The sequence below is a fragment of the Nicotiana tabacum genome, chromosome 11 (assembly GCF_000715075.1).
Source record: "Nicotiana tabacum cultivar K326 chromosome 11, ASM71507v2, whole genome shotgun sequence".
NCBI lineage: Eukaryota > Viridiplantae > Streptophyta > Magnoliopsida > Solanales > Solanaceae > Nicotiana > Nicotiana tabacum.
Genome location: NC_134090.1, coordinates 35,498,604 through 35,570,692, shown reverse-complemented (window position 1 = coordinate 35,570,692; position 72,089 = coordinate 35,498,604). Strand labels below are relative to the sequence as shown.

The window sequence follows — 72,089 nt, the reverse complement described above, 5'->3', positions numbered from 1 at the left end:
GACAGTTAAGTAGACTTAAAATTACTGTCAATTAATAAACAAGTATTTTACTTGTACAACATGAGACCAATAGTTTCCAAGACTGAAGACAAAGGGAAGGGCATTCAGGCCTCACCCTTAGACAGATACTTGCAGACAGTATTAGGTAATCTTCATTTTAAGCCATATCCTTTGGGAGAACAGACCAATATGGAAAGAATAAATTTTGAAAAATATAATTTAATATTTTTTCCACCATCAAATATGTCATTTAGAGTCCTAACAGAATGTGTCATAGACAGACCTCAACGGTATTTAATTGATAACTTATGGATAACATATAATAAGAAAGCCACTAAATATTTTATAGCGTCTCTTAATGCCTTAGGACAATATTTTACAGATAAAAATCAAGACAAAAGATTTAAGTATTATGTGGTTATACATGGTAAGACAAATGGTATTTTTCAGACATGGTTAGAAGTACTAGATTCCATTAAGGATATAGAGAAACCACTTTTCAAAGGTTTTAATGATTTTACTGAAGCATTAGATTATAAAAGAGGAATACTAGGACCAAACTACTATATTTCTCCAGCACTCAGACAAAACCCAGAAAAAACCCCTCAATACAACATCCGAAAAGACAATGACAAGATAATATTCTGTGATTATTGTTCATCAATGACAGAAGCCTTTAAACGAATAAACCAGAAAAATGAAACCCTGGCACAAGAGAAGACAAAACTTATGGAGCAGGTAAAAGTATTGGAACACAGGATACAAGCGTTGAGATTTGAATTATCCCAGACTCAAGTTATTTCTCAACAAGATAAAGAGATGAACAGTCCAAAACAGAGTTCTCCATCTCAAACAAAAATGGATGAGAAGGGTGTGCATTCCCCAATGAATGCAGCAAGATCCACTGTATCGGATAATGATACAGCTAGTCCGGTTCAAACGGTAACCGGTAAAGACACATCAAATCCGTTTATGGATGTCACTTTGCCAAAAAGTGAAGATGAAGGTTCATCGAGAAGAAGACTACCCAGAACATTAACACAGGGAGAAGCGTTAAAAAGGAAGAGTATAATTTCAAAAAAGAAAAAAAATGAAAAAATAGAAAATATAATCAAACAGACATTAGAAAACTTTTTTCAAGAAAAGGAAGAACAAGACAAACACATGGTTAAGAATCCAAGTCCAAGTCCAAGTCCAAGTCCAAATCCAAGTCCAAATCCAAAAAGGACCCAAAGTTCAGGGGAAGATGATAACTATGAAAACAACCTAAATTATCAAGATGCTCAAGATCCATATGAAGATGAGTCAGAAATGAGTTTCGATTCAATAGCTATACATAATTTAGACACCTAAAAACAAAGTCCCAGTTAAACAGCAATTAAAGAGCACCAGGCTGGTATACAGAACAATAATGTTAGCATACCAATGAGAAAAACAAGAAGGTAAAGAAGATGTGACAGGAAGAAATGCTAGCTGTGCTAAAAGACAAAAGTGACAAGTGACATAAAGTAGAGAAGATGTGACAAGAGGTAATGGTAGTTGTGCTAAAAGACAAGTTAAAATTTTGAGTGGAAGAAAAAATTACAAACACGGAAGGAATCTCCGACCAAGCCATGTGAAGATGAGGCCCAATGAAGTACCCTGCAAGGCTGGACAAGATAGATTTCAGAAGAGTTTGGAATCCAGTTTTCAAATCCGTTCCAAAATTTAGCTATAAAAAGGAGAAGAAAGTAGCAGAAAATCAAGATCGAAGAAGGAGAAAAACACTCTGAAGAAAACACATCCAACCAACCTTTTCATCATCAACCCCCTTCCAAAACACTTTGTAAAATATTTCCGTATGAATACTTTAGTAGTTCCTCCTCTAAGCTTGTAAAATAAATAAGGCCTTATGCTTATGTGTGATCGTTTTTAATTCCCAGAGCTCAGTAGACTTTTTCGGGTTTCCCAAAAGGGAAATCTCTCTCCTATAAGCATGTAAGTTACTCATCTTTATCTAAATTATGTTTTTGCTAGATATTACCCCTGTTTATTTTAAAAATTTTGTTATTTTGTATAGTTTTATGTTCCATGTTCATATGATCGATTATTAGATATCACTCTTAGTATATGGTTAGCTTCCCAATTTCTTAACAATTATGATGGATTAACCTATAAATTCCTAGGAGAAACTGGTTAAGTAAAACCCGAAAACAATTAAGAAGGGTATAAGTGTTTAACCATGGCGGAGTGAGGTTAAAGAAATAAGAGTTAAGAAAAGTGTTAAAATCTTTAAAAGATTGGGAAGAAGAGATGAACAGAGTTGATTAAAAACAAAGAGTAGTAAAGGGGTAATCTCAGTTCATAATTTAGATAATATGGTAACTATACAAGTCTATAGAATAAAAGAGAGAGAGAGTACCGAGTAGGATTTTCACAACATAAGAGTTTAATCGGAAAAAATAATTTTATTGTTAATGTTCAGCAATCGTAATAACTATACAAATCCAGAAAGCTTTGCTAGGAGCCTTACTCAAAGTTTAGAAGAATTTATAATAGACATAGAAACCAGATTTTATTCGATAGTAGATTTGGCCGTATATTTTATATATCTACAATACAATAGTAATATCTGTTTAGATATATATAGAAAATAACTACATCTGATATTGTTAATATTATCATACCATCAGTCATATCATCTATACCATCTAAGAAGACGATTTTAACTACGACTTTAACTACTATACTACTATAATATATATATATATATATATACATGTAAATTGTTTAGTATTTTTCTCTAAGAACAAATTGGAGAAAAAGTTGTAGAAAAAGAGTAGAATTGGATCCCATGTAATTTTTTGAAGGATTATATATATATTTCAATAGTTACCTTTTAGAAAGTGACATCTTTTGAAATACAATAAAAAGGAATTGAAAAATGAACATTTAATTTGAAACACAGAAAGTGCATGTTATACAAAAATTGTGGGTGCAAAGTGAGATTCTCAGGTTGAAGTCTCGGCATAAATGTGTCAAATCTGTAGGATATATAACAATATTTCGGCATTTCGCAAAGGAATAAGAGAAAGTATCAAGAAGAAGAAGAAAAAAAAAAGGTCGTAACCTTTTTTAATTTAGAAGCAATACTTGTATTAGGCAAAAAGAGACACCCAATTTTTTCAGTTTATATTAGGTCGTAATATTGGCACATATTGTATGATGTCACGACCCTAAAACCGATCCGATCGTGATGGCGCCTGTTGTGGAACTAGGCCAACCGACACAATTCCCGAATTAGCTATTATTCAATAAAAGTCATTTTTATACCATTTATTAATAAATAATCTCATGATGTAAGTCTAACTGAACAGTGCGGAAATAATATACAAGTCCGACATCGGGGTATCACTAGTCACGAGCATCTACGAAAAACTGAATACGACGAGAAGTCTGAAAATATACTAAATATAGTCTAATGAAAACAAGAGGGAGAGAAGTTGTCTGCGAACGTCGGGCAGCTACCTTGCTAAACTCTGATGACTTTGCCTCCGAGCGATCAACACCCGCTACCGGGTTTAGAAATACCTGAATCTACACACAAGATGCAGGGAGTAATGTGAGTACTCCAACTCAGTAAGTAATAAAAGTAAATAAAGTCTGAGCAGTAAGAAATCACGTAAACCACATCATGACACCACAGAGGATACAGCATGTTTCCAAAACAGGATACAAATCAAATCATGTTCAACTCTCATTTTGGGAAAAATCCTTTGAAAATGCCTTTCTAACAGTTTTCAGTATAAGTTCAGTGAAATTTATAGTGAAAGTGATGAAAATCATAATCGGCCTTTCGGCCAAAACATAATTCGTATACGGCCCCTCGGGCAAACAGAAATTCATAACCATTTCGAAACTTAAAAATCTTAGTGGAAGTAACAAAGCCAAATCAGTGACTAAATTCCGAATACCTTGTAAAAACTTCAGTTCAAAGGAAAGTTGTTTAAAAATATTTGTTTAACATTTTCAATAGAGGCTCGATCTAAAGATGAGTAAAAGCAGTAATTAAATCAACATGTTTAATAGAAACTCACTTTAAGGATGAGTGAAACCAGTAAGTTCATAAACAGGCCCCTCAGGCAAAGCATCACTCGTATACATTGTATATATATAGCCACTCGGGGAAGCCTCTCAGTCACTCATGACTCAACTCTTATCAATCAGCGCTCACACTCAGCACTCACGCTCAATAGGTACCATATAATAACCGTTGCGGCGTGCAGCCCGATCCATATATCGCCACGGCGTGTAGTCCGATCCACATATCGATGCGGCGTGCAACCCGATCCATATATATAGTCGACTGCGCTCACTGGGGGTGTGCAGACTCCGGAGGGGCTCCTACAGCCCAAGCGCTATATCGCTGCGGCATGCAGCTTGATCCAACATATCGCTGCGGCGTGCAGCCCGATCCATATATCGTTGTGGCGCGCAGCCCGAACACACACACACACACACACACACACACACACACACACACACACACACACATATATATATATATATATATATATATATATATATATATATATATATATATATATATATATATATATATATATATATATATATATATATATATATATATATATATATATATATATATATATATATATATATATATATATATATATATATATATATATATATATATATATATATATATATATATATATATATATATATATATATATATATATATATATATATATATATATATATATAATCAGACCCTCGCCTATCAATAAAACAAGGCGTTCAGCTCAAATATCATTTTTAGTGCCAAGGTTTAGTAAATAAGGCAGAGTTAGAAAATTTCAAAGAAGCGGCATGACTGAGTACAACTATTAAGTCAAAACAGTGAGGAAATACGCAATTAAACAGTCATACGGGACGGACTAAGTCACAATCCCCAACAGTGTACGACCACGCACTCGTCATCTAGCGTGTGCGTCACCTCAAAATAGCACAACGATGTGAAATCCAGGGTTTTAAAACCTCAGGATAACATTTAGAATCATTACTTACCTCTATACGGTCCAAATTCTAGTCCGCGGTGCCTTTGCCTCTCGAATCAGTCTCCAATTGCTCCGAATCTAACCAAAATTAGTTTCACATCATTAATACGCACTAAAGGAACAAAGCCCAAGCGAAAATAATCGAATTAACTCAAAAATCCCGAAATTGACCAAACACGGCCCCCGGGCCCACATCTCAGAATCTGATAAAATCACCTCAATAGAATCCTCATCCTCCTACGAGTCTATACATATTAAGAACATCAAAATCGGACCGCAAATGGCCCCTCAAATCCCCAATTCAACTCTTCAATTTTTCTTCAAATTTTCATCCCAATTTCCCAAATTAAATGATAAAATTAAGACAAAATCATGGTATTAAACCAAATTTGGGTGAAGAACACTTACCCCAATCCATTCTATGAAAATCCCCTCCAAAATCGTCGTCTCCCGAGCTCCATAGCTCCAAAAATGCAAAAATGGCTGAAATCCTCGAAACAGAGTACTTTATAAAGCTGCCCAGGCCTCCTCTTTCGCGAACACGGGACGACCATCGCGTCCGCGATGAAGAAAAATATCGGCTCCCAAAATGCTCTATGCGTTCGCGACACAAGCCACGCGAACGCAATACCTACTGGGGACATAACTACGCAAACACGTCATCCAAAGCGCGAACGCGAAGAACACAGCATCACTACATCGCAAATGCGACACACAAAGCGCTAACATGAAGACAGAATTCACCGCCTCAGAGAATACCCTTCGCAAATGCGAGTTCCTGACAGTGAACGTGAAGAACAAATCGTCTGCAATAAAAACCAGCAAAAATCTGTCAAGTCAAAAGTCCAAAATTGATCCGTTTACTACCTGAAACTCACCCGAGGCCCTCGGGACTCAACCAAACATGCCATCATATCCCATATTATCATTCAAACTTGTTCCAACCTTTGGAACTCTCAAAACATCAAAACATCAAATCATCATCAGATGCAAGCCTAAAAATTTCAAAAACTTCCAAATTCCGCTTTCAATCAAAAAGTCTAACAAACCTCGTCTGAATGACCTGAAATTTTGCACACACGTCACAAATGATACAAAGGATCTACTCCAACTTTCGGAATTCCATTCCGACCCTTATGTCAAAATATTACCTATCAACCGAAAAACGCTAAAATTCCAAATCACCTAACAGAGCTAACCAAATTATAAAAATTCCAATCCGAAATCATATACTAACAAGTCAAAACTTGGTCATCCTTTCAAATTTTAAGTTTTAAACTGAGAATTGTTCCTCAAAATTCATTCCGGTTACCCTGAAAACCAAAATCGACGATTTACATAAGTCATAATACATAACACAGGGCCAGTCATGCCCGGGAACTGGCGATCGAAGTGCAAAAGCTCAAAACGACCGGTCGGGTCGTTACATCCTCCCTCACTTAAACATACGTTCATCCTCGAATGTTCCCAAAATTGTTCCGAAAACCATCAAATCGCTGTATAACCTTACCATGCACGCACCCGGAGGTGATCCCACGTCACCCTATCTCATATAGGTCCAATAACACAATGTAACTGAAATTTGTCAATCCAACCTAGCCCATAAACCTTAGAATCACATTTCCACTTCTGAAATCATCCACAAGATCAGAATCTCACATCTATACTTTGAATAAGCCCGAACAAGCTGTGACAAGCCATACCTGCCAACCTCAGATGCAATTACATGATATACCACATAGCTCAAACTCTCGTAGCGATAACTTCTGATCACAGCCGTTGCTCAGAACATCCGAATTTCGATAATAAGCCTCTTATAAAATAAAGCCTCATTCCAACACTTCTGTATACTGCCAGTGATAAAAGAAATATGCAGATTCGTAATCATTTCTCAGATCAACCATTCATGAAGCTCCCTCTCCTTTGGCAAGAACCATAGCAAATTTTTGAGCCGAACATCGATATTATCATTCCCACATGCTGAAATTGAATCCGTTTGTATTCATTCTAGATCCCCAACGATCTCATCTAATCCAACACAACTACACTGGTGACATGACACATCAATACCATCTAAAACCACAACTTGTGCAATCCGCGCACCAATAAGTAACAACCCGAACATACTCAAAACATGAGAATGACTCAAATAAGAGAGTTGTACCGCAAGCTCGACAATACCACCAAAACACAATGCTGAGAGCTCGTCACACATCAAAGAATCAGAGCACACAAATGTAACCCGAAGGATCATATCTCCACATAACCTCGCTACAATGCGCAATCCTATTCAAACACTGATCCACATGAATCGCCTCAAGTCACTATGCTCAAAATCAACAATCACGTGCAATTTGGCACCTAGTAGGGGTGGGCATAATACCGACCGAACCGAAAAAATGGCCGAATCATGAATTTTGGTTTTTCGGTTTTTCAGTCGGTGCACGGTTTTAAAATTATTAATTTTTGATTTTTCGGTGCGGTTTACGGTTTTTGTATTTTGGTTAAACCGAAAAACCAAAATTCACGTTCAAAACTTAGAAGTTATAACCCTATCTTATGATATTAGGCTTAAGCCCAAATGCCAATAGTCCAAGTCCACCCACCCAATTTACCCCCACAGTCACGTACGTTACTTCCCAAGTGGAATTGTTTTCCATTTACCCCCTGTTGGTCGTTGGACGTGAAGTTCTCGATCTGAAGTGGAATTGTTTTGCATTTAGGCAGTAAGAAATTAGAATGAATTCTTTTCTTAAGCAGTACTCCAATTAGTTTGTTGATAAGCTGACCTTGACAGATTCTATTGTCGTCTTCTTCTAGCAAAACATTCTGGCCTTAAATGATTGGATACTAAAACTATTGTAGGATTTACATCAAACTTTTCCACGTTGTTATTCCCTCCTCCTTTGTTAGATACGAATTTTAAAATTTCCTTGAACTGTTTAAAACCGAGTAAATAAACCGTAAATAACTGAACCGAAATTTAAAAAAACCGTACCGAACCGTAAATACTTTGGTTTGATTTGGTTATTAATATTACAAAACTGAAAACCGATAAACCGAACTGTACTTTCATAATAACCGACCGATGCCCACCCCTAGCGCCTAGCACCCAAAAGTGAATCACCATAACCATGGAGAAGCAAATGACGCAATGCCATATCTGTCCGAAAGAACATACCCAATGCGCAACAAATCATGCAACGCCCAATTACCCGTCTCACTCAAATTCCGCTATAAAGCTCAAATTGAATCGCACCATATGCGCATATAACCAACAAATCACAACTCCTCGTAACACAGAAGAGTAACTCATAGATCGTTCTAGAACACAGATAAGCTCAACAACAATCAAATGACACATCTCTCAATAATAACAGTTTGGAGTCAACAATTCCGACCCGGTGCAGAACACACATCCCTGTTGGGCCTACCAATGAACCACACATCAATTCTGGTCACCCACAACAGATAAATAACCCCCCAAAGGTTCACAATGACTGAATCATAGCACATACTATCATCTGACTCTATTACCCACATCCTTCACAGTCCACAACCGCAAAAAACCTGTTCATGAGAACTCCAAGTCTCTAAATCCATAAAGCACACGAATCACCATATATGATCCCAACTCCTTGATACCAACTCCACCGCCCGAATATCTAACACATCCTTGCTACTCGATCACCCCACAAGGGGTACTTCTAAAAATTCTTCTGTGCCACCAAGCAAACCTTAAATATCAATAGTCGATCAGACAAGATAGTGTCACAATATCAATAAAGCATCCATAACCCAAACACATCACCTTTTCTAAAATATATACCCTCATCAAGCCACACCAATCAGTGATCTCATTTATCTAGTCATCTGAAACTATCCATGCTATCTAAGAATTTGTGACCTTCCTTTTAAGACTGAACCGAGACCTTACACATGCAAATCTCAGCCCCACACAACATACCGCATATACCATACCATCCTATGATAAATATGAGAGTTCATAATCCATTATGAACTACATGCTACCATGTACTCAACTAGCCAAGACTTTCCATTTGATCCCATCTAGGAGAAAATCACTATACATCTCATGCTCCTCGCACCAGTAGAAAATTTACCTCTTTAACCGTGGTAGAAACCATCAAGAACTCTCCGAATTCTAGCTGCACAATACCAAACCGTCAAAACTAAATCCCTCTAACTCAACCTAGCTACGCAGGCCATCAAAACCTAAGAGCATTGCCACGAAACACATGTAAAAACCTAATGCATCCTAAGCACCCAAGAACCGATCATATCTGTTACCCTGCCGATCCAACCCACTACCAAGCTGTCCAAATTCTCCGAGTTCCTTCCGAATTACCTTCAAATTGATATGTTTCCTTGCTAGTACACCACTGTCCTTAACTAAAACTTGCCCACGAACTTTAACTTAACATCACTTCGCCCTAAGGCTCATAAACCCTCGCATTCCTCTAAAGCACCTCCAAAAGTACCACAGCTGAGATACCCACTCTGAGAAGACCTTCTGCGAATCTAAAGTCATTACCTTCACCTTCCTGATACTGATGTGTAGAATCCATAATAATACAGAAATACCACGAGTCTTGACATCCTCCAATGCAAACCTCCGATCTAGCTAAATATACAACTCGAAAATCTCCAATTATTACATGTAACATCTTGAACCCATCAGAGTCATTCTCGAGAGTCATCTACTCTACTCAAACCTCACTTAGACTGATCAAACGGACCGGACGACTTGTGCTCCAATAACACTCCCATACCGCAAAAAGTATCCTCACCTTAATGCAACCAAGCAACTTCCTGACCCATGCACCGTACATCCTTTACCAATAACAACTTAAGTCATTCCAAAGATTCTTATACGCCCATAAAGCACACCATGACCCCTATCCAAAATTTCCTTTATTTGGGTCATCCTCGATCTCAACCTCCGTAAGCCATAACTGATTTCAGCAGTGTTCCCCAAACGGAACCAACACAGCTCATAATCGTGCAATCAACTGATCAGCAGTAGACTCCCCCACTTGGCTCGAAGCCATTGATCAAAACACATAAAATAACTCATAATGCATATACTCTATTACTACCATAATACCATAGTGAGATTAAACTCAATCCTTCATAATCTCGTGCAACACAGACCATCTAGTACATCAAATCTTCTGCAAATCTCGCATTCACTCTCGTAACAGTCAAGCCCACTCTCTTAAGCAACCCAAATTCAAATTGTAACACATATCTTCAACTGGTAACAGAGATCTTCCAATAAACGACATAAGGATCACGCAAACTTCAGAACATTCCGCAGGAGATAACCCACCTGCTTCACCTCAGACTAGCATCTCTTCATACCCTTCCACCGGCATAAACACTACGTAGTCACTTAATATTTCTGAGTCTGAACTCATATAACTACGTGAAATTTACTTCACTTCCCAACTAAGTGACATGAAAAGGTCCTTCAACCCACCTACAACTTGGGCTATACATCAAATCACAATGAAAATCAAGCAACAGATAGTTATTACTACCCCCAAACAGACCCTTCGTGTCTCGTTCAAATCATATGCACACATCTCATAGTCACACCATACTCATCACATAGCTATCCAGTCATCACTTCCACTAATAGGGACACTATCGGACATACAACTCCAAAAGCCCATGCTCACACAATCAACGCCTCGGTGATCAAGCTATAGGCAAAATCCAGCCTCAAGTCCTTTAGACTGGCCCAATATCAATACACAGAGATCACATCTCGCCCCTCGATCAGGAAATCACAAGCCACCGATGCATAGGTGATACTGAGCGCTCCTGCACGCATACGAACGTGTGGAAGGAATTTCAAGGGTTACATTTCAAGATGAATCAAGGGCGTACGACAAGAATTCAAGAATGGGAAGTTTTTACTAAAGGTTCTACAGCCTCCCGAGGATAAGTACAAACATCTCTGTACCGATCAGCGAGACTCTACTAAACCTGCTCATGACCCGTGAGACCTATGTAACCTAGGCTCTGATACCAACTTGTCACGACTCTAAAATCGACCCAGTCGTGATGGCACCTATCGTGGAACTAGGTCAGCCGACACAACTCCCGAATTAGCCATTATTCAATAAAAGTCATTTTTATACCATTTATTAATAAATAAATCTCTTGATGTAAGTTCAACTGAATAGTGCAGAAATAATATACAAGCCCGATATCGGGGAGTCACTAGGCATAAGCATCTACGAAAAACTGAATATAACGAGAAATTTGAAAATATACTAAATATAGTCTAATGAAAACAAGAGGGAGAGAAGTTGTGCTGCGAACGCCGTGCAACTACCTTGCTAAACATAGATGACTTTGCCTCCGAGCGATCAACACCCGCTACCGGATTTAGAAAAACCTGAATCTACACAGAAGATGCAGAGAGTAATGTGAGTACTCTAACTCAGTAAGTAACAAAAGTAAATAAATTCTGAGCAATAAGAAATCACGTAAACCATATCATGGCACCACAGAGGATACCACATGTTTCCAAAACAGCATACAAATCAAATTATCTCGTTCAACTCCCATTTCGGCAAAAATCCTTTGAAAATTCCTTTCTAACGGTTTTCAGTATAAGTTCAGTGAAATTTATAGTGAAAGTGATGAAAATCCTAATCGACTTTTCAGCCAAAACATAATTCGTATACGGCCCCTCGGGCAAACAGAAATTCATAACCATTTCGAAACTTAAAAATCTTAGTGGAAGTAACAAAGCCAAATCAATGACTAAATTCTGAATACCTTGTAAAAACTTCAGTTCAAAGGAAAGTTGTTTAAATATATTTGATTAACATTTTCAATAGAGGCTCAATCTAAAGATGAGTGAAAGCAGTAATTAAATCAACATGTTCAATAGAAACTCACTTTAAGGAGGAGTGAAACCAGTAAGTTCATAAACAGGCCCCTCAGGCAAAGCATCACTTGTATACATGTATATATATATCCCCTCGGGTAAGCCTCTCAATCACTCTTGACTCAACTCTTAAATATCAGCGCTCACGCTCAGCACTCACGCTCAATAGGTACCATATAATAACCACTGCGGCGTGCAACCCAATCCATATATCGCTGCGGCGTGCAGCCCAATCCATATATCGCTGCGGCGTGCAGCCCGATCCAACATATCGTTGCGACGTGCAGCCTGATCCATATATCGCTGTGGCGTGCAGCCCGATCCACACACACACACACACACACACACACACACATATATATATATATATATATATATATATATATATATATATATATATATATATATATATATATATATATATAAATACATAATCCTCACAACCAGGCCCTCGGCCTTTCTCAGTCATCAACCTCACAATCAGAGCCTCGACCTATCAAAAATAGGGCGTTCAGCTCAAATATCATTTATAGTGCCAAGATTTAGTAAATAAGGTTGAGTTAGAAAATTTTAAAGATGCAACATGACTGAGTACATTTATTAAGTCAAAACAGTGAGGAAAAGTAGTAAAAATCCCATAAGGGTCCAAAACAGTTGGCATGAGACCCAAATATAGCATTTAGCCCAAAACATGATGATAACAAACAATTTTCATTCAAATACGCAGTTAAACAACCATACGGGATGGACTAAGTTACAATCTCTATCAGTGTATGACCCCGCGCTCGTCATCTAGCGTGTGTGTCACCTCAAAATAGCACAACGATGTGAAATTCGGGGTTTCAAACCCTCACGACAGTATTTACAATCATTACTTACCTCTATCCGGTCCAAACTTTAGCCCGTGGTGCTTTTGCCTCTCGAATCAGTCTCCAATGACTTCGAATCTAACCAAAATCAGTTCCACATCATTAATACGCGCTAAAGGAACAAAGCCCAAGCGAAAATAATCGAATTAACTCAAAAATCCCAAAATTGGCCAAACTGGGCCCCGAGTCCACGTCTCGGAATCCGATATAAATCACATCAATAGAATTCTCATCCTCCCACGAGTCTATACATACCAAGAACATCAAAATCGGACCCAAATGGCCCCTCAAATCCCCAATTCAACTCTCCAATTTTTCTTCAAATTTTCATCCCAATTTCCTAAATTAAATGATAAAATTAAGACAAAATCATGGTATTGAACCAAATTTGGGTGAAGAACACTTACCCCAATCCATTCTCTGAAAATCTCCGCCAAAATCGTCTTCTCCCGAGCTCCATAGCTCCAAAAATGCAAAAATGGCCGAAATCCTCGAAATAGAGTACTTTATAAAGCTGTCCAGGCCTCCTCTTTCGCGAACGTGGGACGACCATCGCGTCCACGATGAAGAAAAAATATAAGCTCCCAAAATGCTCTACGCATTCACGACACAAGCCACGCAAACGCGATACCTACTAGGGACATAACTACGACGACATCCAAAGCGCGAACGCGAAGAACACAGCATCACCACATCGCGAACGCGACACCCAAAGCGCGAACGCGAAGACAGAATTCATCGCCTTAGAGAACACCGTTCGTGAACGCGAGTCCCTGACCGCGAACGCGAAGAACAATCCGTCTGTAACAAAAACCAGCAAAAATCTGCCAAGTCCAAAGTCCAAAATTGATCCGTTTACCACCCGAAACTCACCCGAGGCCCTCCGGACCTCAACCAAACATGCCAACATATCCCATATCGTCATTCAAACTTGTTCCAACCTTTGGAACGCTCAAAACAGCATCAAAACATCAAACCATCATCGGATCCAAGCCTAAAAATTCCAAAAACTTCCAAATTTCGCTTTCGATCAAAAAGTCTAACAAACCTCGTCCGAATGACCTGAAATTTTGCACACACGTCACAAATGACACAAAGGATCTACTCCAACTTCCGGAATTCCATTCCGACCCTTATGTCAAAATCTCACCTATCAACCGGAAAATGCCAAAATTCCAATTTCGCCAATTCAAGCCTAAACCTTCCACGGACCTCTAAAATACATTCTGATCACGCTCCTGAGTCCCAAATCACCTAACGGAGCTAACCAAATCATAAAAATTCCAATCCGAGATCATATACTAACAAGTCAAAACTTGGTCATCCTTTCAAATTTTAAATTTCAAACTGAGAACTGTTCCTCAAAATTCATTCTGTTTACCTTGAAAACCAAAACCGATGATTTACATAAGTCATAATACATCACACGGGGCCAGTCATGCCCGAGAACTGGCGAGCGAAGTGCAAAAGCTCAAAACGACCGGTCGGGTCGTTACATATGGTTAATTTGCAATGATAAATTTTGCATGATTTTTATTACTGACAAAATTATTAATTTGCAAAATATATGTTCGAATATCTTCATAACTTTGGTAAGCTATAAATTAAGGTCTCACCAATATCTCAATTTTCATTAAATCGTAACAATTCAAGATATTTGTTCAAGTTAGAGTGTTCGATGAAATTGGTGAACTACACGAGCTAATTAAATATTTGGGATAAATTACTCGTAGTACTTGGTAACGCAATGCAAGGGAAGGAAAGGAGCCTAATTATATGTCGCACTAAAAAGTATTTGGAAAAGACGCCATATGTTCTTGACTCAATAATTAGTATCGTGTTAACCTATATGAAATGAGAAATTTTTCGTTTTAAGGTCAGTGGGTGACCTTAATAACATGTATCCTCTAACAAGGTATGCTTTTCAAGTTCAATTATCAATTCATTCTTTATTCCAATTTTCGGAGTCCAATACTTGGTAAAGGTAAATACCTGTTTATATGACCCCAAGTTGTCTAATCACAGAATACTTTTTCTTTAATTTACTGTTGCAATAAGAGGAATAAATGCTCACAAGGAGCATGCAGAGAATTAGTCATTTTGATCTTACACTGATTACTACTTGCCATATAAGTTGTCACAAAACAAAAAGGGAAAAAAAGTTGGTCTTCATGTTCGAGCATTTTTTGCTAGGAACAAGCTTTTTAGTAAACCAGTAAACTAAACTACTACATAGAAAGAACTGAACGTAGGGTTGGAGTTCCTGTTAAGTCTAAATCCACTATTGTGGTTCCCGGCCGTACTTAGCTGTGACTTTAAGCAGAGTAGAAGTAACAGACAATGTTTGCACATAAGGAATACAAATAAGTTGAAAGTTTTGAAAGAAAAGAGAGAGAAAAAAGAAGACATAAGTGGTTTTGGAAAGAAAAGATTGATTGAAGAAAACATTACTTTTAAGAATACATCATATCGTATAAATAAAGAAAAAGGTCCTAGGTTTAAATACAATATGGATCACCTTGGTGCAATAGACAAATCGATCAAACGAAAAAAATATAATAACTATAACTAATTGATGCAACCATAAAACTTCCAACAATAATATTAATATTATAAATATACATCATCTATTTACAATTGTCCTCGACGAGTTTTCATATTTTGAAAACGATCCATAATGACATCATTACTTACATTTGTGAATACATCACGCTCTATATAAGATGAGAAACATTGGCATTTGCTTTGGTCAACCATGCTATTCCTCTCTTCATTCTTTATCTACTTCATGGATGAGAATGCTCTCTCCACAGTTGCGATAGCAACAGATAAAATCAGAGTCAACTTCACAAGTAAATAAACATTACGAATAAATCTCCACAAGATTTGCCTCAACCAATGCTTTTGCCAAATCACTAATTCCTTGTAAGTTGGAGAACTTCGGATTACCAGCTCGCATATGAACTATAAAAGTATCAAGTTGATAACTCAAGTCTCGAATCTGTACTTCATCAAACTCATTTGGGGTAACATTTTGCTAAAGTCATTATTCTACCTTTATCAAAATTAGCAAAGAATTGGCTGGATTCAAGCTAGCTATCCCGAGAAGCAAATCGCCACTCACTACATCAAAAGGTCATTAAGCTCTTGAAGTTGCACATCAATTACAACATAAAAGATATCAACACGCAAGTAGTGTGAATAACAAACACCGGAAGACTTGCGCTTCGACTTTCCAGGAAAATAAGATTCATCCATCTTGGGAAACAAAATGTCATGCATAACACAAAATGAGGAAACATCATCTAGTAAAGATTCTCATCCACTTTCTCTCATATCTTGCAATCTTTTCTTTGTGATGTTAAGAAACTCCACAACATTAACAATATCTTGATCCCTCTTTTGTAGGATCTTGTTCAACTCAGTTGACATTGCCAAAACTTTCAACATCAAGTGAAGCATAAAAATAAATTTGAATGTTGGTATCTCGCTCAAAAGATATTTTTCTTGATTTCTCTCATTGAGGTAGAACCTTCATATTTAATCACTTCAAGCACACAAATAATAGATGAGAAAATAACAATAAAGTTATCTAATATTTTGAAATGTGATCCCCAACGAGTGTCACCTGGTCTTTGAAGCCCGCGTTCTTGATTTAGTCCTTGCCCAGTATGAATTTCACCGGACTCAAGTAATTGCTCCAACTTTTCAACTTGAAGATATCGAAGCAAATCTCAGCGCTTAAAAGATCCTCCAATAACATTCAACACGTTATTAACATGACAAAAGAAGTCTTCAACATCCAAATGCTTTTTAGCAATAGCAACAAATGTTAATTACAATTGATGTGCAAGCAATGGATGTAATATGCCGATGAACTATCTTTCATAATCAAAGTCTTGAGACCACTTATCTCCCCCCCCCCCTCATGTTACTTTCTCCATCATAATCTAGTCCACATATTTGTGATGCACTTAGTGAGTGCTCCGAAAGCAAAGAGTAAATTGTTTCCTTCAATGAGCATGCCGATGTATCACTAATATGGACAAGACCAACAAATTGCTCTACCACTTCACCATTCTTATCAACATAACGCAAAACAAGAGCCATTTGTTCTTTGTGTGAGAAATCTTTGGAATCATCAATTAATATAACAAAGTAATCTCCATTCAAGTCTCCAATTATAGCCTTTATTGTTTCTTTTGACAAACATTGATAATATCCTTTTCGATCATAGGGCAAGTCAAAGTATTATTTTGTGGAGCATTTTCTAATATGACTTTTTCCACATCCGGATGCTTGTCCTCGTGCCATCGTAAGAATCCTAGAAAGAGGTCTTGATTAGTTGAAATTTCACTTTCATCGTGATCCCCAAAAGGCAATCCATACAATAATAGAAGTCTTGCCATATCAATTCATGCTTCTAAATGCATATGATACTCACTTTCAACTTATCGTAGTGCTTATCCAAAATAACTTGAATTGATTGATGATGATCAGATAAGTCTAGCATCTTCTTGAAACATTTATCATGGATACTATTACATCACCAACATGTAAATGAAATCTTTCAAGACCCTTATTCCAATCCCTAAAACCATTCTTTGTATAAAATTCGCCCGGACTTCCATGAATAAATTCATATTTGAACAAATAACAACATAAGCAATATACCGCATCTTTCTTCACACTATACTCCAACCATTTAGAACATTGGCCCTTGAACCAACTTGGAACAAATTGATGCATCTTCCTCCTATTTGAGTTTTGGAAAATTGATGCTTGAAAGGTTGGAAAGGATCTTATTGAATGTAATTTTTCCTTACTTCATCTCGTATTCGAGGGTGATAGTCCGCGATAGGTATTTTTTCTCTTGGATCGCCTTTAAGTGACCCTAAATCGAGTTCACTTATAAGATGGAAAATATTGGCATTCACTTGGCTCAAGGATTGACAACTAGAACTTGGCTAAGAATGGTCCAACCTCGTGATAAATTTATCCATCTCAATTCAATTCCTATAAAATAAAAGCTCATTCTAGTGAGAAAGCTTTTTATGTAGCTCAATATGGAATATAGAATAATTTCTACTACTTCAAACCATCAATAAGCTTAGCCAATGAAAATTATTCAACTTTCCCTAATACTTTTTATTGTTAAAATGGAGTTAATTTTAAAATTTTCTTGGTCAAACATATTGGGGATGTTCTTTCTCTTTTAGCCACGAAATTAATTTCTACAATGAAACTATTTAAGTGGCATAGGATTTTCAACAAAACCAAAGAAATACATAACAAATATATCAAAAGTGACAATAAAGTTTTGCAAGTACAATAAAATCCAACTAAATACAAAAAAAGCAGAGCAAAAACATATATTTAATGGAGAAAAAAATAGCTACAGCCGTAACCACATAGAGTTAAGAAATACACAAGAGGAAGTGAGAAAGCTTTACAATGGTGGCTGTAAAGAAGTGACCAGTGAACAAGCGTGCTTTGACGCAACAAAAGAGAAAAACTGAAGAGGTGAGCGTGAGAACAGGAAGTCAACGGACTGGACGAGCAAAGTGGAGGTTGGGGACTTAGAAATTGGGATGCTTTTGTTGGAGACGGGGTTGGGGAATTGGGATTCCTTTTGCTGGAGACTGTCACGACCCTAAAATTGACCCGGTCCTGATGGCGCCTATCGTGGAACTAGGCCGGCCGACACAAACCCAAATCCAACCAGAAAATCATAAGAAGTCATTTAAAGCCATTAATTAACTAAAATCCCATAATATAAGTTTAAACAAGCAGTGCAAAAATATAACACAAGCCCGACATCGGGGTGTCATCAGTCATGAGCAACTACAAACTCGTCTAGGAACAAGAAAGGACAACATAGTCCGAAAATAAAATACTAAGACAATCTGAATAAGATAGGAAGGAGAAGCACAGGGCTGCGAACGCCAAGCAGCTACCTAGTCAACTCCGGAGACCTGCTGGAAGATTGATCAGCACTCACTATCACGTCCCGAAACTCCTGGATCTGCACACAAGATGAAGGGAGTAATGTGAGTATGCCAACTCAGTAAATAATAAAAGTAAAAGCAGCTGAGCAGTAAGAAAACAGGTAATTTCACATCATAGCACTACAACAAAACAATATATGTGCAGATAAAACTCGTAAAAACAACTCAGTTCAGTAAAACCTTTTTAAAACATCTTTCAATGGTTTCAAACGAGTGATGAAAACAGTGAGTAAAAGGATAGAAACGTAAACAGCCCCTCGGGCAAAACATGTACCATAACCGCCCCTCGGGCAAAATATCAACAGATCCAGCCCCTCGGGCTACCTCATAATCACTCGTAATCAGCTCCTCGGGTAATAACATGAAACAACAATAGCCCATCGGGCAATATCATATCTCTCACACTAGGTATCCACGCTCACTGAGGGTGTTCAGACTCCGGAGGGGCTCCTACAGCCCAAGCGCTATCACAAGCCATTTCGTGGCATAATAAATCAGGCCCTCGGCCTCTCATATCACAAATCAGTACAACTTGCTGCGACGCGCAGCCCGATCCCATGATATCCTCACCACACAGGCCCTCGGCCACACTCAGTCAGAAATCTCTCAAGCCACTTGGGCAACAATAAAACATGATGCTCAGCCCAAAATATTATTTAAAATGTCAAAATGGAGTAAATACGGCCAAGTTATAAAAACAGTAGAATACAACATGACTGAGTACATATATTAAGTCAAAATAGTGAGGAATAGTAGTGAAAAGCCCCTAAGGGTCCAAAACAGTTGCCACGATACCTAAATATGGCATTCAGCCCAAAACATAGTAATATTTTCCAAAATACAATGATATCGAACAGTTTTCAATCAAATACGCGACTTAACACTCGTATGGGATGGACCAAGTCACAATCCCCAACGGTGCATGACCCCACGCTCGTCATCTAACGTGTGCGTCACCTCAAAGTAGCACAACGATGTGAAATCTAGGGTTTCATACCCTCTGAACAACATTTACAATCATTACTTACCTCAATCTGATCCAAACTCTAGCCCGCAATGCCTTTGCCTCTCAACTCGGCCTCCGAATGCTCCAAATCTAACCAAAATCAGTATCATACCATTAATACGCGCTAAAGGAACAAAGCCCAAGAAAAAATAATCAAATTAACTCAAAAATCCCGAAATTGGCAAAACCCGACCATGGGCCCACGTCTCAAAATTCGATAAAAATTACATCAATAGAATCCTTATCCTCCAACGAGTCCATACATACCAAGAACATCAAAATCGGACCTAAAATGGCCCTCAAATCCCCAATTTAAACTCTCCAATTTCAAGCCCTAATCCCCCAATTTTAGGCTTTAAATCCCACTAATTTCATGTCTAAATAGTTAGAAATCACCATAGAATCGAGTATTGAGTTCAAAAATCTTACCTCCAAGTGTTTCCCTTCGAATCCCTCTTCAATCTCTCTCAAAAAGCTTCAAAACCGTTCAACAATGGAGGAAATGGGCTAAAAATCGCGAAGGCAACTATTTAAACATTCTGCCCAAGGATCATTTCCTTCTTCGCGAACGCGGTAGCTCCCTCGCATTCGCGAAGCACAAAATTCCACTGACCAATAATTCCTCTTTCGCAAACGCGAGTCCTTCCACGCGAATGTGAAGCTTCAGCTGCCCAAGCCTTCGCGCACGCGACCCTACATATGCGAATGCGATGAACAACTACCAGGGCCCCAGCTGCTCCAACTTCCCTATGCGAACGCGGGACTTATATCGTGTTTGCAGTGCACACTCTGCCTCACCCTTCGCAAACGCGGAACCAACATTGCAAATATAAAGAGTAATTCACCTGCCTTACTCCCCATCCTTTCGTGAACGCGAAGGACAATTCTCTGCAACAAAAACTTGAAGAAATCTGCAACTCTCCAAACCAAGAATTTGATCCGTTAACCACCCGAAACTCACTCGAGGCCCTCGGGACCTCAACCAAACATGCCAACACATCCCATAACATCATTCAAACTTATTCAAGCCTTCGATCACTCAAAACAACACTAAAACACCGAATCAACCTCGGATTCAAGCCTAAAAACTTAGAAACTTTCAAATTCCGCAATCGTTCAAAAAGTCTATCAGACCTCGTCCGAATGACCTGAAATTTTGCACACATATCACAAATGACACAACGGACCTACTCCAATTTTTGAAATTCTATTCCGACCCTGATATCAAAATTTTCACTACCAACCGGAAAACACCAAAATTTCAATTTCGCCAATTCAAGCCTAAATCTACCCCGGACCACCAAAATACATTATGATCATGCTCCTAAGTCCAAAATCACCTAATGAAGCTATCCAAACCATCGGAATTCACATCCAAGACCTTTTTCACATAAGTCGACATCTGATTGGCTTTTCCAACTTAAACTTACTCAAAAGAGACTAAGCATCTCATTTCTCTACAAAACTACTCTGAACCCGAACCAACCACCCCAATACCATATAATACAGCTGAACAAGACATAAAGAAGCAGAAATGGGAGAAATAGAGCGGTAGCTCATGAAACGACCGGCCGGGTCGTTATAAAGACTAATTTTGGGAAAGGGGAAAGTGGGAAGGCTTTTAGCTTTCTAGGAATATTATTTTAATTGTAAAGCTTTTTATTATTATTTTATCTTATTAGTTAAAAGTCAAACACTTAAAATAGAAAGTATGTTATGTCATCGTACTAATTGTAACTGAATGAAGCCAAAAAATTAATTGCTTACAGCTGGATTCGAACTCACAACCAGCAGAAGCAAAAGATGGACCTTTGCCACTGGTACCTTATCCACTTTTGTTTTGTGGGTGGCACTTTAAATATATATATAGAGAGAGAAAGAGAGAGAGTTTTCGACGAAGCGTGCGGCTGGCGTACCACCTCGAACCATGTACATAGATCCGCCCCTGCTTGAGTATATATATAAACTCTTGATAAATAACAAATATAATCTTTTGTGTTTGGGGGTGAGTTCAAAATGATCGCTTAAATGTATTTTTAAGCAGTTTTGATCTTTTAACTTTGCTAAAGTGAGCAAAAAGTTATCTCTGTCAAATATTTAACAAACTCTAGTTGTTAAATGTAGCAGGACCGTGAAATATAAGGATTTAACATGAATTGATATTTGGAGGTGCAACTTTTGCAGTTTATGCTATGTTTGATCTATTTTTGTAGTGTGGTGCAGTTTTTTGAGGTGCAACTTTTGTTGCTTTTATCTATTTTTGGTGTCTGATGTAGTTTTAGTATTGCAGTTTTTTGGGCTTTAACTACACCCTTTGCTAGAGTTTCTAGTTAAACTTTTTCGGGGCATTTGCATCTATACCCGCTTTTAGGGTCACGTTTTAACTTATACCTGCTTTACAAAAAAATTACAAACGTACCCACTTTTCACGTAACTTCAAGCATATGGGCCTGAAGTAGCAAAGGCAATCACGCAAACTTAAGTATTAATGCTGAACCTGAAGTGCTGAAGTTTTTGTTTGTAATTGCTGAACTTAAGCATTTTAGTAGCTGAATATTTGTTCTCTATTTGCTGAAGTTTTTGTTTGTAATTGCTGAACTTAAGCATTCTAGTAGCTGAAGTTTTGTTCTCTATTTGCTGAACTTCAGCATGTTTAGCTGAAGTTTTGTTCTATATTTGCTGAACTTCAGCATGTTTTAGCTGAAGCTTTGTTATGTTTGTGATAAACTTTAGGGCTGAAGTTTATTTTGTATTTGTAGTCACGGATCAGGTGAAATCTTGCTTGGCAATAAGTTATCACTGCCTCATATTATGGTCCTTTCTACTCTTCTGAAAACACACTAGATGAGAATTTTTTACATCAATTTCAGGACTTTATTGAGGTGACACGGGCACCAAGTATTACATTTATAGTTGCAAAGTTTGATGGAATACTTGGGCTTGGTTCAAGGAAATTGATATTGGAAACACTACACCTGCCTGGTAATAAGGCCTGCAATTCATTTGTTCAGTTCAGTTTTTAACCAATTCTATCTTGTTTTCCTTTCTTCTCAATTTTTGGAATCTTGTCTGTTTGAGTCATGATATATGTGCAGGTACAATATGGTGAAGCAAGATCTCGTAAAGGAGCATGTGTTCTCTTTCTGGCTTATTCGCGATATAAATGCAAAAGAGGGAGGAGAACTTGTTTTTCGTGGCGTTGATCCAAAACACTTTAAGGATAAATATACTTATGGCAATTATTCCTATGAACTGAAGTTTCATAGCAATACCAACAGCAGCAAAAGAAAGAAAAAGAAGGAGGGGGAGGAGAAAGGGGACTGAAGTTGTTTAAAAAATAGGTACAAATTAAAACTTTTCAAAAAAATGGGTATATGTTAAATGGGGGCGGCCAAATAGGGCACCCCGTGCAATTTTTACAACTTTTTCTCATAATTCTCGTTAAATATAACAATCAGAGTTTGTTAACTATTTGGCAGATACTAGAAGTGCTCTTTTTCGCAAATTTAGAAAACCAAAATTGCTCAGGAGCATATTTAGTGAACCACTTTGAAGCTGCCCCAAGCACAAAGGGCCATTTTTATTAATTCTCACGCTTTTACAAACTAAGCCATGTAAATGAAAACGGACCTTTTATTTGCTGACCTTTTATCATTAAGGAGTAGGTGGAATAAGGGTTAACCCCGCAATATTTGCAGACATTTTTTGCAAACATATTATTATTATTATTATTATTATTATTATTATTATTATTTCCTGGTCCTTATTTCTTTGTACAAGTAATAATTATCAATTTACCCGCGAGTCAAAGTTCTTCCACGTACAGTTCCAGGTGTTTAAGTTGCAGACAAACACTAAAAGCACAATACTTCACACGCTTCAAGCTTTAATTTAATGACCTGATCTAAGAACAGTAAATAATTGAATTAAAGAAAAACAATACGATCAAACAAAATGCCAAGGATGATTAAGTCTAGCTTTATAATGGATGTTGGAAATTGGTTAGGATCCAGCCCTCGAAACGGGCTCGGTTGCAACTCAATAAACAAACAGCTGAAGAACACTTTAAACAATAGCTAGAGAACTAAAAATTAACTTTATTGCTTTGGTATGCGTGCAAACAGTGGTCTTCAAAATAAAAAAGTTCTTCCCTTTATATAATAAGGGAGTTTCAATTCTAGTACGAGTCTAAGTAAGGTAAAAAATCTTTTTCTTCCAGTAAACATTGATACGCAGTTGATATAGGGCGAGAATTGTGCCGTAATATTCGGTTAAGGGCGGATATTTCGGCCCCTCCTTTGTCCTATTTAATCATTTTCCCTTAGTCTTGGTTCTTCACTTTACTCGAGCTCAATGCTTGGCCGTTTCCGGTCCTGGGCGCACTATTCGTCCTCCCCGGGCTCTGATCAGTGGAAGCCCTCGGCTTTACTCGAGGCCATGTCAGGTCGTGCTATCCTCTCATTTCTTTACCAAGAAATCGGGGATAACTTTATCCCCGATTTTACCCGCACACAGATAGTCCCTTCACTTTTTGGAGAGCAGATTTATTGAAACGACGAGAAGTGATTAATTGACCCCGATTCCTTCCTCCATACGCTACAAACGGGTTGACGAGTCAGCAAAATATCCCATCAGTCGCGTCGTTCGGACTTCGGACATGTGTCAGCTACCGGTTGACCATCCTCGTTGGTCGTCGAATGTGAAACGTCACGCATTAATTATTTCCCTCCTATAAAAGCTCTGGTTTCCTTTTCTTTCACTTTTTTACTTTCCGATTTCGAATCTTCTTGAGTTATCCTGAAATTTCTACTTGTTCATCACTCCCTCAAATCTTCAAAAATTGTTCTTCACATCTTCATTTCTTCATCCTCAATCTTTAAATCTTCAAGCCAGACCTTCAAATCTTTAGACCCATCTTCAAACCTTCATATCAGCTTTCAAACCTTTATATTCCCAGATAAAGATGGCAAAAACTTTAAAATCTGAGCCTCAAAATATCGCTCCTTCAACTTCTACCCGGCTGCAGATATTGAAGTGACCCTTTCGGTAGCAGCCCTGGAACCTCCTCTTAAATATTTTTCCCTGGAAGCTTCTCCATAGATAACACCTTTGAGGTCGAAAAAACCTCAAAACAAGGAGATCGAGGTGTGGAGGTATATCTGTTCCATCAACGAAGACACGCTCCTAACGGTTCGGGAAGATTGCAAGTGAGAAGGCAAGGAAGTAGTTGTCCCCAGTCCTGATAAGGACATCACAACGCACGTGGAATGGTACTTAAGCATTTATACGTACCCTTTCACGCTTGGCCCGATGGATACGGTAGTCCTTGATTTTTCTAAGAGATATGAGGTCTGCCTCGGGCAGATTCATCCGTCCTTTTGGAGGAACGTGATTCTCCTTCATCACTTTGTCAACAAAACGGAGAAGCCCAGGTTCACTATCGACCATCTGCTCCGCGTCAGCAGCCCTCGAAGATTCTGAGGGGGGTTAATAAAGCTTGCCCAATGGGCAAAGATGGCTCCCTTATCGAGCATCAATGAAGACAAGGACCGAGGTTGGCAGAGAAGATTTGTTCGGGTAAAGACCGAAGACCTCATTCCCTACGATTTCCTACCATTCCCTGAGAAGTGGAACTCAACACATAAGTTCATCTCCTCTTAAGTTGTCAAAATAACCCTTTGATTTTATTCTTCCTTCTCATCACCCGGCTTTCCTGACATGCAGCGGTTGCCCGAGTCCCCAATACAGTCCCTCATTTCAAGGAGTGGGTCGTGGGTATTTGCAAACAATTGACATACTCCGAGCACTAGTGGCGCAAACTCTCTAATGGCAAATGGGAAGCTCATTCCCATGGTGAGTGTCCTTCTTCTCCTGATTGAATTTCCTTTTTATTCTATCATCATTTCGACTAAGTCCCTTTTTCTTTTCATAGGTTTCCCTAGACCACCGAGCTTCGGGCAATTACCGAGGATGAGGCCTCGTCCCCTTCTACAAAACCCTCCGCTTCGCTACAACTTACCGTCGAGGCTGCTGTAAAGAAGGTGGAGAAAACAAGAAAGAAGAGGAGGTCCTATGGCTCCTCGGTTGCTCCCTCCGATACCAAGAAGAAAAAGGGTATCGTTCATGGTTAGAAAGAGTGCCAAGAAAAGTACTTATGCTAGGGTCTCGGACCCTGATTCTCTATACCAGCTCAGGGACAACCCCGAGGATGACGACATGGAGTTTGTTATCCATGAGTTGGTCGACGCTGCATAAGAGCTAGCAATACCGGAGGGGGAGACTGTAAGGCTGAACCTTCTTTAGCTCGGAGCCCAAGGAAGAACCTGTGGCCATTGCTCCTCGAGAGGCTACTCCGATCTCGAGAGAGGCCGCCGACGTAATTGAAATCCCAGAGTTATCGTCCCATATAGAGTCTCTTTTTGATGAGGCTCAGGCCGTTAGAGAAAAGCCGACTGAGGCATCACAGGCCGCGGATGAAGCCCTTAACCTATTTTTCGAAGGTATGGACATCGGTGCGCTGGAGGACTACTCCGAGTTTGGCCACCGGGAAACCCCAAAAAGGGATGTGCTACTAGGGTCAGGCGGGCTGAGTTCGAGCCCAAATCTTGTGAAGTAGTTCCCTACCCCGAGAACGGACCCTAACTGTAAGAAGATGGTCATGTTTACGGTACCAGCATATACCAGGATGTTATCCGGGCAGGTCGGTGTGGCCATCTACCTTCGTTCCTTGGTGACTGATGAGGATCAAGCGAAGATAAATGAGGTGGACGCACCTAGCCTCTTCAACAAGGCATAATAGGCGCTGAACATGGTATATTTTCTTCCCCTCATATCATTAACGAATCCATTTTGCCTTAGCATACTTTAACGAATTTGACATTTTTATGCCTCAGGCTTCAGTGCTTCATCACGAGAGCTTCCGCCGGTCTCGAATGTAGGTGAGCCACCTTGAGTTCGAGCTTAAGGAGCAGGTCCGGCAAAAAAGACATGTACAAAGCTCTTTCTGAGCAAAAAGATGAGGTTCTCATGGACCACTCCATCCTCCAAGCGAAGATGGAAAAAGCTAAAAGGGAGGCCTCGAAGGTGAAGTGGGAACATGCCCTTCTGGTTGAAAAGGTAAGAGTGTTTGAGATTAATAACGAGAGGCTAAGCAGAACTGCTAATGCCACAACCTCGCAGTTCTAAGATAAGATAGACCTGATCGACCAGCTTAGGGCCGAAATGGACGAGGTTAAAGCCTTAGCCGAGGAGTTGAGGAGCAAAATGTATCTCCTGGCCTTAGAGCGGGATGCCACCAAAGAGGATTTGGCATCAACCAAAGATCAGCTCCGGGTGATGAGAGAAAAAGACGACAAATGGTCTCGGCTGAATGAGGAGCTTCGGGCAGAACTTAACTCGGCCGTCAACGGGACACTCTCGGCCAAGAATACACCGCACTGAAGTCCAAGTTGGAGGGAGCTTCGAATGAGGCCTCTGAAGCTCGGGACATGCTAGCCCAGTACAAGAACGATGAAGAGGTAGTCGAGGCCCGTGTAATAACAAAGGCCGAGTATGTGAAGTGGTTGTCTCGGAGGGAGACCCTTGAGGAGATTCATGCCCGGAGGATTGATCTAGCGGCCGAGATCGAAGAGGCAAAGAGGCTTGAAGCCGAGGCCAAATACAGATACCAGCCCGATAGTTTGGGTAGCGAGTCGGGCCATTTTGTTTTTCCTTGTATTCTATATTTTTGGGCCATTTCACAATGCCTCTGTAAATACCTCTTGGTATATATGTATATAAAAACTTTTCTTCGGCTATGCGTTGTGTCTTTTACTTTACTATACATCATTGTGTCTAAGACTTATAATATGTTGTCGATGCCTTAGCGTAGGATTTGACATCGTTTAAATTGTACGTTCCCCTAAAGCCCAGATGAGGCTTGGATTAAGTAATAACTCTGAATCGCATTGGCTCCAGATGACCCTATAAAAACGAGTCTTTGTTAAAATTTTGAATGTCTTAGCCGGATACAATCATTCTTTGCCGAAGATGTCTCTTTTCATGGCTGTAATTCAAGATCGAGTAACTTGACCGGGTCTGAAGTAGTCTTTTTTGTTATCAAAAATATATAAGGACCTTACTTTTCAAGTACAGACTCAGACATCTCCAAGCCGTTTAACATTGCAGTGGGCTTTTGCATTTGGGCCCTGCCTAGTAGGCTCGGTGCCTCCGAGATTTAGTAATCCAAATTTTCTGGTCTTATTGTCAGGTAGTCCCTGGTTCAGGGAGTCCCGTAGTCTTAAGGGTTTTGAACCCAACATTTGTTCTAAGTAACTTTTGATGATAATATTGCTTATGTAAATGTGAATCGATGAAACATATGAGGCAAATTTCTTTTAATATTTTGAGCGTCGTGTAAACATTCGATGGTATAAAAGCTATCTGCCATGGTGAGAATGTGCTATGTGGCCACGGTTTGTTTGACTATTTGACCATTATACTTAATCCTAATATTCAAGCCTTGGCTTTCTATATCGAATAAAAATGCCTCTATATTCCCGAACTCAGGACCTTGACTTAGGGTGTGATGGCCACCTAGTATTCGAGACTGAATTTGTGAGGGCTTGAATACTATTGATCTGATACGAGTGATCCGCAGTCCTCGGCCTTAGGCCAGTCTTCAAAACTAGGGCAGCACATTTTACTATTGCCTCATTAAAAACCTTAATGTAAAACCAGCTTCGGGAAAAACCAGTCCAAGGGAAAAAAAGTGCACGCGTAATTTCAGACCTAATCCTTAGACTTGAATTTGACTGAGTACCTGCACGGGTTAGTTTGGGCCTTTCCCGGTTATACCGATGACTCTATACGGTCCTTCACAGTTTAGGCCTAGTTTCCCATCATTCGGGTTCTTGGTGTGTAGTGTAACACTCCTTAGTACCAAGTCCCCAACTTGGAAGTGTCGAAGGTTCGACCTTCGGTTGTAATATCTCCCCATGTGTTGTTTTTGGGCTGCTAACTAGACAAGGGTGACTTCTTGCCTTTCGTTCACTAAGTCTAAGCTCGTGGACATGGCCTCGTCATTTGACGTCTCCGTAGCGTATTGGAACCTTAGGCTCGGTTCTCCTACCTCTATCAGAATCAGAGCTTTTACGCCGTAGACTAGAAAGGTGTCTCACTGGTGCTTCAGGTTCTGGTGTATAGTTTTGTTTTTTGATTCTACTTGACCATTCCCACTTGTGTGGTAGTGCGTCAATAAAATCTTTTTGATTTTGTGATCCTCAAAAAACTTATTAATCTTGCCGCTGATGAACTGCCTCCCATTGTAGCACATGATCTCGGGCGGTATCCTGAACCAATGTATTATATGATCCCAGATGAAGTCAATGGCCTCGTCTCCCTAACTTTCATGAATGCCTTTCTTCGACCAAGGAGAAATAATCGATCATAAGTAAGATGTACTGGGCTTTGTGTCATGCCCGCGACAAGGGACCGACTATGTCCATTCCCCATTTCATGAATGACCAGAGGGAAAAATCGGGTGAAGTATTTCCCCCGGTTGGTAGATCATCGGGGCATGCCTCTGACATTTGTTACACTCTTGAACAAAGTCTTTCATATCTTTTTCCATATCGTTCAAGTAATAACCGGCTCTGATCAATTTTTGATCCAAGGACTCTGCTCCCGAATGGTTCCCACAAGTACCCTCGTGCACTTTCCTCATTACGTAGTCGGTCTCCCCAGGACCCAAGCACCTTGCTAATTATCTGAAAAATGATCTTCGATGTAATTTTCCACCAACCAAGCTAAACCTCGCAGTCTTAGTACGTAGGACCCTCGATTCTTTGGGATCCGATGGCAGTTTCCCTTTCTAAAGGTAGTCTATGTACTTGTTTCTCCAATATCAAGTTAAGCTTGTTGAGTTTATCTCGGCGTAACCTTCCTCTATCACTGAGTTCATCAATTGCACCACTGCTCCAGAAATGAATTCATCGGAGTCGGCTGACGACCCTTGATCAGCCAATGCATCGACCTCGTTATTTTGATCTCGGGGTACATGCTGTAATGTTCATTCCTTGAACTGGTGTAATGTCATTTGAAACATATCCAAGTATCTCCGTATCCAGTCCTCTTTTACTTCAAATGTCCTGTTAACTTAGTTAATGACAAGGAGGGAGTCGCACTTGGATTTGATGGCCTCAGCCCCCAAGCTCTTAGACAGTTCTAGACCTGCAATCATAGCCTCATATTCAGTTTCCTTGTTAGTCAATTTCATAGTTCTAATAGATTCCTTATTACGGGTGTAATACGATTCCTAACCTGGACCCTTTCACGTTAGAAGCACCGTCCGTGAATACGGTCTAATCCTCCCGATCTAGTCCCCAAGGCGAGCAGTAATTCTTTCTCGACCTCGAGGTTCAAGTCCGGCGTAAAGTAAGCCACGAAGTCTGCCAAAATCTTAGATTTTATACCAGTTCGGGGTTTTTATTTGATATCGTACCCGCTAACCTCTACGGCCTATTTGACCAGTCGACCTGAGAGCTCGGGTTTATGCATAACATTTTTTAGCGGGTACAAGGTCACGACACATATGGGGTGACATTGAAATACGGCTTTAATTTCCTAGATGCGCTTAATAACGAGTGCTAAATTTTCTAAGTGTGGATACCTTGTTTCGGCGTCGCCTAGGATTCTACTAATATAGTAAATAGGAAACTGTCTACCTTCTTCTTCACGGACCATAACACCACTTACCGCTACCTCAAAGACTGTCAAGTAGAGGTATAGCTGCTCGTTCGCCTTCGGGGTGTGCAACAAAGGAGGGCTTGATAGGTATTGTTTGAGTTCTTCTAAAGCCTGCTGACATTCCAGGGTCCAAGAGAAGTCATCTTCTTCTTCTTAAGTAACAAGAAAAATCGGTGGCTTTTGTCACATGACCTCGAAATAAATCATCCCAATACGGCTATCCGCCCGGTCAGTCTCTGTATCGCCTTAACGTTTTCAACTACAGTGATATCTTCTATGGCTTTTATCTTGTCCGGGTTGATCTTTATTCCCCGGTTGGATACCATGAATTGAGGAACTTTCCCGAGCCGACCACGAAGTCACACTTCTCCAGATTCAGCTTCATGTTGTATTTCCTCAGTATGCCGAAGGTTTCTTGCAAATGCTTCAGATGGTCCTATGCTCGTAGGGACTTAACTAACATATCGTCAACATAAACCTCCATTGATTTTCCTATTTGTTCTTCGAACATCCGGTTAACTAGGCGTTGATACGTGGCACTGGCATTTTTTAATCCAAACAACATTACTGTCATGCTCCAAACTTGAAGAGGCGTGACTGGCACCCGGTGCCATTTCATCCCGAGTGTACCACTCGGTAAGTGCAAACTCTGGAGGGTTAACCCTCAACTTAGGCCGATAATGCCATATTCTGAATCATCTGAAAATAACGTCTACAACCAGCAATACCAAACTAATAGGGTTGGTAAAACCACAATGCTGATATAAAAAATGTACTTGACTCGTCTACATGCCTCTAGGGATAACTGAACTATATCATGGTCGAGAAAGAACCTCGACCTACCCATCAAACCTGTATATATAAAATGGACTCCAAGTTATAGACATGGTAACTCCGAGGAAGTGGAGCTTACCAACCAAGATGATGTATGACTTTGTCTACTAGGAAGGTCTATCTAGTTGTCTATCAGGACCCGCAGGCATGAAATGTAGTGTCCCTAGCAAAAGGGACGTTAGAACGAAATAATGCACCAAGTATATAAGGCAACAGAAAAACTGAAAGTTGAAACTGAACTGATAATATAATAACTGAAAGTACTTGGGAGTCAAATATAATTTAAAGATATGCTTACCTATTGATACTGACTCATCTCTCTCAATATAGTAAGTAAAATAGCAGACCTGCCCTATAAGGCTCAGTATATGTAACTGCTCTGCCGTAGTAGGCTCACTCATAGGCGCTCGGCCATAGTAGGCTCGGTATATAACTTACCATCTGATCAGAGGTTGCCCAATAGGGGTCTGCCCATTGATTATGGCTCGATGGTGGCAAAAATACTATAATACTGTATATATATAGACTCTCTGCTCTCTTGGCTGAAAGAAGACAATACTAAACTAAATATGAAGTCCTAATAAAGGAGAATACTGTAACTTATGAGACTAGGATAATGTGAATAAATTCAAGAAGACGAACATCTTTTTATGTCTCGTTATCAAATATATGTAGGTACGGGATCATGCCAAAATGAAGAAAAGGTTAAGCCTTAACATGCCCCCAAGTCGTCAATGCAACTCAACAACAATCTTACAAAAACTAGCGCATCAACCCTATAACAAAGAAATACATGTACAACTTAGATGGTGCTAGTATATCACGTATCTCAAACGATATCCCCTGATTTTACTGCTCCCTCAAGCCTACTATAGGAGAGACAACAACACAATACAACCTGCAACTCAAAAATAACCTAACTACAATTCGGGACCTTTAATACAACAAACAACCCAAACATACCATAACACACACAATCAATAAGTTACTAATTAGCCTGAAATTGCAACGACAAGCGACCATCCCACTACCCTACCATATGTGGCGTTTCTCCACACCCTTTATCCTTCCAAATTTCATAAATCAGCAGCACAATAGGCCAACATGAGTGGACTACAAAACAGTCCACTAAAAGTAAAATAAATCGAACTCATGGCTTCCGATCCCCGTCCCGTGAGTTCTAACTATTAAGAAACGAATTTATCAACCTTCCTTGATATTTAAAAGCTTAAATACAGAAAGTAGGTGTTTTCTTAACTATGAAGTACCTTCCAAAACTCAAACTACAAAGGAAAAGAGAGGCGATATAGTGATACGTCGTAGGGATCATTCTGATGTTATTGCTTCTTGATTTCGTACCCGGGACATTAATCTTCTTGGAAACCCTTGTAGAGAGCTTAAGGGTAAGTTTATGGGGGTTCTCTAGTCGTGTTCTATGAAAAACAATGAAGAGAAAGACAATTTAAAACCTATATATATCAACTTTTGAAAAGTCAAAGAGGTGCTAGCTTGGCACCCTAGCATTGGCCCTTCTTCCGACGCTTATATCTTTTCATCTAGATCGTATGAACGAACAGTTAAGAGCGTTAGAAACAAAATTTCAAGATCTTTAATTTTGTATATAATATTTCCCAAAAACACCTCATAGAACACACGAAATGATTGCTCAAAAAGCTTTAGTGACACACCTACTTGTCACCTATGTAGTATGTGCAGTCTCGCGAAACTACAAATATCTCTCTACTCCTATATTGTATCGATGAGCGGTTTAATGAGTTACAAACTGGACTAGTAGATATTCAATTTGGTAGATAGATCATCCCCTAATTCCAAGTATATTGGGAGAAAAGCTCAGTTATATTTGACCTAAGTTTCAACATATTGATGAATGTAACTTGTGATGACCTTTTTCAAATTTTGTTCCACAACTCGCTAGACTTCAAAACATATCATACGAATATCATTAAACTAAAATAACTCATAAAATAATCTCCTTATAATGTTAAGCACCCTAGTCTCACCCCAAAAGTACATGTTATAACTTCCCAGCTTGTCGACTTTCGACAAGACTTTTTTTTCGATTCGATTAGCTTTGAAGCCTTCCAACACTCTTGGTACTTGGTATTAGTGATCTTAAATATTTGTAACCTCCATGGTAACCTGATTAACTTACTTATATACTTTCAAAGATGATCTCATTATGAGCTTACATCAGTTGACTTACGATGTACTCTCACGTACGAAAATATTGGGTGTAACTTTTTCCCCCTTTGGAACATTCGTCCACGAATGTTGACCGATGCACTTATCATCTCATAACTTATATATTTTATGAATACCTTAATATTGTCATTTCCCTCTAGGCCACTGTTCTATGAATAAATCCAAAGGCCAAGGCATTCCCCCTTTTAGGCCTCTTTCTCACACCACGACATGTGGTTGGAATTCTTCTAATCTCGTCCTTGTTGCTACCTTCTCTCATGCAGCTTGTACAACTATGACCTTGTACGAGTGCCTATGCAACTCTCCTCTCCCACTTCCTCTGGATTTTACCCAATCTCTAGGCCTCACTTTGTGAATATATATAGAACTATGGCAAGATGTCCCTCTAGGCATCTATAGGTGTACTGAAGTCCTTCGCTTGGTACTTTGTCCAATTTACGACTATTGTTAATCTTATTTCATAGCCTCGGATATTTATCCTTATGGCTTTACTATATCTAGGTAGATCATACTATACCATAACACTTATTTCGATTTATATTACCGAGTTTTGCTACCAAACTCTAAGTTACTCTCTCGTTGCTTATCCTATATGTATAAATCTAAGTCATTTAATGCTTCCTCATTACTGTTCATCTTAAGAATGACAACCAAATCTCATCTTGTACTTTGGAACTTTTATCCATCTAATATTGATTCACCTTAATGTTGATCTATATTCTACCACTAATAACTTGAAACCTCTTATATAATATATTGTCACTAGGGCTCACGTCTCATAGGGGAACATCTGGAGTTATTTGCCTGATCCACCTAGGGACGATACTATATTTCAATAACTGTATTTCATTGCATCCCTACGCGATTCATCTTATGAGGGTATTCTAATCTCATGCAATTCATGAAATCCCTTCTCTTTGAATAATTAATCAATCGAAAGCCCAAATGTCATCCTCTTAATATTTATCATAATTACACCCTTATTATCCTACCAGGGCAGCATTCCATCTCTTCTAAATGCTTAGAGTCTTAAACTCCTCCGAGTACATTCAAGCTATACAGAGCTTTCTATAACTTGCAGAAACCATCAGCTCTCTTGTTTTGATGGGCTTAATCCTGAGGCTTTACCTATTCTCGTCACCTTCTCAATCACCTCTTCTTATCCTTAATCCTGTCCACCTAAAACCTTGTTGCTCTACCATACTTTAGCTTGCGACCTACACATATCTATTTATAGTACTCATAGCCTTTCTTTAACCTTCTAGCACAATACATTTCCTTATGTTATTTTGGAACCTCAAGTGAAACATCACACCATCTCTAGCTCTTCTGTACTCTCTTAACTAGACCTCCCAGTACCTGAAAAACATAGGGTGGAAGACATGCTAGTAACGACACCACTATCATTTATGGATACTGAATCACGACGCTTGTAGCCCTCTATCTGAAGTCTACACTATTACCAAGTTTCTGCACTTGAGTATCTCATACCTTCGTTACATTTACCTAACTTACCTTTAAATATTACATTATATATTCTGTCTCTTTCATAACGTCCCTTTCACATAGGTGCAATTCACATCCACAACTTGAAGCTTTACTATAATACTTGCACCTCTAATGTATACACAATACGGTGGGAGCTTCACACTGACTTCTTTTGAGGCTGGTACTCTTTTAACTGGATTTATCATAGAGCCGTTATAGAATATGGCTATTGTACTATCTCTCTTGTGCCTTTTATATTAAGAGTGATTCTGCAATGTCCTGAATCCCGATTTCTATACTCATCAGGGTCTGATAATCAGACTCTTAATTCACTTAGCTGATATAACTCTTTAGTTCTCTCTTATATATCAGCCTTTAAGTAGGCTTAAGCTATCTTCCGATCTGCAGCTCAGGGTATTAGTTATTACTTTAGCACCTCTTGGATGATATGGAACATCCATGATATAACCTTCTAGCAATTCAAGCTTTTGTTTGTGACGTGGACTCAATTCTTTATTTTAACTTATACTAGAATCTCCTATAACTGTAAGAGTGTCAACATATATGCTGCATGAATAATACTCTAAAATCTTAAGTGCGGTCGTAACGTAACTAACTCTGGGTCATAGATCACATAATTCCTTTCGTGCTTTCTCAATTGTCTTTAAACGTACAATTACTTATCCTGGTCTTTATGGCACTTGTTGTATGAATACTTAGGCATATCTTGGTGCCTACATATATTGGAATTTCATGCAACTCATATGATCACGAATATTACTTTTGATTTTACTTCTCGTTCGTACGTCACGATAGGTGCCACTTTCTTATGGAGTGTATACAATATTGTAGTGAGTTTATTGTTCCAAGATCATTTCCTCTTTAGGTCACTATGCTTAGCTGGAAGTCTTCTTCCTTATTTTCTCAGCTAGACTTCCATTGCAGTACTTAGGGAAGACTTTCTGACTCTTGTAAAGCTGCGAGCTTATTACATTGTATACCCCACATAATTTCTGATGTTCTTACTCGCCTATCATTATCCTTAGTTACTTACCTCCACGCCTTTGTTCTCATAGGGTGCTTCTGAATTGAAATTTCAAATGTCTCCCTAGTGGAACTCTCTTTTATTTCCGTAACACTTGCACGATATCTTTTACTATCCCAAATCCTATCTGAATATTTCTCAAGGATTACAATTTCATATCTGCGAGACTAAATTTCCTATGATGGGTTTCACTACGTTTATCTTGCATGATCTATTGATTTATCTGAGACCTCTTGTCTAGCCATACCTAAGCTTTTCCTCAATCAACTATTAACTAACTCGTCAGTCCATGCTCATATTTATATTTGGTGTAATCTCTCTTGGGTTATTCCCATTGCCTTAACTTATCTCTTGCATATCTTTCGCACTGGCTCCTTATGTATCAAGTGCTCATTCACACTTATTTATCAATAACATCCTGGGTGGGAACCCTTACTGCCTCTTCCTAGCGTCGCGCTTGGAAAGTGTTCTAGGGTCGTAACATATCTGTAGGATCTAAATAAATGCAATCTCATTCCTTTCTCCTTTTTACCTTATTCTTCCTTTACTATTCTATAATTATCTCAACCACTTAACTCCGACTTAGTAACATATCACACAATTTTTCCTCCTTTAGGGGATTACTAACATTTAATGCTATAAATATTTTACCTCTTCATCTTCTGTGTCCTTTTATGTCTTCATTGACTCTTACTCGCCTTACAGTAACCCCTCTGTACCAAGGATAACTGAATTTCTTATGCACGCGGGTGACACCTAGTGTAACCGGCACACTTAGTCCATTAAGTTTAACTCTGGTCACTTATTCTTCCATTGTCCATTCTATTATTGTCGGAATGTGATCTCTGAAATTCTCACAATGCCGAATATTATCAAGTCCTTCAGTCCCTAAATCATGTTCGATTTTTTTTTCTTGTTTACTAGCCCATACTAATTTCTATTACTCCGGAGGTCTAACTTAGCCTTCTGGTAATCATGTTGGAGTCACCAACTCATTTCTCGAAATAAGAATATGACTTTATGGCTTATACTCTTTATGGTCTCAAGACCTGTCACCTCTTGTCTTTTCCTTCACTTGACTATAGATTTTGTCATCCTGTCATATTTTGATTTACCGTTATCACCAATTTATCACATCTTACTGATAATATTTCATTTACTCTCTTCTTATTCTCCTACTAATATCTTTGTCGATCACTTTATTCTAAAAATTTCAACAAAACATTCTTTCCCCTTTTTTTGCTCCCCTTGCTCTATCCACTATTTCTACGAGTCGCCTAACATCCTCATTTTACTAGTAACAGGAGCCATACTAAGGTAAATATTTATCCCTTCTAGGATTCCGGTGCCTATCTTCTAAAAAATTTGAACATTCTAGTATTTATATCTCACTATACTATTCAGAGTGCACTGCCTGGGTGTCTGGCAAGGGGAACTATTATCGCATTTACAATATCCTTTAGAAATGTCTTCTAACGCTAACAATCCAGCCACTATTTTGGGTTACTCTAACCCCAGCTGCATCCTGATATCCCTTCCTTCTCTTAAACTATATCTGTTAGCTCCCATAGGGCATAGCTGAGATAGGTGTGACCAATTGTACATACCTCTGTTACTGTTGAAAGTAACTTAGAATGCTTATATTTCTCTGTCTGAGTTGTAAATATTGATAATCTCCACTAACTAGGTACCTCATACCCTCAATCACCTTACTTCTGTTAATTGTTGAAAGTTGTATCAACCTTCTGATTCTCTTATTGCTTTTTACCATATAGGTGGATAGATATTCATGCCTTAGGGTTCCTTATTAGGAAGCTTACACGTCTTAGTACACACATGATCCGCTGAAGATCTCACATTTACTCATCGTAAGCATGATGCAAAATCGAGTTCTTCTGACTCAACTCTTCCACAGCCATATTAAATCTCTTACCAACTATCTCTCTGGATGTAGATGTCGTTTGTTACGAATAAAATAAAATTTAGGAGTTTGAATTCTTACAACTGAGCTCTACCCATGATCTAGAGTAAGAAGAAAGAGTGACAGCCCTAAATGCCCTGTAGCCTCCTGTTTAGAAATGTGGTGCACAACATACCCACAAACAAAACTCTACTAGACACGGCTTGTAGACTCCCTAGGATAGCACTACTCTGATATCAAGTTTGTCACGCCCCAAACTTGAAGAGGCGTGACCGGCACCCGGTGTCATACTCGGCCTGAGCGTACCACTCTGTAACTGTGAACTTTGAAGGGGTAACACTCAATTTAGGCCGATGAGGCCATATTCTGAATCATCTGAAAATAACGTCCGCTACCAGCAATACCAAATTAAACATCTACACAGGGCTGGTAAAGCCACAATACTGATATAAAAAATGTACAGGACTCGTCTACAAGCTTTAGGAATAACTGAACTGTATCATGGTTGAGACAGGGCCTCGACCTACCCATCAAACTTATATATAAAATGGACTCCAAGGTATAGACCTGGTAACTCCTAGGAAGTGGAGCTTACCAACCAAGCTGATGTTTGACTATATCTATTAGGAAAGTCTATCCAGTTGTCTATTAGGACCTGCAAGCATGAAATGAAGCGTCCCCAACAAAAGGGACATCAATACGAAATAATGTACCGAGTATATAAGGCAACAGAAAAACTAAAAGCTGAAACTGAACTGATAATATAATAACTGAAAGTACCAAGAAGTCAAATATAATTTGAAGATATGCTTATCTACTGATACTAATCCATCTCTCTCAATATAGTAAGTAAAATAGCTTACCGAACCTATAAGGCTCGGTATGTGTAACTACTCTACCTTAGTAGGTTCGCTCATAGGCGCTCGGCCATATTAGGCTATATATCTCAGCCATTCTAGGCTCAGTCATAGGCACTCGGCCATAGTAGGCTATGTATATAACTTATCATTTGATCAGAGGTTGCCCAATAGGGGACTGCCCATTGAGTATAGCTCGATGGTGGTGAAAATAATGTAATATTGTATATATAAAACTCTATGCTGTCTTAGCTGAAAGAAGACAATACTAAACTGAATATGAAGTCCCGATAAGAGAGAATACTGTAACTTATGAGACTAGGATAATGTGAATAAATTCAGGAATATGAACATCTATTTATGTCTCGTTATCAAACACATGTAGGTATGGGATCATGCCAAAATGAAGAAAAGGTTAAGCCTTAACATACCTCAAGTCGTCAATGCAACTCAACAACAAGCTTACGACAACTAGCGCGTCAACCCTATAACAAAGAAATACATGTACAACTTAGATGGCGCTAGTATATCACGTATCTCAAATGATATCCCCTGATTTTACTGCTCTCTCAAGCCTACTATAGGCAAGACAACAACACAATACAACCAATAACTCAAAAATAACCTAACTACAATCCGGGACCTTTAATACAACAAACAACCAAACATACTATAACACACTCAATCAACAAGTTATTAATTAGCCTGAAATTGCAACGACGAGCGACCAACCCACTACCCTACTACATGTGGCATTTCTCCACGCCCTTTTTCCTTCCAAACTCTATAAATTAGCAGCAAAATAGGCCAACACGAGTGGACTACAAAACAGTCCACTAAAAGTGAAATAAACCGAACTCACTGCTTCCGATCATCGTCCCGTGAGTTCTAACTATTAGGAAACGTATTTATCAACCTTCCTTGATATTTAAAAGTTTAAATACAGAAAGTAGGTGTTTTCGTAACTATGAATTACCTTACAAAACTCAAACTACAAAGAAAAAGAGAGGCGATATAGCGATACTTACATCGTAGGGATCATTCTAATGTTATCACTTCTTGATTTCGTACCCAGGATGTTGATCTTCTTGGAAACCCTTGTAGATAGCTTAAGGGTAAGTTTATGGGGGTTCTCTAGTTGTGTTCTATGAAAACAATGAAGAGAAAGACGATTTAAAACCTACATATATTAACTTTTGAAAAGTCAAAGAGGTGCTAGCTTGGTACCCCTAGTATTGGTCCTTCTTCCAACGCTTATATCATTTTATCCGGATATCGTATAAATGAATGGTTAAGAGCGTTAAAAACTTAATTCCAAAGCCTTCAATTTGGTATATAATATGTCCCAAAAAGACCTCATATAATACACGAAATATATTTCTCAAAAGCTTTACTGACACACCTACTTGTCACATATGCAGTCTGCCCAGTCTCGCAAAATTACAAATATCTCTCTACTTTGATGTTGTATTGACGAACAATTTAATGCGTTAGAAACTAGACTTGTATATCTTCCATTTTGTAGGTAGATAATCCCTTAATTCCAAGTATATTGGGAGAAAAGATCAGCTACATTTTACCTAAGTTTCAACACATTTATGAATGTAACTTGTGATGACCTTTTCCAACTTTTGTTCCACAATTCACTTGGCTGAAAAACACAACACACGACTATCATACGACTAAATACCTCATAACATAATCTACTTATTGTTTTAAGCACCTTAGTCTTACCCCAAAAGTACATGTTATAACATCCCAGCTTGTCGACTTTCGACGAAACCTTATTTTTTTGATTCGATTAGCTTCTAAGCCTTCCAACACTCTTGGTACTTGGTATTAGTGATCTTAAATATTTTTAACCTTCATGGTAATATGATTAACTTACTTTATTTACTTTCAAAGATGATCTCATTTCTGAGCTTAAATTAGTTGACTTACGACGTACTCTCACGTACGAAAATATGGGATGTAACAATTACGTTGTAACAATATGTACCGAATTTAGTTATAAAAAAAATCTTTTATTGTTCACCGGGGTCCATCCGTATTTGGTTGTACCCGGAATAGGCATCGAGAAAACTCAGTGTCTCATGCCTGGCCGTTGCATCAATCATTCAATCGATGTTAAGCAAAGGAAATTAATCCTTCGTACATGCCTTATTTAGCTCCTTATAATCTACACACATTCTAAGTTTATTTCCTTTTTTAGGTACCACCATTACGTTAGCTAGCCAATCTAGTTATTCAACTTCCCGAATGGGACCTATTTTCAAAAGTTTAGATATCTCGTCTTAGATGAATGCGTGTTTGATCTCATACTGCAGCCTCATCTTCTGTTTGATCGAGTGGAATTTTGGATCCAAGACTTGTGAGTTGTCACCTCCGGTGGAATCCCTGTCATATCTAAGTGGGACCAGGCAAAACAATCGGCATTAGATTTAAGGAAATCAATAAATATTAACCTCGTGCCCAGGTATACCTTTCTATCCGGTAGATACTCGATCAGTATGACCTGCTCCAATTCCTCGATTATCGATTTGGTGGCATCAATATCATCGGGTGCTATAAAGGATCTCGGGACCCCAAAATGATCCTCCTCTTTTGCTGTGTGTTCCCCTTATTTCCCTAGCCCAGTCAGGATCGGGGCCGCTGATTGGTATTTGGTTTCTTTTTCTTCGACCCATCCCCTACCCTTTGATGTTGTGACCGCGAGCATGGGGATCACTTCCTCGATATCGAACATCTCCTTTGTGGCCGGTTGTTCACCGTAGACCATTTTGATTCCGCTTGGGGTGGGAAACTTCAACGCCTGATGCACGGTCGATGGTACCGCTTTCATATTGCGGACCCATCACTTCCCGAGTAAGGCATTGTATCTCATAACCCCCTCGATCACATAAAATTTGGTTTCCTAGGTGGTCCCGGCAATGTTTACTAGTAGGATTATTTCACCCTTCGTCATCTTGTATGCTTTATTGAACCCGTTCATACTCGCACTGCCAGTACGATTTGGTCCAATTATCCCAGTTGTTCTACGACTCTCCATCGGATAATATTAGTCGAGCTACCTAGATCAATTAACACATGCTTAACTTGATGGTAGGCTAGAAACCCATGTTTTAGCCATAGTATTGCACTCTAATTACTGCATTATACATGTAGTTGAGCTTAAATGGTAGTGAATTACACTTATTACGTGTTTTATGCCTTGCATGAAGTGATTCCGTGTTAAAAAGTTAATTTGGAGCTAAATCGAACAAGTTGGAGCTTTGAAGTCTGAGTAGAAGCCCAAAAAATTAAGTCGAGATTACGTTCGGGGGTCGAAAACCAAGTCCTGATGTCAAAAGGTGGACGAAGAGATTTACTTTGAGAAAATAACACTGTCGCACCGCGCGCTGCGGCTGTGTAAACATGGATGCATGTAAGAAGTTAGGTCTTTGAAGATCCTCACAAGCGCATCGCATGGCGCGGCGCGAGTGTACAAATTTCTCAAAGTTATTTCCTGTTTCGGCTAGGAAAGGGTAGTTTCATCCTGGTCCGTTCCTACAGGGTATAAATACACCAAAAATACATTTTTGAAGGGACTTTTGGACCTACGAAATATTTGAGAAGCAACCAAGGAAAGAAGACACAAGAATTTATCAAGATTTCAACCAACAATCGGTGCAATACAGGAGTTTTTATCGACTCATTATCATTGATGTCTTCTAATGTTTTTAAACCTTATTGAGATAAATTTTTCCATAGCTATGGAGTAATTTTCATTAGGGTGTTGACAGATACAGTATTTTGATAACTTGATTAGGCATTCGATTCTTGATAATTATTGGAATTAATTGATGGAGTTTTAATTCTTATTGTGGAGTTATTTTTTATTTTGCTTAATCGAAAGACGAGCTTGATATTGAATTGCTTTACATCTTATGCTCTAGTTTAAATTCGTTATTCAAATAGGTAGTCGAAAGAGTCTCTTGAATTGTTAATTGAACTAGAAAATAGGAAAATATTGGTGAGAAGTTACCTTTTAGACCATAATCATTTTCAATTATTTAATGTGCTTCAATTGGATTAATTACGTAAATTAACGTTTAATCGAAAGAGGAAGATTAACTTCAAGGTAATCTAATTATCATTTGAATTCATGAGAATCAACTGTATGATAGAATGAACTAACTCAACAATTGGATCCCGAGTAAATTATCTTATACATGTCTAGTCAATCACCCTTATTTCTCTCATTAATATTTCTTCGTTTCTCATCTGCTGTCTTTTGTGATCAATTGTTAATTGCTTAATTTTTAGCGGTTAATCATAGTTGATAATCATCAAATCAAGTGTTAATTTTCCTGGATAGTAATTAACTGAAGGTTATTCGAATACCGTTTAAATCCAATCCATATGGAGACTATAGTTAGCTATACTATCTTTGACTAGCGAGCAATAATTTTGTGTCGTGTTTTACGCTCGTCATAACTCGAGATTTATTAATAAGTATGGATATTACCAGTGTATCGTTGTGAGGATGGACGGTGCCCTCGGCATCCTTGTCGCTGAACGAGATAGACCCCTACAGGATGTAGTCCCATGTGCATTTTTCCCTTGTGATAGAAACTTTGGTGCGCTTTATCATTGGCCCTTGTGGGAAATCCACTCCTCCAATGATCATGCTGATCACGTGTTAAGGCTCCTCCTGCTCAATTTGTTTGTTGGCGTCCCTATTTTTTAAATGATTTTTAGCTTGCTCACTTAGGAATTCTCGAAGATGCCCATTGTTGAATAGACGAGCTACTTCTTCCCTTAGCTGTCGACAATCTTCGGTCCTGTGGACGTGAGTACCATGGTATTTACATACCAAGTTGTGATCCCTATGTGCGGGATCAGACTGAAGTGGCCTTGGCCATTTGGTCTCCTTGATGCGACCAATGGCCGACACGATACTCGCAGCATCCACGTTGAAGTTATATTCTGATAGTCTCGGGGCTTCCCTGCCCCCAAATGATCTATCGAAGTCGTTCCTACTCATCAAACCTCGATTACTAGGTCCTTGGTCGCTTATCTTATCGTTTTTAGCTAGGTGGCGACCGGGTCCGATTCCCCTTCTATCTGAGCTGTGTGGTTGATACCGATCTCGGGCCAGGCTTGGCTCCTGGTCCATAATTCTTTTAGACCTGTCGTTCACTCTATTAGGGTAATCAAAGCCCGAGGGGGACCCCAACTGGTCATCCTCGACTCTGATCTTTGACTGGTACCTATTACGAATATCGGTCCAAGTAACCGTTGGGTACTCCACCAAGTTTTGCTTGAATTATTGAGAAGCAATGGAACTTCGGGGGTTGAGCCCTTGAGTGAACGCCTGAATGGCCCAATCATCTGTGACCGGGGGCAGGTCCATTCGTCCCATCTAGAACTTTGACACGAACTCCCTAAGCATCTCGTTGTCTCTTTGCTTGACTTTGAAGAGGTTTGATTTCCTCGTCTCGACCTTGATAGCACCGACATGGGCTTTAAAGAAGGCATTTGCAAGAATAGCAAATGAATCAAGAGAATTTGGAGGTAATTTATGGTACCATATCATTGCCCCTTTGGATAAAGTTTCCTCAATCTTCTTTAACAACACCGACTCAATCTCGCCGTCTTCTAGGCCGTTGCCTTTTATTGTGCACGTGTAGGAGGTTACATGCTCGTTTGGATCTGTGATTCCATTATTTTTGGAAAAATCGGGTATTCGAGATTGGCTTCGGTGTCGCACTCAGGGAGAAAGGTTTCTAAACAAACTTTTTGGAATCCAGCCCTTTCAATATTGGAGGCGCTCCCGGGATCTGATCGACACTCGAATTGTATGTTTCCACCTTCTTATGATTTGCCTCTATCTTCTTTTCACCAGATTCCACCTGCTTTGTTAGCGCTTCGAGCTTATTCATCACCTTGAAAGTTTCTCTGGGTCCGAACTCATCTGGTTCTGCGACAATCCATTTATCTCTCCGAGCCTCTTCTCTAACCCGCTTGGGTTCGGTCGTGTTCTAGGCGTGGGCGTGATTTTAAGTCTATAGTTGTGCTATTGCCACTTGCTGAGCTTGTAGAATTTCAAAAATCAATCGTAAGTTAACCCCATCACCATCCCTTTCGGGTGTTTCTCGAGCCAATTGCCTGGGTGCCTCGTGAATGCTATTTTCGGGATCAATTGGCAGGTTGATATTGATGACAACTTGTGAGTTAGCGTCGACCAGGTCAGTGATTGGAACACTATTAGGATCAACAAGGGGTTCGTCATTTCTTGGTACCACATTATTGTTTTCGCCGTGGTGGCATGAATCAGCGTCATCGTTCAAGTGAGCGACTGAGAATTTGACATTTTTAAATAAACATTAAATCAAACTTCAAAGAGGAAGTGTAAAATAGGGTGTGTTATGGAGATTAGTATTAAATCACCACTATTATCTTAGCCCCATGGTGGGCGCCTAACTGTTTACCCTTAAAATGCGTAAAAATTGAATTTATAGGTGGTTTAAAGGATATGTAATTTAATTTAACGCAAAATAAATAATTGAATTAAAGGAAAACGAAATGATCAAACCAAATGCGATGGATGATTAAGTCTAGCTTTATGATGGATGTTGGAAATCGGTTTCGATCCAGCCCTCGGAACGGGCTCGGTTGCAACTCAATAAACAAGCAACTGAAGAACACTTTAAACAATAGCTAGAGAACAAAAATTAACTTTATTGCTTTGGTATCCGTGTCAACAATGGTCTTCAAAATAAATAAGTTCTCCCATTTATATAGTAGGGGAGTTTCAATCCTAGTACAAGTCTAAGTAAGGTAAAAAAAAATTCTTCCATTAAACATTGATATGCAGTTGATATCGGGCGAGATTTACGCTGTAATATCCGGTTAAGGGCGGATATTTTGGCCCCTCATTTTTGCCATCTTTAACCATCTTTTCTCTTAGTCTCGGTTCTTCACTTTGCTCGAGCTCAATACTTGGTCGTGTCCGGTCCTGGGTACACCATTCGTCCTCTCCGGGCTCTGATCTATGGAAGCCCTCGGCTTTACTCGAGGACATGTCAGGCCGTGTTGTCCTCTCGTTTCTTTACCAGAAAATCGGGGGTAACTTTATCTCCGATTTTATGCTCACAATTATTATTATTATTATTATTATTATTATTATTATTATTATTATTATTATTATTATTATTATTATTATTATTATTATTATTATTATTTTCTTTACAATAACAAAAATAATTTAGTCCTTACTCCTTACTAAAAGGAGAGAATTTACTTGAGAGGCAAAATTCCTCGTCATTCTAATCTTCAACATCTAATATAATTATATTAATTCCCAGGGGAAAGTTTCAGTAACCTATCACAATGACTTAAGTAAATGTATTTCGTAGTCAAATTTCCCCTCTAGTCTTTTCTTTCTCATGTCCTTAGAATTAAGGCCTCAACACATGGAAAAGTTCAATTGCTTTTCACCATTTTGATTTGGGATCCTTAATATTCTCCAAAAAAATATTTTCTTGGGGTTGATAAAAGTTGATAAAATCTCAGTGGGTTTGTTGGATTGGATTGTATTAGGGTTTTCTATGTTGATTCCAACCTTGGAGTTTATAAGTACCACAATATTATTAACGTAATTTCCGCAGATATATGTTATGTCCCTTTACATATGGCCAACCGTGCAATCAGCACCCTTAGAATTTGGGTTTAGGTGTTAATTAATGTGTTACAGTTCTGTCGTGGATGCTTATCGAAGAACTTTAACTTATGTGCAAATGAAGGTAATTGTTAATAAGAAAATATTCTAAATAACATACTATAGCTGATTATAGTCTACATATTATAAAATAATAAAAGAAGAAGAACAGTATTGTAGAGAAAAGTAGAGAGAAGAGAATTCTTATTGATATGGGATCAATTACAATGGAATAGAACCCCTCTATTTATAGGGAAAAAGTGACTTAGCCATCAAGTAACAAACTCTAAGATCTCTCTAAAATATAGACATTCACCTTAAATAGAATTCTATTTATAACACTCCCCCTTAAATGTCTATTCAACAGATAATGTGCCTCGTTAAAACCTTAAATAAAATAAACCCAGTGGGAAAAAAATTCTAGAAAAGAAAAAAGAGTACATATATCTAACAATACGCCTTTTGGTTGCCTCGTTAAAAACCTTGCAAGGAAAACTCAGTGGGACAAAATCTTATAAGGGAAAAAGAGTGCAACGCGCATTAACTCCCCCTGATGAGAGCATCAATTCACATCCTTGAGCCTTCACATTCCAATCTTGTGCACCACCTTCAAGAGATCGTTGGTAGAGATTACATAAATTAGCTATATTAACTTGAATGAATATTTTGCACCTTGAAATCATCAATCATGATAGATATATAATGTCTTCACAAATATTGCGGAATGGCTCTTCAATATCTCCATAGAGGTATCCTCGCTATCACATTATCATGCTTATAGTTTTAGCAAGATACATTTGTGCATAAATTGTATTGAGGATGTGGTACTTCAAGATAAAAAAATTTATATGCTTCAAGCAATTTGAATCCTTCAGGGATTATCATATAAGTATAGTCAAATAAGTCATATAAATAGACTTTAGATGCATATCAAGTTTTATGTCATGCATAGACATATAAGATAGATAAAGGTGATTGCACACACCATTGACTTTATACTTTCAAGTTTTTGAACTACATGTCCAAAATTACATGTATTTCATATGAAACCAAGTCTATACGAATTGTTTCTTCAGACTTAAGATCCTCATATATATTTAGTGTTATCATAGATGTCGTCGACGAACATTTTATATCGGTTACAATCTCCTTATTTTTCATAAAGACATAACATAAAGATCTCTTCATTCATATTTTCAGGTACCTGATTCTCTCCTGAGATTTTATGAAGTGTTATGTCATGTGATCTTCTAGATCACCTGCCTCCTTTATTATGATCATTTTGATCATTTGCTCATCTTCTTTATGAAGAAGTTTATTTGAAACCGATTTGTCTATACGCTTTAAGCGTACCATAGATTTTGTCCTTCTAGGACTTAATATGAGCATTTTCAATGAGAATATAGTTACTTTCTTTGGGTCAGCAAATGCGTATGGCATGCTTTGTAATATGTTGCAAATGAATTATCTTTTTATGAACTTCAAGTTTATATTATCTTATTCGAGGATCAAGATGTACACACGATAATTCATTCCACGTAACTTTTTTTCAACTGTTTTTCGTGTCTCCCCCTCATATTAGAAAAACTAACTTTCTTCCTCAATTTTGAGAACCCGTCTTTGTGCGTTATGGTGTTAATCAAAATATCCACCGCACGTCAATAATAATAAGATGAAATTATTTGGTTCCTGACTCTGAACCATTTGTGAGGGAAGAATGTAATATACTTTCGTTTATAACCTATATCAAACTGATATTGATAACTTTGTTCTCATAAGCAATAGTTTAGCTATTAAGTGGAGGCACTCAATAAATTATTTTGCTAAACTAACTGTGATGTAAACCAACTTATCAAGATGAAATTCTTGAATAGAAAATCTAGAAATTATGCTCGAAATTAAATTATTGAGCAAGTTACCTCGCAAAACACCATGTTGCGGGTTAATAATAATTGCACATGTAACCATCTCATAGATGCATCTTATGTTATATACATGGCAGGTGAATGGGCTCATATTCACCTTTGATATTTCCAGCATTCATGGGATTCAATCCCAATTTTAGTTGGTCAATTAATTGATGAGAACAAGCAACATTAGAGAATTCGTAAAGAACTTTCTAGTTCTTTAATATTTACCCATGTGAATTCTCTTTTATTTTTGCACATCATACTTAAATTGATATGACTAAACCAGCTATGCCAACTGGATATCAATAAACTTCAAGTTTATTATGATATGGGTTTTATATCAATAAACTTCTACTTTATTGTGGCATTCTTTTATTTGTGTAGTACAAACTGAAGAATAAAGCGGGTAACTTTTCACATAAATATTACCCTGCTACAAGTTGTAGTAATAAAAAATATTAAATTTTTCCTTTATTTATAGTCTCAATATAATCAACCGCTTTCGCGAATACTTTCGAAACTGAATAAGTTTTATTGAGACTTACTATGACACAATAAATTGACATGATAATCAATTTTATTCCTCCAAAATAGTAATAATTGGCTCTTCCAGAGCTCTCAATTAGTTTTGTACTACCACAGATTCATCAACATCCATGTGGTAAATATCTCTTTTAAAGAGAAAGTTATACCATTATGGTCATGGCCAAAATCATTATAGGCAAGATATGTTGCTTCTATTACTTTTGCCATGTAATAATCGCACTGCCATAATATTTTGGCTAATCACAATGGGTACGTGATCAATGACCATTCATGTCACAATAATGAAATTATTTTCTTATTTCATCTCAAACCTCCTTCTAGAGGTGAGTGTGGTTTATTCACTACCACTATAGCACGTTCATATTCTTTTAAGAATGAATATGTATTCATAAATCAGATGTTGTCACATTCACATAATGAATGGACCATAATCATCTATATGCGCTTTACAAAATCTCATGTCAAATTGATGACAAATATTACTTTCACAAAGTGAAGGATTATTTTGAAAATCCTTATTGTTCTCGTTGTCACAATGATGACGATTATAATTTTGTTTATTGCCACGTCCACATCCATTGATACATTCATAGTAATAATTTGTCTTCTTTCAGATTTATTACATACTACTATCATATTCTCTTAAGGGAATGAGAATGAAGCAAATTCAATGGGACGAGTTTCTACTTCTTGTGCTCACGATCATACATGACTTTGATCATGGCAAGACATAGAAATTTTACCACTTCGGGTGGTTATAATTTCTTACTAACTCCATTAGAGTTATAATCAAAATTTATTTTCTTTGCTTATATTGAAAATCAAATTATAGAATATAGAATTTAATCATGAAGGAAGTTCATGGAACAATTGACAATCATTACGCTCAATCCCAAAGCTTCTACTCAATTGGTTAGAGTCTCGTGCTGATAATGTGTTATAAAACAATAAAAGAAGAAGAAGAGTATTGTAGAGAAAAGTAGAGAGAAGAGAATTCTTATTGATATGGGATCAATTAGAATGGAATAGAACCCCTCTATTTATAGGGAAAAAGTGACTTAGTCACCAAGTAACAAACTCTAAGATCTCTCTAAAATATAGACATTCACCTTAAATAGAATTCTATTTATAACACTACAATAATTGTATGATTTTCTTTTGCTTATCAATATACAATTCATGTTAATTTATGCATAATATGTATATAATCGTGCACACTCAAATGTATATAGATTAAGAAAATAAATAGTGAATTTGACCGGCTATTTATATAAAATTCTTAATTTAAATCGTTACTGAAATTTATAAAAGTAAACTTCTGAGGAAAAAATGCAGTCTTTGTCCCGCTAGTTTCAACTTTTCGTCCCTTTGCTATTTGACAAAGCAAAGGTCAAGTGGGCATAGGAGGGTGACGCCAACAACAAATATTTTCATAGTATTATTAGGGAAAGAAGGAGAAAAACTCAAATTCATAAAATAAAAAATGAGAATGGTGATTGGATTGAAGGGAATAAAGAAATAGCACAAGCTGCAATTGATCATTTCAACGGTATTTTTACTCAACCAAATAGTACTAGTGATATGGACATTCTAAGAAGGTGTGATAGATTGATTACAGATGAAGATAATGAACATATAATGCAAAAACCTACTAAGGAAGAGATCAAAGAGGCCATCTTTTCTATGGACCCAAACAGCGCAGCAGGGCAGATGGATTTAATGGTCTTTTTTCCAAACTACATGAAGAATAGTCAAGAATAATGTTACAGAGTTTGTTTCAGCTTTCTTTAGGGGAGTCAACCTAACAAAATATTACACTCACACATGCTTAGTTCTTATTCCTAAGGTTAAGTCCCCTGACAACTTTTCGTAAATGAGACTAATAAGTTTGTGCAACTTCACCAACAAAATTATTTCTAAGATCCTGACAACGAGAATCATTCCCCTACTTCCAAGGATTATTTTTGAAAACCAGTCTGCCTTTGTGAAAGGCAGACTTATAACAGAAAATATTCTACTTACCCAGGAGATTATACATAGCATCAATAAGAAGAAAAGTGAAAAAGATATAGCAAGGAAGCTGGATATATCTAAGGCATATGATAAGTTGTCCTGGACATTTTTCACCTCTGTACTCAAAAAAGTAGGATTTTCTGAATTGGTCATTGGACTAATATATAGACTAATTTCTAATAATTGGTACTCTATTATCATCAATAGCTCTAGACAGGTTGAAACAAGGGGATCCCTTCTCTCTTTCACTATTCATTATTGTTGTTGAATGCTTGACCAGAGAGCTCTTAAACAGCTTCACCTCAGGGATGACTTTGTTGGGTTCTCTATGCATAAAAATGGACCTCAGATTAATCACCTTTGTTATGTTGATGATCTTGTACTCTTCTCTTCTGCAAACAAGAGATCTATAAAACACATTATGAAGCAATTGAGAATGTATCAAGAAGCATCAGGTCAAGAGATCAACAAAGAAAAAAGCTTTTTCTTGACACATGAGAGTATCGATAATCATCACAAAAGAAGGATCAAGAAGTGGACTGGATAAAGCACTCACAATTCCCGTTCACCTACCTAGGATGTCTCATATACGCTGGAAGGAAAAAAATCAGTCACTTTACTGACATTACCACCAAAGTCTTGGCAAAAGCAGGCGGATGGCAAGAAAGGTTTCTGTCACCAGGAGATAGAGCAGTTATCATTAAACATATACTTCAGTCTCAGACACTTCACCTGCTAGCTGCTATGCTTTCACTGGTCACAATGATGAATCAAATTTAGATGTATTTTGCTAATTTCTTCTAGGGGCATAATGAAAGTAAAAACAAATACCACTGGAGCTCCTGGGCTAAAATGTGTTTTCCAAGAGAAGAGGGTGGTATTGGATTCAAGAGAATTCATGATATATGTGAAACCTTCTTAGCTAAGAGGTGGTGGAGACTCAGAAATGAAAACAACCTCTGGACTAGGTTCATGATCGCCAAATACTGTCCAAAAAGCAACTTAATTGCCAAGAAAAGAAATTCTAAAAGACTCTAATGCATGGAGGAGCCTGATAAATATCAGAAACAAAGTGGAAACTAACATTCTATGGAGAGTGAATGAGGCGAACTTGCTATTCTTGTGGGATAATTGGACAGATGATGGTCCTATAAACTCCTCAGTTAACCTCGCCTATAAACCAAGAAATACTAAAGTGAAGGAATTCATTCAAAATAATAGCTGGGATATTGACACCCTTTTAATGAAGTCCCACAAAATATTGTAAGTATTATAGAGACAGTGAAAATGGAGATCAGGCAATTTGGAAGCCTTCATCATTTGGAAACTTCTCTTGTGCATCTGCGTTACAAATTCTGAGACAAAGGGACAATGATAATGCACTTTTCAGTAAAGTGTGGTCCAAATAAATCCCCTTCAAGATTTTCTTCTTCTTGTGGAGACTGTTGAAAAACAAACTTTCACTAGATAATATTAATTTGAGATTTGGATTCCAATTAGTCTCCAGGTATTGTTGCTGCAAACAATCTAAGGAAGAGAACTTGCAACATATTTTTGTGGAAGGAGACATAGCCAAAAGGGTATGGCATATCATTTCAAGCCCACTTGGCATCAATTGTAGGGCTAGTGGTATCAACAATATGCCATACCAATAGTGGAACCAACATTCTAAGAACCAATTGCACAAACTTATTCTTCACATAACTCTCATTATCACTGGTTGGGAGATCTGGAAGGCCAGGTGCACAAAAAAGTAAAACCAGAAGACTGCAACCATTACCGGAATATGCCAACAAATAGTGTTTCTAATTAAAACTGCTATTGGAAAGAAATTTAGCAGAATGGAGGAAGAATGGTGTTGGAATGATATATGCCACATTGCGGATAATTACCAACCCAGACTGTGAGGCATCATGGTTACTTGGATTAACTCAGAAGAGGATAATTGGAAACTAAACTCTGATAGCAGCTGTATGATGACGCTGGGTAAAGTAGGAGCTGGAGGGATTGTTAGAAGGGGAAATGGAGATATGGTAATGGCTTATGCTAATCCTATTCAATTCTTGACTAACAATTTTAGTGAATTGCAGGCTGCGCTCTTTGGAATCACATGGTGTTGTGAACAATAATTCAACAAGTTAACTGTGGAACTAGACTCACTACTGGTAGTTCAAATGATTCAAGGAAAAGCAAAACCACCATGGAGGCTTCACAAGGACATAGCAGCTATCAAAGAAAAGATATCACATAGAAATATTGAAGTATGTCATTGCTTTAGGGAAGGAAACATTGTATCTGATTCACTTGCAAAACATGCAACTATTATCATGGAGGACAAGATATACATGCAAGAAAATGATCCGCCTTGCGAGACAAAAGGATATCTAAGAGTGGACAAACTCCAAATGCCTTCCTTCAGGATTAGAGCAACCACACACCCAGGATGGTTCTTTGAACTACCATAGCCTGTTACTGCTAGCTGGTAGGATCACATGGAAGACACATTAGACACAAGTTTATTTTTTTTGGAGAAATTAGGCTTTCATGTCACTATGTTCTTAATGGATTTCCATTCCTTTTGCACAAGGAGGTCAGGCCTAGCCCCCTCCTTTGCAATTGTTTTATCTGGAATAAAAGTTCTACACTGTGGGTCAAAAAAAAATATCCTCAATTTTTGAGTTGCTAATTTGAAATTCAGGACATAGCGTCATTAATTTTTAAGCTGCTATTTTGAATTTAAGGACTAAGTGTCTTGAATTTCTGAACTGTTAATTTAAAATTTTTGACGGAAGATTCGAATTTCTGGACACAATATTCACATTTTAGGACATGATGTTCTAAAGTTTGAATCTTAAGGTTTAAACTTTATGATGTCGCGTCCTGAAATTTGAGCGAATTAGCTAATCTTTAAATACATTGTAAAATATAAATATATTTAAACAACATGCTTAAAAATAACTACTTAGTGTCGCTTCCACTTTTAGATCGAGCTTGTTGACACTAACTTTTACATAAGCTATATCAGGCCTTTCTATATACCTTCCCATGCCATGCCCATTGGAAAATGACGTGCACTGATTATGTAAGTGGAACACTAATTGAAATACTAATTAATGGCAGTTGGTTTTATCTTAATTCAGACCATATTTGATACTAATTGTTACCTAATTGACAATTGATCCTCATTTTTCATGAAATTTTTGTTAGACCAGTGGCAATTTAGCAACACATCAAATAAGATTGGTTCCTAAACATAACTCTTTAAAATAGATTGTGATAGACAGTATCAAATGTAATTCTTTCATAAGTTGGCAACTGAAACACTAACTCTAGTAAAACCATATTTGAACCAAATACGTGAAGATCACATTCTAGTATAAAGAATCTTTTATACTATCAGTGAATCTTAATATGTAATAGTAGGTTAGTTATTATTTTTATTTTTATTATTATTATTATAGAAACTTAATTGCAATTAACTTATAAATAATTTGAATGTCTAAATATATATTATATTATTGAGCATAAAATTTAAACTGTTTGAGAATTAACTTTGATTCATAGCCTTTCAAACTTATTTCTAAAAGGGGCCTAAACATTTCTGGCTCCAATTTCTGTGTTCTTTCGTAATCTAACATTATTATGTCCACTAGCTTAAAAAACCAAGAACCCTAAAAAACAGAAGTCGTAGGATTCTTTTCCTAGTAAGCATACAGAGAACATGGGTACTTACTTGGAATCTTTCCAACACTAGGTAATGTCTTATGTTGACATACTTGAGACAAAATATATCAATTTTTCCACTATCTTTTTTCCCCACTCCCTTCCACTATCCTTTTTTTTCCCCATTCTCTATCAACTACTACTGCTATCAAGACATGATGCTGGAAAATCCAAATTATTGGTACAAAGAAATAATAATAATAATAATAATAAATTCAGTATAATTTTATAAGTGGGTTCTAAAGAAGATATTGTGTACACAAATTTTAACCCTATCTTGAGAAGGTCAAGAGACTGTTTCCAAATTATTGGTACAAAGAAGAAGAAGAAGAAAATCCTATATAAGAACTCTGTTCAATGTATGCTCACAGTAGACATATATGTTATCTTTCTTCATTTTAGTTCGTTATATTAGTTGCTTTATCAATTCCTTATGTTAATCTGTAAATTGGACGAAAACCAAATCCAATTAAAGACGGATTGCAGTCATATTAAGTTTCGGTGTTGAAATATTTTTTTCTTATACGAAAACATGATTTTATTCATGAATCAAGACTAACTCTGGTCTTTACAAAAGGTATGTCACATTTTTAATAATTTAAAAAAACATTTTTATATAAATGCCGTCAACTTTCAAGAATTAAAATGTTAATTTAACTCCAGTGAGTTAATTTAATGGGTAAAGAATTAAATTGTTGACCAAAAAGGTCCACATTTGGCCAGAAAAGAAAGAAAAAAAAAAGACATTTGAAACAACATTCTCAACCTCTAACTAGTTAATTAAACGGGTCCAGCGGTCTTCTAAAGTGAGACAAGGGATCATCAAAATATCCTTTTTGGCAAATGATATATAATTATAGTAATTAGTATCTTCCAATTTGGATAACTTGACCATCTATATAATTCCCAATTATTGGCAATATCTTTTTTCTTTCCCAACAATTATTGGCAATATCAACTGACCACATTCATTGCTGTGTGGTTCTTGCTTCTACGTGCTTAGCAGTTTACAGGGAAACAATTATTTTTTCTTATAATTGTATTTCCACACGACTCACAATGAGATGTGTAAAAACATGTATAAAGTTATGATACTGGTATCTTATATTTTACAAAATAAACACCAAATTAAGAGATCTTCTGTGCTAAGCTTTTAAAGGGCACCCATGCATAGAAGATACGGATCATATTGAAAATTGTGGCTTAATTTTAAGGGCTACCAACATATCCAATAGTCCAAAAAGTAGTCAAGGTTTTGTTTTTTCTATCTTTTGGTACTTTAACTAATTAACCTTATAGAATAAATAATTTTACGCTATTCAGATTATTTAAATAAATTTATATAACTGTTTATAGTAAATGTAGTTCGATAATCTAACAAAGGTGAGTTAAGCCGCCAATGATGGCTAACTACTACCGGCCACGGCCGCCCTATGGTCAATCAGCTAAGGAAACATGTGTATAGAAATATGGGAAATCAACCAATTAACCACATTAATAAAGATATACTAATTTATAATTAGGTTACCCTAAAATAGGCAAAAAGGTCAGTATTATTTGATGACATAAAGCCTTAGATAGAGACAGTATAAGGTGGATGGAGTGGCCCCTCAAACATGTTTGTGTATTGAAATTAAAGCATTAATATATCCCTTTGAAAAGACTAACTATTCCACAATAAAGCTTTTTGTTTATTAAATGAAAAAAAAAAAGTAGTATAAGATATGACTTGTCTGTAAGATGGTGCATGCATGCAAGAAAAAGTTTTGTGCTGCATAAACACGCAATTTCGCTAATAAAAAGGCCAAAGAGTTTGCTCATTTCATTGTGCTTCTCTCCAACATTTTGCATCTTATTACTCTAATATTGTGCTTATTCTTCTTCCTTAGCTAAATACACAGTTCCTTTAATTTTCTCTCTTCTGTCAATAATACTATGGAGAATTATACAGGATTTCAAAGAGTGAAACATGTAGGAGCTATGACTTTGGCAGCAGTGTTGCTAGGAGGAAACATTATATTGTCAAAAGTAGCAGCAGATGATGGTATGACTATGAGAGTTATGGTTGCTTATAGGTGGATCTTTGCCACTGCCTTTCTTGCTCCTATCGCTATCGTCGTTGAATGGTAATTAATTTGTCAATCTTCTTGCTTTTCAATCAATATTCCTATGTAAATTAGACTTATCACAGGCCATCAAATGATAATGAAGGTAACCTTCAATTATTGACATGCTACCGTTAAAGATATTTACATTGTCAGCGGGTATGAAAGTCGAAGGAGAGCTAGTCTTTGAGCAATGGTACAGTTGTCTTCTTGTGATTTATAGATCATGGATTCAAGCCGTATGGAAATAGTCACTAATGCTCGCATTAGGGTGGGATGTCTACATCACACCCCTTACAATGCAGTCCTTCCCTGAATCCTGAGTGAATGCGGTATGCCTTGGACACGTGACTGCCTTTTTAGTGTGTATAGAAGTTAAATTATATTCTAGGTAATACCAGATTGATACTGAAAAATCTTCATCAAAATTTTAGTCATAATAATTCTGGGCATATAGACAACTTATGTTAAATCATAGTATAACTGTTTAGTATTTATATCTTTTTGATGTTACCGATAGGGAAAGAAAAGTTTCAAGATAGTAGATAATTGTTAAAAAGAAACCAAAAAAATAAAAATAATAATAATTTAAAACAATCTTTTTCAAATAGAAAAACTTGTAAGTTGTGATACTTAACAGTACTAATAAAAACTTGTGGGTATGTTTATCTACATGATATTGAGAAAAGAATATTTGCCTCTACCTTTCTGAGTTTCGCTTTTGACCCCGCTAAGTCTATTATATACACTTTTAACTATTGCTGCACCACATTATGTTTGTGTCCTTTTTATTCTTATTTTCAATTTCAAAATAATTATCTCTGTCTTTTGCTTTTCTTCTCTTTTTTTACTGGTGACAAATGGATCTTTGACTATATAAGACTTTTTGGACAAGTCAACAAGATACTCTGACCCCATTTAGTATCCACCTGATTCTTTTATCTTATATAGAATTGCTTTAGCTTTTATTTTATTAAGCAATAAGACTATGTTAAAAAATTACCTTGCTGAAATGTCATTTTTTAAAATTAAAAGTTTATTCGGATAAATTTACATGGTAAAGTTGGCATGTATTTAAAATTTTCAGGAAAAATACATTGTGATATTTCAACTAAAAAATTACAACAAGATGCAAATATTTAGAAAGTTGGTAAAGTATAATCTAGTTCTCTTTTAAAGAAAAAAAATCATTATTCTTTGAGTTTTAATACAAATATTTTGTTTGACAAGAAATGCTTTTGGTCTCTTTTTTGCAGGAATAAGCGGCCAAAACTAACTTGGACTGTCATTTTGCAAGCATTTCTGTCGGGGCTACTAGGGTAAGTTATGCTGCGACTCTTGACTTTCAACAAATATAAGGGGCGGAAACATATTCTCAAAACTTAAGGGTGGATAATTGTAATACAAGATAACTACATGGGAGATGAATATAATTCACCCAAACTACTGGGACCAATATGTAACTTCGTAATGAAATGTCAAGTATACTACTACTATACTTTATCTACAAAACATCAATTAAAACAAGAAAATTGGATTTAATTACATAAAAAGAATAAAAAGATCAACTTAAAAGGTGTTCAATCTGTTTAGGGAGGATAAAAAATATCTTGGAAAAAACGTTTATGTCTATCCCAATCCCCAGAACACATTCTCTATCTATAATGGCCATTTAGTTTGCTTAAACTTTTGCCAAGAATCAGCTTATGATATCAGACAAATGAGTCATTAATATTTTAAAACAATCACTATCATTTATCATATTAATCCAATTGATATTCGCTGTCTACTTTCGTTACAGATTCTCTAGATAGCATACTCTTGGATAGGCGTAATAATGCGCAACATGGCAATGCTTTTCGTTATGATCCATATTAAGGGAGTATAATATTGGATAGTAATTTTTTGGTAAAGATTCTATCTCTACTAACAAATTGAAAAGAAACACCACCATGCATCAAATTGTCTCTTAATTGACCAGCATAAATGACTGTTGATATAAACATAATTTACTACGAGTAATATGTTTTACCATAATTCTAGAGCTAACAAATTCATGTCATCTTACTTGTAATTGTATATTCTCAGGGGTTCGTTGTTTTCGATATTATTTTATACAAGTGTGATATTGACATCTGCGACGTTTGCAACCGCAATATACAATCTTATTCCAGCAATGACTTTTGTCATAGCAGTCCTTCTCAGGTAGATATCCTGCATAATTCATTTAGTTATCATGTTCTATTTTGACGACCAGAATTTCATATATTCTAAGGTTTTCTTTTCAAAATCTTCAATAATTTTAGTCAGCTTGTAAAAAACGTAGAGAATATGTCATTAACATGATGACTTTTTTATTCTAATGTTCATAGGTTCGAGAATTTATCATTTGATAAAGCAAGTGGGAAAGCTAAGGTGATGGGGACAATGATATGTATTGGTGGAGCAATGGTATTGACATTATACAAAGGTTTAGAGGTGCATATGTGGCCTATCAAAATTGATTTGTTACATCATTCTAATGAAGCAACATCACACAATAAGAAATTACCTGGCACTTTTGCTTTGGGAATTGTACTCGCCATTACCTCTTGCATTTGTTATTCACTGTGGATAGTATTATTGGTAAGTATATAATTCCTCTATTCTGTCTTTTTTGCTTTTCTTTTTTCTTTTTAATTAAATTGAGATATGTAAACTTTTATTGTGGCATTTAATTTGCTTGCATAATATATATTGTAATTGTATACATGGTTAATTACTTCCGTCACAACATTTAAGGAGAATTATTATTTATTGTTACTTATACCAACACACTAGATTGTATTCCTAACAATAAGCAAGCAAAGTAAATTAGCTATGATATTCCGAATTAAGTATATATAAAAAAAAGTAAGGGTGTCAACTGAGCAGGTTGGCAAAATTTGGGCTGGTGAAAGCAAATTGTCCCATGAATCATTAAGTCACAACCTGTCGAAAAATTAGTTCGGTTAAGATTAATTCACGGGTCAATTTGGACTAAACTAAACATTTAGTTCAGAATCTTCGTTTGTTTGTCTATGTATTTTAAATTTATAATTTGTTTAACTACCAAATCAAACTAACAAAACAATCTATTTATTTTATATATATATATATATATATATATATATATTCTGAGTAGTCTTGTTGTATCTCAGTTGAATCAATAATGTTCAATATTCTTAAAGTTTCAATCTGTGAAGAACTAATGGTGGTGCTTGTTTTTTGTTTTTCAATAGGCAAAGGTAAGTAAAAACTACCCATGCTATTACTCAAGTACAGCGTTAATGAGCTTAATGGGATCCATTCAATCAGTCATTTTTGCATTATGCTTCGACAGAGAAAGTGCTCAATGGAAACTTGGTTGGAACAGAAGATTATTCGTTGTTGTCTATCTAGTAAGAACACATTCTTAATTAGTTGTTAATTGAAAATTTTTACATATAAAGATTGCCGATGTTTTTTTTTATAACTATAGCGTCTGAGTTAGCTTGCGCACACATCAAATTATTATTGTTATTAGATAATTTGATATGCACATATAATACTATATGGTTGCTAATATATAGTGTTGTTTATGTAGGGAACATTAGGGTCTGGAATTGTGGTAATTTTGATGACATGGTGCTCTCAAAAAAGAGGCCCTCTATTTGTCTCTGTCTTCAACCCTTTAATACTGCTTTTTGTGGCATTGGCTAGTTCTTTACTACTTGATGAGACATTGTATCTTGGAAGGTAAACTTAAATTATTATTTTTCCTCCTATTATAAAAAATTTGATCCTTTTAAATTGTAGCTAATCATTATTAAGCTAGAAAAAACAGTCGTTAAACTTTTGATATCCATTTTTATTGGGCTAACTTGTTGGACATGGACAGTGTATTAGGTGGATTTTTTATTATAATGGGCTTATATGTGGTACTATGGGGAAAAGGAAAAGATATGAAGGCGTCAAAGTTTATAATATCCAAGGAAGCATCCCAAAAAAATGATTTAGAAGCTCCTCAAAATCAAGGTAACATTAACTTTTAGCACTCTAACTTAATTATGTTTTAATTCATTCTACTCAAGTTTAGTTATATATGCCTCAATGAATGATTAGAAAGTTCTAACTAATTATTTGTGCAAATCTTCTCATTCTTTTAACGAGCAACTAATTAATATTATTTTTGTTTATGCATAGGTGGACAACTTACAGGCTCTGCTGCAACAATAAAGCAAGGCATGCCCGAATAGGAGTTAAAAAGTGTTTCTTGGCTATTCTTCCACAAAGTTAGGAGTGGCAACACTATTCAAATGAAGAAAGGAGTTCTAGTTTTGTCATTTGATATAACCGTCAATATATTACATAGCCACCTTAAATGATAATTGTAACATCTAATGCAATACCCATTAATGGGCACTGTGCAAAATATAGTAGACATAATGATTATTGATAAGTCTTCCAACATTATAGTGCAGTCAACTTGTACATTATTAACCATTTTCAAGCACAAGTTTGCTCAATGATAAAATGATTGATAGATAAAAGTTTAAGTTTTATGCACTAATATAGTAAAAAATTTACTACTAATTGGTATGGTTGAAGAAGTATGGTGTTCTCGGTAAAGAAAAAGAGTTTGAATAAAAAAGTGGAAGAATAGAAGGACAAAAGGTTACTTGTCTTGCTTATAAAACAAAAAACGCCTATTTTTGCACAACTTTTTAAAACAGGACATAAAATGAACAGCAATCCCGCAGGGACACTCCGTGCAATTTTGTGGAAATAAAAGGACACAAAAGAAACTTCAAAGCCCTAACACGCATGATGAGCTTGCCCATTTATTCTAGGTCCAGCCCAGGTCCCGCCCCTTTATATCATTTATTATGTGCATTCCTGTAAAGTTCACAAATGATTTTAGAGCTGATCCTGAACTTTTGATCTTAGGGGCATGTTACTCGATCAATTGGCAAAACGTTTGACTTTTGACTTTAAAATTTTGCCATTAGTTAGGTAACATGCCCTAAAGGCTAAAAGTTAAAAACCACCCCATATGGTTGTCATGCTCCAAACCTGAGGAGACAAGACCGGCACCCGGTGCTTCACTTGACCGAGCGTACCAACTTCAGACTGAGGGACTATGAACATACAATGTGATACTTTGGCCATAGGACCACATTGCAGGACAATTTGTGAAATAAAATATAAAATTAAATGGAGACTAGCTCCAACTGAACCTCAGTATAAAGGTGGGCCGGCAAGGTCGTCATAACTACTACAGCTGACAAACCAACATAAGCCCAACATACTACACTGACTGACAAGATATGTCTACAAGCCTCTGCTGATGGTTGTACTGTGGTCGGAACAGGGCCCCCGGCCTATATATATATATATATAATATGTACTGAAAACCCTGGACCGACAACTTCGAAGGACGTGGAGCTTACTGATCAACCTGAACTCGAAAAACGCCTACTAAGGAGGTCTACCCATCTGTCTATCTGAACCTGCATGCATGAAATGTAGTATTTTAGGCCAAAAGGACATCAGTACGAAACAATATACCGAGTATGTAAGGCAGTAGAACAATTGAAAGCTAAAATTGAACTGATAATATAATAACTGAAATTTACTGGGAGTCAAAGATGATTTGAAGATATGTTTATCTGTTGATACTGATTCCGCTCTCACAATATAGTAAGTAAAATAGTTGTCCAACTCTATAATGCTCGGTACATGTAATTGCTTAGCCGTAGTAGGCATGCTCATAGACGCTTGGTCATACTAGGCTCGGTAACTCGACCATCCTGGGATCGCTCATAGGCACTCGGCTGTAGTAAGCTCGGTGTATAACTTACCATCTGATCAGAGGTTGTCCAATAGGGTCTTGCCCACCGATTATAGCTCGGTGGTGGTGACAACACAGTAATACTGTATACATATATACACCCTTTGCTCTCTTCACTGGAAGAAGATAATACTTAACTAAAAATAAAAGTCTGATAAGGGAAAATACTATAACTTATGAGACTAGGATAATGGACATAAATTCAAGAGTACAAACTTCTCTTTATGTCTCGTTATCAAACGCATGCAGTTACAGGATCATGCCAAAATAAAGAAACGGTTTAGCTGTAACATACCTTATCACAATCTGTCCAAAAATAACGTTGAACTCGTCTCGTGCACTTTAATCTACAACAACAATAATAAGGCTATCGTTAAGCTACGAAAGATGCAATTACCGCATATCAAACAACAAGCTTATTTTATATTAAAACGGACAGCATCTCCCCTGTTTTCATTAATTTCCCAAGTCCACAAACCAACAAGAACGCATACAACCTTCAAATATATACTTTCAACACCACAGCACAAATCAATCTACACAATAACAAGTGCATAAACATTACCAACAAAATTACTATTTAAAACAACGAGTGGCAAGTTCGAATTGAATCCCTTTTGAACCCTTTAATCCCAAAGTCATTCATTAATTAACTTAATAACATATCCAATGATATTAAAGTACAATGGGGGACTTCTAACCTCCTATTCATCTTCTAAATCACCCTCAAACAGCCCAACAATCCAACAACAACAAGTACAACTTTCCATTGTTATGTTGTCCTTTCTCTTCATATTCACAGTACCAATAGCAAGCAACATGTAGATAATATATTTATAATAACAACATCATAAAAAGTTATTTTTCGTGGTTTCCAACCATTTAAAGTTCATAGAAAGAACCATTCCAAAATAGTCCATTAAGAACAATAACATCTCAAACTGTTTCAAGTCTCCTCTTGAAGTATTTTGTTCAAATAATGCAACTAACATACAAATAACCTCAAGCACATGTAGTAGGTTGTTATACTCACCTTGAGCAGTAGCAACAACTTGAAATTTCATCCAAACATAGTCTACAACTATCCTTAATGATAACGCAACCTCAAAGAGGTGTTTTTCTTCACTGGAACTAACTTTTGACGGTGAAATATAGTGTAATCATTTGGATTCACCTTCAAACCTTTATGGTATCTGTTTATGAGGAGTGTAAGGACGAAGTTGGATCAAAAAATGAGAAATAAAGGTCGTCCAAAATTGTTTTTAAAGTGAAGTAGGTCGACCATTGCCTAAATGGTGCCAATGGGAGCTGCTTGTGCAGTCTCGCAAAAATACGAATATCTCTCTACTCCTATGTCGTATCAACGAACGTGTTAATGCATTAGAAACTAGACTCGTAGATATTCAATTTGGTAGGTGGATCATTCCATAATTCCAAGTATTGAGAGAAAGCTCAGCTACATTTGTCCTAATTTTCAAAACATTTACGAATATAACTTGCGATGACCTTTGCTAACTTTTGTTCCACAACTCGCTTGATTTCAAAACATAACACACGACTATCATACGTCCAAAATAATTCATAACATAACTTCCTTATCATGTTAAGCACCCTAGTCTCACCCCAAAAGTATATGTTATAACATTCCCAACTTATCGACTTTCGGCGAAACTTATTTTCTTCAATTCGTTTACTTTCTAAGCCTTCCAACCCTTTTGGTACTTGTTATTCATGATCTTAAATATTTGTAATCTCCACGGTAATATGATTAACTTACTTTATGTACTTTCAAAGATGATCTCATTTTTAAACTTATATCAATTGACTTACAATATACTGTCACGTATGAAAATATATAGTGTAACAATGGTATTCTATTTTTGCCATTTTCATATGTTGTCTATTGATTTATGCAATTTTATCATTTTTTATGGAGAATAATTTCGAACATGTCCCTCAGGTATGTTTTTTGAAAGTAGTGTAATTTTAGCTTGAGACATTACATTCACCTACTTTTTTCCTTAATTACCAAACTGAATTCAAGGCCCCATTTGGCCATGAGTTTTGCCAAAATAAATTTGGGATTTATTTTCAAAACTCGTGTTTGGTCATAAATTTTGCTCACATTTTGACAAAATCCCAAAATCATCCCAATTGCTGATTTTGGGCCAAAATCCCAAAATTTGGGAATTATATACATGTTTTTCCAAAATAAAGTTAGGAAATATGTTTTGAAAACGTATGTCCAAACACATTTTCATCTTCAAACCAAACTTCACCCAAATCAGAATTTTTAAAATAAATTTGAAATCTATGGCCAAACGCTAACCAAATGTAAAGTATCTATATTATTCAACCCCTCCCCCAACCAAAAAAAAATAAAATTGAAGGACCCTTGTCGCCGTATACGTAGATGCTAACTTTTCAAAAATATCAAAACTCCTCTTCATATTTCAAGTATGAAAAAGAAAGGAAAATGACTATTGTACCTCTCTACTATTATAAATTAGTTATAGATAACCCCCATTATACTATTCGAAAGTTTTTGCCGCGGTACCCGTTTGAATATATTTACTCCTCCATCTAACGGATCCAGTGTCCACGTACCATGCAGGTGACTGTAGTTTTGTAGGCAATATGATTGTAATATGGAACTAACTATTGGTTCAATACATTGAAATGGAAAATGACTTTCTATGATAAAGAAAATATTACTTAAAAAGGAAACAGTGGAATTGTGGAAATTAAACTCGCTTATTCAATGATAAGTTTCCGCCAGTATTACAAAACTATAAGCATTGATATGAAAATGACTTAAGTTTACCCTTTTTGTTTATCTCTATGATCTCTTCAAAGCATGCCTAAGTATATGGAATAATCTGGATTAGATGAATTTATCATTTGCCTTTAATTGTAATTCAATTTCTCGCCTAATTCAGGTATTGTAGAAAGAGGTGTACAAAGGAAACTGATAAACCGCACCAACCCAATAATCCGAGTCAAATCGAAAAAAAAAAACCCGATTATGGTTTGGTTTGATTTGGTTTGGTGTTGGAAAAAAATCCGACCATAATTGGTTTGATTTGATTTTAACCAAAGAAGGTCAAACCGAAACTAAACTAACCCGACATTACATATATAGAAATTTTAGATATAAATATATTTATTGTGATGTAATTATAAATATTTCTTAACAAATTTCATTTTATCTTTTAAGTTATTATTTCAAGGTTGGACTTAGAACTTTTGAATGTTCCAATAAGTTTTATAGCCATTAATATTAGTAAATTAAATAATGCTAACAAAAGCCCAAACCAAAATCAAATCAATACTAATGCTAACAACATACATTCAATTCAATACTACAAATGAGAATGTATTGAATATCTATTTATTTTTTTTTTGTAATAATTTTGGATAAAAATGCATAACCTATTTTTATTTTTTCTTTAGCGTTTAGTCGTGTAATTAATACTCCCTTATTAGTCCACTTACTAGCATGACTTAGTACTTTTAGATTATGTTTATTTTTATTATGGCTTTTTTAATTAGCAATATTTATATTACATAATTTTATTGTCTTTATTGTTAAATATTTTAGGATAATGCCATGACACATCTCATATTTTATATGATTTTCTTAGAAAATACTTTATAAAGTTGCATCTTACTAGGATTAAAGAAATATTTTGAGCACAAGTTATATGTTTTGTTCTACGAAGATTTTACCGGAAAAAAACCCGAAACCCCCCGAATAACCCGAGAAAACCCGAAAAAACCGAGATTGAAAAACCCGAGTTTTATTGATTTGGTTTGGTCTTTAGATTTAATAACCCGACACAGTTGATTTGGTTTGGTAATTATAAAATCCAAACAAACCCGACCTATGTACACCCTTACTAATATTCATTGTTCTTGTCAATCAAAGGCTGCAACATTTGACACGATGTGAGCATTAAACAATCTGATTGGGTGGGGTTTGGGGGGGGGGGGGGAATTAGTTGTATTGTAAAACTTAGATCCAATAATTTATGCTACTAATGCGGCAGTGTTAATTAAATTACTGGATAAATTTATCTTCTCTTCAGCTTTCGTTACAGCAAAATCAAAATAACAAAGATTTGAAATTACAACATATTTTAAAAAAACACCTTACTTGAACTTGATGTATGCATTAAACCATGTTAATTTATTATGGTCAAGCAATAGATAGAGGTAAGAGCATAACACAAGGTGCTCAGCGATATATTTTATTTAGTAGTTTATGAATCAAAAAGAATCGAACGTAGAGGAGGACACAAAGAGCACACACCATAAAGTAGCAAAAATTATGAAATTTTCCGAAAGGACGTGTCATGGTTAAATGAAATTTCCAAAAATCAAAGAAGATTTACTTTGTTATTTTGCTGCATAAAAACAAATTGTACTGATTTTCAGTATGAGCTTAAAATTTTGCCTAAGCCAGTGAGTAGAAAATCAATTTATCAAGCCAAATTAATTGTTTAGATTTTAGAATTTTAAAAAGATCAAAAACATATTTTTACAACTCTATCTTAAATAAGATAGAGTTGTAATAACTATAGGGGTATTAAATTACTGAGTCATACCATGAAAGTATGGGAGAGGGTCGTTGAAGCAAGGGTGAGGATGACAGTGTCTATATCAGACAACCAGTTCGGGTTCATGCCGGGTCGTTCAACCACAGAAGTTATACACCTTGTTAGGAGGTTGGTGGAACTGTACAGAGAGAGAAAGAAGGATCTGCACATGGTGTTTATCGACTTGGAGAAAGCGTATGACAAGGTTCCTAGAGAAGTTCTATGGAGATGCTTGGAGGCAAAAGGTGTGTTGATTCCCTATATTATGGCGATTAGGGACATGTATGATGGGCTAAGACTCGGGTTAGGACGGTGTGAGTACGTGAGTTTTGCCCTATATGAGAATTACTCCCAAAAAATTCCAAAAAAAAAAATTTTGTTTGTTTGCAATTTTGTGTTATTTTTCTTGTATTGTTTGCATTTTGTCTGTGCATGTTTATTTGCTAAAATTAATAAAAAATACGTCGCATTTGCGTTCAGGATTTAAGTTTACAATTATGAGTAATTAAGTTTGTTTTACAAGAATGAAAATTACAAAAATAGGCATCTTTTGCATTTTTAGCCTTTAATGTCCAAATTGCGTGATTGTATTTTAAATTGTCATTTCATTTTATATGATAATTGTTGCTAGGAATTAATTAGTATTTTTTAAGTTAATTTAGTTTATAACTTAATTTATAATTTTAGTTTTATTAATTAAAAAATAAAAAGAGAGCAAAAAATATAAGGAAAATCGGATTGGGCCACCTTCTAATTTAAATCAACCTTGGCCCAAATCAAATAACCCCACCGGGTCGACCCGACCCAGTCCGCCCCATAACCCAAACTAATCCCAACCCCCATTTTCATTTTTCATTGCCCTAAAAAACCATCCCCCCATCTTCTTCTTCTCCAAACAACCCCTCAAGCTCCCATGGCTGCCTCCTCCTTCGTCTGCGTCCAAACGACCACCCCGTCCCCATCGTCCCTCACGAACAGCGGACCAGCGACGCAGCCAGCCAGCCCCATCGTTTCTGAGCAACCACCAGCCATGAACACCACCCAAACCACCATTGTCGCTGCCCTCCCCCGTCCGCCATTAACGAGCAGCATGGCTGCTGCGTTGTTGCTCTTTCTTCTTCGTCGCAGCTCACCCATAACACACACAGTCGTCTTCAACAGCCTCCCCGTCGTCCCTATCATCCCTCACGTCCAGCTCCAACGACCAACTCTCATGGTTGTTGCTTCTTCTTCTTCATCTCCGCTGCCTCGTCGACCTCCAGGAAACCTCACAGTCCGTCGAGCTCCAGCCAGCCACCATGGTTGCTGCTTCGTCTTCAACTGCCTTCCCCCTCGCCGCCACCAGCTCGTCCAAACAACTAACTTCATCTCCTTCGTCGGAAAAACCTTACGTCTAGCCATGAGCGACCACCATCGCTTCTACAACGCCCACCTTTATCGATCTCCTCTTCAGAAAATCACAGCAACAGTAGCAAGAGAGAGGGCAGTATAAATCGATATTTGTCAAGTTCGAAAATACAAACAAAGATGGATTTCAACTGAATTGAGTTTGGTATGCCGATTCGAATCCCGTCCGGGGTTCTGTCCGTCATTGTTTCTTCGCTCAAGTTTTGGAGCCAATTAAGGTTCTCACATCTCTCCTTTCTCTTTATTGTGCTTATCAATGGTGGTGATAAATGAGAAATTATTTCTGGGATTGCTTGTTTTCCGTAAGTTTCTTGTAGATTAGTATTAGTTGTAGAGCCTATAGTATTTTTGCTAATATTGAGTTGGTTCATATGATTTCATTTTGTGTGATGTTTGGTTCCTTTCACTTTGTTGTTTGTCATTTTTTTGCATATGAGTTCATTTTGTTTGTCGATTCAGTAGCATTCATTCACTTTGTCTGAAGTTTAATGGAGAATTGTGAATACAGTTAGCTTATTCCTCTGTATCTATGTGAATCAAATTTTTGACCTTATTAGTTCAATACAAATATTTCTAAATCATTGAATCTTTCATCTTTGTTATGATGCTGTTTGATTTAGTTTGAGTTCAACTGATGTTGAGTTTGGTGATTTAAATCTACTTGTTTGTCCTGTTAAGTTTGTTGATATGAATCTGACTTTGTTGTTAATTCATGAATGTTGTCGATTAGGAGTTTGTTTGGCAAGTTTGTTATGCAGAGTTTGATTATTAGTTGTCAATTGTCAGGTTTGATTGGTTATAGCTGCTGTATTTTGGTTAATTGATTAGGTGAATTGGTTATAGCTGATGTGGGTAGAATAGTAAATTGCAGTGTTTTCAGGGGTAGAATGGTAATTTCAGTAATTTCAGAGGGGTATTTTTGGAATTGAAAATTTGAACAATTATTTAATCTGAGTGTTCCGTCCACTAAGTACCAATAATATTAAAATAATACATAAAATAATACGTAGTGGGGGACAAGACATAATGGTGGGTAATTAATACATTGTTTAATATAGTGGGGGACAAAGCATGCGGTAGTGGGGAATAAAGGAATTAAATAAAGAAAAGATATGTGTTAGTGGGAACTAATATATTTGTTTAATATAGTGGGGGACAAAACATTAAGTAGTGGAAGTTAAAGGGGGGTGGGTGGAAGATGGTGGGATTTTAATTTTAAATGCTTGAAGTTTGGCTATAAATAAGAGGGCTGGACACAATTAAAAGGGAGAGCTTGACAGAAGTAAGAATTCCGAAAATATCGAGAGAGAATAGGAGATTTTCTGAATATTAAGAGAGATTTGAGGATTTTTCGGAACAGAAAAAACATTCTAGAAATTTAAAGAGAGAGTAGTATACACCCGATATACAATCTGAATACACTGGATATACGGATTCAAAAATTAAGGGTTAAACATTAACTGGTCTTTCAATCTGAAAAAGATTCACTTTGTTACTGCCCGTTGATTATTGTTTGTGTTTCTGGATTTTCATTTGGTTTGTTCTTTGAGTTTGATTGGTTATTTGCTACTACTTCACTGGTTGTTGCTGGATTTCTGCTCGATTTTTTAAATCTGTTGCTGGGTGTTGCTGTTGTTGTATGCTACTGCATTCCTGCTGATCTTCCTTTTCTTTTGCTTCCAATATCAGGTACACAACTGACACACTGGTTACTGTAAACTGAAACATGAAGCATGAATATGAAATGAAGAGTTGAAGTTCTGAATTATCTTAGTTATATTCTGAATTTTATTTGTATATATACATTATTTAGCTTCCTCTAAATCAGAATCATGTAGTTGTTTAATATATATAATGGAACATCTGACAGTAGCTTAGTGGACGAACTGTCTTTGTATTGCCTAAAAAATAAATAAATGGTGTAGTAACTCTGTCCAGTTAGTTCTTTATTGTTGGATGATTATCATGTCTCATAAAGCATGTTAGCTGATTTAGACTATTCTTAAACATTCAACAGTTAGCTCATTAAACGAATAGACCGTTTCGGAACTTGTAGGAATATTGTTTAGCTAGATACTATTGGTTAATTTCAGCATGTAAATGGTTTAGGATTAAAATTAGATTGCCAATTTTTTTTTTTAATTTGACAAATTGTGAGCATGCCTAATATAATGTAACTAGGTAGTAACATGTGAATGAGATGACCCAGGTCCAGTTTTGTGCCATACACGTTGGGCCTGGGTCCACGTTGGCCAACGGGCTGTCCATATTGTGCTTACATTCTGATTTAACAAATTGTGTTCGGAACCCGACTATAACAACTCGTAAGCATGTAAATAAATTAGGACATTTTCTCTTTCATTTTTTAGAGACAAATTTAATAGAAAAAATGTAGGCAATTTAGGATTATCCTTTTAAAATAAATGAGATGAGCCTCACCCAATAAAACGCACAAGTTGCGGGGCCCTCAATAAATGGTTAATAATTGTATAGACTTCGGGATCGGTCGTTTAGCAAATTTCACGGCCTTGCCCAAAATAATGATACACTAGTCGCTTTAGGCGCGCCTTTAACAATTTATTTTTTTTAAACTCGGGTGCACATTTATGTGACCCAAATCCAAATCTCAACAGAGTCGAAATATGTCGATAACCACGGGTACATTGATGTGACGTGGTTCGAGATATATTTTCACGATGTTGCAATTCTCTGTTAAAATAATAATAATGATAAAAGCAGTTAAAAGTTAAAATTCGCACATATGTTCAACATGTATTATATCAGATAATCAAGTCGAATATGATAGTTGAGCGACCGTGCTAGAACCACGGAACTCGGGAATGCCTAACACCTTCTCTCGGGTTAACAGAATTCCTTATCCGGATTTCTGGCGCGCAGACTGTTAAACAAAGTCAATATTTTCCTCGATTCGGGATTCAACCGGTGACTTGGGACACCATAAATCTCCCAAGTGGCGACTCTGAATCTTTAAATAAAATCTCGTTTCGATTGTCCCTTAATTGGAAAAACTCCCTTCCGCACCCCTTCGCGGCGGCACGGGCGAAAAAGGAGGTATGACAGCTCTGGCGACTCCGCTGGGGACGGAACCCAGAATCTCTGGTTCAGGGTTCAGAATTCGAGCTTAGATAAATTGTTATATTTGGCTTTATCTGATTTTGTGACATGTTTGGGCCTAATGTGCTAAATGCTGTTTTTACCGCTTTGATGTTATCTGAACTGTATATAAACTGTGCCGAAACCCTTCTTTTC

At 37.0% G+C, this 72,089-nt stretch overlaps 1 protein-coding gene and 1 long non-coding RNA gene across 2 annotated transcripts; one reads left to right on the top strand and one right to left on the bottom strand.

The window, feature by feature from the left end:
* Positions 1 to 51,083: 51,083 nt before the first annotated feature.
* On the bottom strand, positions 51,084 to 53,728 carry LOC142166252 (uncharacterized). The gene is made up of 2 exons (XR_012696491.1): positions 51,709 to 53,728; positions 51,084 to 51,542 (listed from the first exon to the last, which is right to left on the bottom strand). It is a non-coding gene; the product is annotated as an uncharacterized LOC142166252 (long non-coding RNA).
* A 2,950-nt stretch (positions 53,729 to 56,678) lies between these two features.
* Positions 56,679 to 61,433, top strand: LOC107813145 (WAT1-related protein At1g68170-like). The gene is made up of 8 exons (XM_016638361.2): positions 56,679 to 56,984; positions 58,220 to 58,282; positions 59,052 to 59,168; positions 59,336 to 59,588; positions 60,224 to 60,382; positions 60,568 to 60,719; positions 60,862 to 60,998; positions 61,167 to 61,433. The coding sequence occupies exons 1-8, from the start codon at positions 56,794 to 56,796 to the stop codon at positions 61,217 to 61,219; spliced, it is 1,125 nt and encodes a 374-aa protein (XP_016493847.1). The 5' UTR covers positions 56,679 to 56,793; the 3' UTR covers positions 61,220 to 61,433.
* The last annotated feature ends 10,656 nt before the right edge of the window (positions 61,434 to 72,089 follow it).

Coding starts and splice junctions, on each gene's coding strand:
- LOC107813145 (XM_016638361.2), top strand. CDS start 56,794: ATGGAGAATTATACAGGATTTCAAAGAGTGAAACATGTAGGAGCTATG. Junction 58,283..59,051: donor TTTCTGTCGGGGCTACTAGG/GTAAGTTATGCT, acceptor GTATATTCTCAG/GGGTTCGTTGTTTTCGATAT. Junction 60,720..60,861: donor GAGACATTGTATCTTGGAAG/GTAAACTTAAAT, acceptor GGACATGGACAG/TGTATTAGGTGGATTTTTTA.